The sequence below is a fragment of the Lethenteron reissneri genome, chromosome 52 (genome assembly GCF_015708825.2).
Source record: "Lethenteron reissneri isolate LAM-NWPU_2019-01 chromosome 52, ASM1570882v1, whole genome shotgun sequence".
Taxonomy (NCBI): Eukaryota; Metazoa; Chordata; class Hyperoartia; order Petromyzontiformes; family Petromyzontidae; genus Lethenteron; species Lethenteron reissneri.
The window spans coordinates 6821638-6892788 of NC_083830.1; the positions used below are offsets into that span (position 1 = coordinate 6821638).

The 71151-nt window shown below is 51.0% G+C and overlaps 4 protein-coding genes across 7 annotated transcripts in view; 3 read left to right on the forward strand and 1 right to left on the reverse strand.

The window, feature by feature from the left end:
- Positions 1-4661: 4661 nt before the first annotated feature.
- On the reverse strand, positions 4662-20594 carry LOC133355794 (uncharacterized protein C18orf63-like). Of its 3 annotated transcripts, none has more exons than XM_061573153.1 (15): positions 20499-20594; positions 18077-18266; positions 16708-16786; positions 16101-16157; positions 14691-14802; positions 13123-13164; positions 12223-12299; positions 10617-10726; positions 10043-10139; positions 9234-9319; positions 8159-8342; positions 6803-7528; positions 5823-6155; positions 5172-5261; positions 4662-4954 (listed from the first exon to the last, which is right to left on the reverse strand). In XM_061573153.1, exons 2-15 carry the CDS (start codon positions 18217-18219, stop codon positions 4769-4771), a joined length of 2322 nt encoding a protein of 773 aa, XP_061429137.1. In that variant the 5' UTR covers positions 18220-18266; positions 20499-20594; the 3' UTR covers positions 4662-4768. The 3 variants fall into 3 exon arrangements, 2 of the variants coding, with proteins under 2 accessions (XP_061429137.1, XP_061429139.1); XM_061573155.1 differs by lacking the exon at positions 20499-20594 and adding an exon at positions 19972-20445; XR_009756793.1 differs by having other exon boundaries at positions 4806-4954; positions 6880-7528.
- A 3876-nt stretch (positions 20595-24470) lies between these two features.
- On the forward strand, positions 24471-39909 carry LOC133355822 (gamma-soluble NSF attachment protein-like). Its single transcript, XM_061573218.1, has 12 exons — positions 24471-24642; positions 27113-27180; positions 28717-28801; positions 29469-29486; positions 31703-31733; positions 32112-32221; positions 32881-32947; positions 33218-33288; positions 34113-34191; positions 35163-35242; positions 35498-35627; positions 36758-39909. The coding sequence occupies exons 1-12, from the start codon at positions 24587-24589 to the stop codon at positions 36920-36922; spliced, it is 960 nt and encodes a 319-aa protein (XP_061429202.1). The 5' UTR covers positions 24471-24586; the 3' UTR covers positions 36923-39909.
- A 2774-nt stretch (positions 39910-42683) lies between these two features.
- Positions 42684-62123, forward strand: LOC133355825 (syntaxin-16-like). Of its 2 annotated transcripts, XM_061573222.1 has the most exons (9): positions 42684-43620; positions 49517-49528; positions 50826-50933; positions 51694-51834; positions 53051-53213; positions 54136-54227; positions 54942-55085; positions 55662-55742; positions 59906-62123. In XM_061573222.1, the coding sequence occupies exons 1-9, from the start codon at positions 43540-43542 to the stop codon at positions 60008-60010; spliced, it is 927 nt and encodes a 308-aa protein (XP_061429206.1). In that variant the 5' UTR covers positions 42684-43539; the 3' UTR covers positions 60011-62123. The 2 variants fall into 2 exon arrangements, with proteins under 2 accessions (XP_061429206.1, XP_061429207.1); XM_061573223.1 differs by lacking the exon at positions 49517-49528 and having other exon boundaries at positions 42685-43620.
- A 2719-nt stretch (positions 62124-64842) lies between these two features.
- The window catches only part of LOC133355875 (protein spire homolog 1-like), a 45684-nt gene continuing 39375 nt past the window's right edge, over positions 64843-71151 (forward strand). Inside the window, 3 exon segments of the mRNA XM_061573288.1 lie at positions 64843-64868; positions 69725-69895; positions 69897-70228. Coding sequence (XP_061429272.1) covers positions 64843-64868; positions 69725-69895; positions 69897-70228 — 529 coding nt within the window.

Sequence of the window (71151 nt, forward strand, 5' to 3'; positions counted from 1 at the left end):
CAAGGGGTGGGGGCGGATCGGTTCAGATGTCACTCGCCACTCACGTGGCCATAGCTGCAGCGCGCTAACCACTGTGCCACCGCTCGATTTACTAACCGATTATACACTGGTCAACAAATTCTGGCCTGGACTTTTGCGGCTGTTTTAGACTAATTTCAGGGTGCTGATTCCAAATCTGATCTCAGATTTGCTCTATCACATCTCATTTTTATGCTATCGGCATACCATATTTTCATTGATTTTACCCGAAATTAACTCTGTCACTTATTATTGCAAGTTGTTGCGAGTCAGTGACTGCTTTAGTGTTAAAATATGGTGCTGTATTTTTAGGATAGTGTGTTTATAATATCACTTTATGTAGATATCCACATTTATTTAATATTTTTCTTCTGCAGTTTTTATTGAAAATGCAATATTTGATATCTCAAAAACCTGATGTGATAGACGAAAACTGATGCCAGATTTGGAATCAGCACCCCAAAATTACATTAAACCCGTTGGAATACCTTATGCCAGAAAAAAATAAACCTGTAAAAACTAAGTTTTTTTTTTTTCACTATAAATCCTTTATATGCGTGGCGGCTAGAGTCCTCTCGTCCTCTGGCTTGAGATAGCTGCCACCTATGGGTCAGATGATTGTCTGCCACCATTAAGCAATTGGTAATTAAATATCAAATTCTTTTTTCCTAAAAAGTGTAAAATTTTGGAAAAAAAATTTGGAAAAAATTTTTACACGAAAATTAATTGTCACGCACAACGAGTCTGTGTGGAAAATGTCAGCTCGATTGGATCACGGGAAGTGGGTTAAAAAACGACCGAAAGATTTGCACGGTTGTAAGCGCGCAAGCAAGCAAGTGAACTTAATATAAAGGATTTAAAAAGTGTGTTGACCAGTGTTATTTAACATTACTCCCAAATCCCAATTCATCACGAGCCACGAAGACACAGATCCCCCCTTATAGCCTGTAACAGACTTTTGGGGCAAGTTCCGTGAGCGTGCACGTGTTTAAAGGCCGGCACTGTGGCACACGAGGGGGTGGGTGGTCAGCACCACGCCCGGCCGCCTTTGTCTCCCCAGTGGCGATTTTTACACACCGCGCCATGTACTCATTTGAGGCTTACCTGGTATTTTTTTGTTTATATTCTTAGGTTTTTTCGGTAAAATCACGTAGGTAAAAAAATTAAATTAATAAAAAGTAAAATACTTTTTAAAATTAATACAAAAGTAAAATACTTTTTTATTAATTTTTATTTTTTACCTACGTGACTTTACCGGAAAAAAACTAAGAATATGAATCCTTGCAGTCACGAAAGCTTCAAATCTAGAATTTTTTAGTTTAGTTTAATAACTAGCGACAAACACAACGGACCCGTTGCGAAACCCTCTTTTGTGTGGAGAGTCCCGAAGAAAAATTGCCGCCTTACCCCCCCCCACACCCATCCACTGTTGGTGACCCTGGTGTCCACGTGGTTATTTTTGTTGCACAACACTTCACCACCTTGCTCAGTGGTGCGGCTGCGGTGAAGTTGGCGGGAAATGCCCAGGACCGCAATTCTCTACGTCAGGGCGTGGCAGGGAATTGAACTTGGGTCCAAGGGTGCAGTGCGCTAAGCAACCCCAGCGAACGGCTTTCCAAATGTTCTCCACCCTCTTCTTATTTCTTTCGGTAAAGTCACGTAGAAGGGAAGTAATACAATAATAAAACATAATAAAATCATTCTCACGACGTTTCGGCCACAACGCAAGCAGCTGTCTTCAGGTGAAAACCATGTCTGTCGAGGCGACAGCGTCTGAATGAAACAGCACCATGCTTGGAGCATATATTTAAGCTGGGTAGGAAGGGGGGCAAAGGGCGCCTTGACAAAAGAATTTGCATATCAAGAGGACTCGATTAGCTGAGCCTTATCACGGAGCTTGTTGAAGGATCTCAAAGTTATGTGGAATCCCTCCCCGTAGAGGCGGTTAAATTTCGATTTAAAGCTTTCGTGACTGCAGGGATTCATCTTCTTGGTTCTTTCGGTAAGATCAAGTAGAAGGGAAGTAATAAAATAATAAAAATAAAACATAGAATAATTCTCACGACGTTTCGGCCACAACGCAAGCAGCCATCTGTCGGGGAGACAGCTGTCTCCCCGACAGACCTGGTCTTCACCTGAGGACGGCTGCTTGCGTTGTGGCCGAAACGTCGTGAGAATTATATTATGTTTTATTTTTATTATTTTATTATTTCCATTCTACGTGACTTTACCGAAAGAACCAAGAAGAAGAATCCCTGCAGTCACGAAAGCTTTAAATCGAAAATTCTCCACCCTGCTCGTTTCTCTGTCAGTTTTGATCCCGATCAGCCTTCTTCAATACTTTGTGAAGGTTTTCATAGTCTTGCTGAGAGTTTGATTTTTATCCACTCGCCGTTTCATTCGGCCGAGTCCACACCGTAGAGACCAGTTGCGCAACTCGGTTGCACGCGTCCGAAATGTGGGCGTCTCTGCAACCAGTTGCACAACCTGCCACTTAAAGAAAATGCCAGATTGGAGATTGAAGCGATTTTTTTTGTCACGTATTTGATTCATCACGATATCGATCGCTACAATCCTGAATACGGCTGTTGAATATCCTGCAGTCGTCAAAGAGGCAGTTACATTTCTAAGACATGTGAGTTGCAAAAACAGAACTGGGGAGAGGAGGCCATCAGGCGATTGGCAGAGTTATTGCAAGAGGAGGACAAGATATTTTTTGGGAAATTTATTGACGAATCACACACGCTTAGCAGAACAATTACAGGTGAGACAACTATAACGTGGGACGCGTGTGCAGGATTGGGGGGGGGGGCTGAGAGCCGATTGCCAAGACGCCGGCATTGGGAGCGGTGACTACGAGTCTGGTGCCTACAGGGAAGAGGAAACCTCAGAGTGGACACTGGGAGACTGCCAGGGCAGATCTGTGGGTTTCTGTGCGAGTCTGTGGGTGTCTGTGTGAGCCTGCGAGTCTCTGTGCGAGTCTGTGGGTCTCTGTGTGAGTCTGTGGGTTTCTGTGCGAGTATGTGGGTCTATGTGTGAGTCTGTGGGTTTCTGTGGGAATCTGTGAATCTATGTGTGAGTCTGTGGGTTTCTGTGCGAGTCTGTGGGTCTCTGTGTGAGACTGTGGGTTTCTGTGCGAGTCTGTGGGTCTATGTGTGAGTCTGTGGGTTTATGTGCGAGTCTGTGGGTCTCTGTGTGAGTCTGTGGGTTTCTGTGGGAGTCTGTGGGTCTATGTGTGAGTCTGTGGGTTTCTGTGGGAGTCTATGGGTCTCTGTGTGAGTCTGTGGGGTTCTGTGCGAGTCTGTGGGTCTCTGTGTGAGTCTGTGGGTTTCTGTGCGAGTCTGTAGGCCTCTGTGAGTCTGTGGATTTCTGTGGGAGTCTGTAGGTCTCTGTGTGAGTCTGTGGGGTTCTGTGCGAGTCTGTAGGTCTGTGTGAGTCTGTGGATTTCTGTGCGAGTCTGTGGGTCTATGTGTGAGTCTGTGGATCTCTGTATGAGTGTATATAACAGCAGATGTTGGTTAGACTGTTATGTCAGAGCTATGGGTCTCTGTGCGAGTCTGTGGGGCTTTGTGAGTGTACTTAAGAGCAGATGGTGGACGAGTATCAGGGCTGATCTTGGAGGTCGCTGCGTGTCTCTAATGCGCAGCAGCTGCAGGATCTAGCGGAGGGTAGATACCATTGGCGATGAGGTGCGGTGGTGGATTCAGCAGTTTTGGCCATGATGACATCTTGATAATGATTAACAGTATCGTGGCCAAGTGGTTATTCACGTTGAAAATAAGTGACAGCACCAAAAGAGTCGATCACCTGCGCACACTTCCAACGGCAAAAAAACCTGCTGTAATCACGGGTGGGAGGTTCAAACCCAAATTTGAGCTCGAGATCTCTCAGGCTGTGCCAGGTGAGCGTCTCTGACCACCGAGTCTCCGCGCCACCACCCTACCACCTCAGGTCTCAAGCAACAAACTTTCCGAACGCAATGCTCCATAGCAATCAACACCCGAGCAGAACTCTGGTGTATTGAAACGTCAACCTGAAGGCACCTGTGTAGGCAGAGTCAACTATCTCAAATGTAACTGAACAGCCATTGAACTCCATGGGTGGTACACGCATGCACAAACAAGGAGGGAGTGTAAGGTGAGCAACTCGGTCAGGTTTCGGAACATAACGTGGCAAGATAAGGGACCGTTTCAGACATCGCTCACGGCTGATGTTAACCTCGGGAGAAATCCAAACCCAGGTTGAGTCACTACGCCGCCACACGTCGTGCATACGAATCGTAGCTCATCCGTCCTTACGCTCACAAGACACCGCAACGTATCCACAGCGTAAAGATGAGTTTTGCTCAACTGACCAACATTGACACACTGAATTTGAAGCTTTCGTGACTGCAAGGATTCATATTCTTAGGTTTTTTCGGTAAAGTCACGTAGGTAAAAAATTTAAAATAATAAAAGTAAAATAAAATAAAAATCACGACGTTTCGGAGGCAACACAAGCCTCCGTCTTCAGGTGGAACCGTCACAGCACGATTGCCGATACGGCACGATTGCCGATACAGCAATCGTGCTGTGACGGTTCCACCTGAAGACGGAGGCTTGTGTTGCCTCCGAAACGTCGTGATTTTTATTTTATTTTACTTTTATTATTTTTAATTTAAATTTTTTACCTACGTGACTTTACCGAAAAAACCTAAGAACATTGACACACTGGTCGCTCCCTCAAGCTAGACCTAAGCGTGGCAGGTTGTTCACATCTCGGGAAAGAACTTGCTGATGCTGTTGCTGTCATTGCTGCCCTTGTTGCTCTTGCCCTTGCCGCTGTTGATGGATGCAACCACCTTCCTGATGAGCTCCTCCTTCCTGTCGGCCGAGCGAGCGGCAACCCCACGGCCCTTGAGCCATGAGAGCAGCGTCACGGCGTTCACCTTGCTCAGCTACGGGCGGGTGGGGGGAGAGAGACGGGTGATGACGGCGGTGATGGCGGCGGCGGCGGTGGCGGTCACAGCATTGTTGGCAGTGGTGATGGCGGTAGCGGTGTTGACAATGACCGTGGTGATAGTGGTAAGGATGATGACCGAGTGAGTGTGCGAGCGAGTGACCTAGTGAGTGTCTGAGGGAGTGACCGAGTGCATGAGTGAGTGATCACCATACCTGGTCACTACTTGCCATCTCCTCCACGTTGACTTGTTGTACAGTCGGCTTGGGGCGAGATTTCTTAGGCTTGGCTTCTGTATCTTGCACCTGGCTCGCAAACACGCAGACCCCGCACAGATAATTGCGCTCGCTCACTCGGTGTGGTGTATCGCCGCATCAACGTTAGCCTCCTTGGAGGCCGACACTTCAGCTAAGTGGAAACTATAACATCCAAAACGGTTCTTTTGGAACTTTTTTTTGCCAGTATCTAGATTATGGTAGAAAAAATAACAGGCAAGTGTAGGTGTCTATTTGGTGTCTGTATGTATGTTGGACTTCTTTAGCAATGTACGTAGCCAACCGTGCTAATGGGAGGTGCTGGAGAAGGACAACAAACTGAACACTAAAATCAATTCTCTAGAAATGAGTTTGAACATCTGCCGAAAAGGGTAAAGTCTATTTTTTATTTTTTTGCTCCTTTGGGAATTGTCGAGAAATTAGTTCAAACGCTTTTGGTCAAAGTATAGCGTGAACGCTGTATGTGGCGGCACACAACCTGCGATCCGCAGCTTTTTCAGGCTGGGGTTGGTGGACCACGTCGTGTTCGCCGACAACTAAAACCGGCGGAACACAGCGGTCGGCAACACATGCGACTAACACCCCGCTCACTTGCGCCAGCGCTTTCCTCTTCACCGCGGCGGTAGAGCAGTCGGCCGGTGCGACTTTGGGCTTTGTAAGTGTTGAGAGTTTGGGGGGGAGCCCACGACCAGATGCCCCTCCGACAGGGAGCAACCCCAGCCTCTGCCAGGCGGCGGGGCCGACTGCGTCGCGAGTTGGGACGGTCTCGTCGGGAGAGACGGTCGTGGTGGCGGTGAAGGAGGGCGGCAGAGGGCGACTCGCGGGGATTGGTTTCGTCGTCATCACAGCGTTGGCTGGGGAAGTCGCCCCCCCCTGTTGCCTCGTTGGTTTGTCTGGCATGGTCGGGACGGTCCTGTTCACGGGCTGTACCAACACAAGAGTGGGGGCGGGGTGGGGCATGTGACAGCGTTCGGTGTCATAGGCGGTGGGTGGTTACATGCAACAGGGCTTAGCTCCTGCCTCAAACATTTATAATAAAATAATTGTAATTAGTCCCTTTATATCAATCCACATCTGTGTGAGGGTATCTATCATAGCGTGTCGGGCATAGGGGTTGTTTGTTAGCGTATGGGCGGGTGTCATAGGCGGTGGGTGGTTACATGCAACAGGGCTTAGCTCCTGCCTCAAACATATTTATAATAAAATAATTGTAATCACAGTCCATTTATATCAATCCACATCTGTGTGAGGGTCTCTATCATAGCGTGTCGGGCATAGGGGTTGTTAGGCCGTACTTCACCATGCGGGTTAGTGCAGGTCGGTAAAGTGGGGGAAGAACCAAGCCTGTGTGGAGACGTCACTCGCCACTGATTTTATCTGCGGCCCAGAATCAAACTCGGGAAAAAAACGGATTGATAGCGCAACGCGTCAACCAACTACTCCACTACCAATCCCAGAGTCTGCCGTAGACTACCGCAGTTGGTGAACCCGCTCCCTTGCGTGCTGCGCCAGTCTGCCACGAACTTCTGACAGCGCTAGCCGTGCGCTTCCTCCTTCACCAGCTTCCTCACCTGCTTTTTGACTTTCAAGAACGTGGGGACAAACAATTTTGGTTTTTCCACTCGTCCGCTACTTTCTCCACCCTCACCGCCTCCATCGCCACCGCCACAACCGGCACCACCGCCACCACTTCCACCGTCCTTCCCAGACAACACGTGCTGCATGAAGTTCATCCTCTTTGGTGGCTCCGCCCTGCCCGCAGGACGCTGGCTCGTCTTGAAGCCGCCCTTGAAGATCGGTAGGAATGCGTCGCCCGCATTCGCGCCGAACACTGGCAGTCCGAGCAGCGTGCGCGGTTTGTCCAACAGACTTGGCGGCTGCGTGGCGCTCATAATGGCCGACCCTGAGCCCGGCTGCCACATCCTCGGCTTGCCTAACTGCCCCTGAGAAGATGATGCCACCCACCCATTTTGTGGCTTGGGCCTCTGCTGCAATGGTGACGACGATGATGATGTTGATGATGATGTTAAAGATGATGATGATGTTCTTGTAAGCTTAGCAGCAACATCATCGGATTGCGGCTTTTGCTGTGCTGTGGTTATGCTACGGTTCTGCTGCGAGTGAGGGGATGTGGAAACTGGAGAGCTGATATTTGCAAACATTTTGGCAAACTCGCAGAGATTTAGGTTTAACGGGATGGACGACTGCTGCAATTGGGAAGAGAAGAAGCGGGGAGTACTGTTGTAGGAAGGAGGAGGATTACTTGACAGATTCACCGGCTGAGAGCTGTGAGTCTCCTGTAAAGAATAAACAAAAACAACCTCACACACACAGAACGGGTCAAGACGTGAGTAGATGACAAGGTGACGTCCAAATCATCGCAGGGTGCCCATGAACCCTAACGCCTGGCACTGTATAGGCCTGAACCACACTTAGATACCAAGTGCGGCCAGCGTATTTGGGTTTGTGGCATGACTCGACAAATAGCAAGTACCGGATTATCCCAGGAGCAAAAGTAGCTACATATGCTACGAGCCCCGCACTCTCAAGGGCCCCGCGTTAAATGCTTTCAAGCTATAAATTCCGGTTCAGTGATTCTGAACTTGCTCTATTACTATAGTACTATGCTGCCTTCAATTTTTATGAATGACCGGGTGTTTAAGGTTCGCGATTTGTCGTATTATCTGCCTGTATAGAAAATAAAAAAATGCAATTACTTTACTATGCAAGACAATAAATTGTGTTTTAATATTTGTGTTTTTTTTTTACTTAGGGCCTCTTTATAACATATGCTACAGGCCCCGCACTAGCTTAATCCGGCACTGCAAATAGCCTGTGGAAATTTGCCGGTACCTCGAGGGGCGTTCCCTGAGCTGGCTCAGTTAGGACGTGCCAGCGGGAGGAAACTAAGGGAGTCTGTTTCTCACCCGCAGCCGCACGGAGGAGAGCTCGGGCGTGCAGTAAAGGGGCGAGGAGGTCAGGCGCATGGGGAAGCCACACATCGCCGGCAGGCGGTTGTGCAGGTCGCCCAGGAAGGTGTTCAGCACGCCGCCGTGATCGCCGCGGCCCACAAACTGCACCGCATCACTGCGCAGGGACCACAGCGGGTAGCTGTGCGGGAGAGAGGAGGGAAGAGGAGCACGGCACCTGGGTCTGTTCCGTGATCTCCTGCCAGAAGGCCCTAACGACACTTGACGTGGGGTCAGATTGCACGCCAGCATGGCACAGGTGCCGCGGTGACGTCGCCGCCTTAGTGGTGAACGGCGGTTGTTGTTGTTGGTGTTGTTGTTGTTGGTGATCACGGCATGGCCCAGCGGTAGCGTGTTCGCCCTTCGTTGCAGAGGTTCGTGGTTCAAATAGGGAAGATCGCCCTGGTAAATACTGCGGGTGTATTCATGATAACTTCTACACGCCATCTGCTTCACTGTGGACGTTAAAGATCCTGTGGTCTCATTCGAAAGGAGTATGACAATGGGTGATGGCGTCACGGTACAAATTTGTCCATTTTAAAAAGTTATCTGCAAATTATTCAATTGGGATTACACATAGCAATCACCGCTGCCCCCACCCCCCCACCCCTACTGGCAGACATTATGCCGCACAGGGACAGCTGCCACTGGGGGTGTTCTTGGAATGTTTGAGGTGAGATATCATGTAAGGAGCTTTGAGTTGCAGTGCTATTTAAGCGCCATAAAAATGCAAAGCTTACTATGATTATTATGATCATCTTCATGAATTTCGTCGTCACCATCTAATCTCGCGTCATTGCATTTCATTCTTCTCGAACCACTCATATCCACCGATGTTAGCCATGGCCCGGGAATCCATCTCACATCGTTGAGTTCACAGTGCAGCACGTGAACCACTGCACGCCAGCTCCTTTTCAAACAACCATAACAAGTAAAGGTGTAGCCCTGCCATTGCTTGCTCACGCCGCTGCTACCATACGAGCCTCCGTGGGAGGGAGCTCAAAAAGTTTTGGAATCGTATTTTTCGTCTTACCTGAAGAGCCGTTCTCCAAGGAGTTTGAAGTTGATGTGGCAATAAATGGTCCGGTCCTGCTCTTCTTGCGGCAGGCGGTAGCCGTGCTATTCCAGTAAAACACAGGTGTGACACACACACGCACACACCAGGTGTGACACACAAAGACAAAGAACCCCCGTATAGCCTTAACAGACTGTTAGGCCAAGTGCTGTTAGCGAGTGGCACCTATGAAGGCTAGCACGGCGCACGAGGGAATGAGTGGCCAGCACCACGCTTAGCCATCTTTGTTTTCTCAGTGGCGATATTTACACACCACACCAGGTACTCGTTTAAAGTAGATCGACCTAGGGGAGGCCCAGGACCGATTCAGATAATCGTCACTGATGGTGGCTGTGAGCGGGAATCGAACTCGGGTCGCCGGGTTTGTAACGCAGCGCGCTAACCGTTGCACGACTGCTCCCCTTAGGCGAGACACAGAGACTCACCTCCCAGCTCACCAACAACTAGAACCCAAAATACTTTCAAAGAACCAAAACATTTTCAAGGAGGTGTTTTTGATCAGTGTTTCTTTCATGTGACAATAGAGTGCCAGGCAAAGGAGGGAAACACGGATGATAGGGCGGCCACCACATCACTAATTTCGTTGAGAAAACACTGCCAAAGACTCTCACTTGATACAGTAAATTTAGCTGTGACGGCCCCACCTGATGACGGAGACTTGTGTTGGCTTCTAAACGTCGTGATTTAAGATTTTATTTACATTAATATTTTTTTTTACCTACGTGACTTTACCGAAAAAACCTAAGAGTATACTGCCAAAGAAGTACCATATTTTTCCAGTGCTTGCGCAGGTCATTGTAGGATTGTAGAGAACTCTTGGGCAGGAGTGCGTGAGTGACTGACACAATCTCGCCTTTCTTCATGCTGAAAGGAGGCACAAACACAAAAGTTGTTTTTTTAAAAATCACCCCAAAACGTATTTCAATCATGCCATCGGCGTCATGTCACAAGACGAAAAATCCCTTTATAAAATATCACTCACCATTGATGCGGGTCATGGCCAGGAATCAAACTCAGGTTGCTAGGTCCTAGGTTGCTAGTGCAATGTGTTAACCACAGCTCCACCCACATTTATGAACACACTTTAATTAACCAGGCGTCTTTTTTCATATGGCATGTGGTAGAGATAAGCAAGTGATTTTTTTATACGGTTACAAATGTTACAAATTTTCTGTCTAGCTGCTTTAGTCATTCAACAGTGTTGGTTGTCAGTTGATGAATTGCTTTGGTGCCACCGTTCAATAGCCAGAGACTTATAAGTTCCTATTCATCCAGCCATACCCAAGAGGACATCAAATGACGATGATAATGGTGATGACTGGATCCCCAACGCATACACACCTTGGCAGAACATAGCACCAGCGGCTGAAGATAGAGGCAGGAGATATGGTTGCAAAGTCTGATGCCAGGAACCTCTGAATGACCGCAGTGGAGATGTCAAAATCCTCTAGCTTGCAGAGGTGAGAAAGCAAGAAATGTACCATCATCATCGTCTTCAGCTTCATCATCAAAGTAAAACCTAGGTTTCCGTTGCCAATATAATGATGCATATTGTTGTTGGGTTTGGTCACGTGGTAATTTAATGCCAAAATCCTAGTCATTTACCCTCCACCACCACACACGCTTGTCATATTCACAGACTTATTTTATGTGCCAATCGTTATTGATAGAATTCTGATCAATATATTTGCTCACCGGTGGCTTAGTACTTTTCGTGACTGATTTAAACATCAACATATGATTACGTTTCGCTCAAAGCACTTTCAGCTTTTTCAGGTAGTGAGCTCGGAAATCTAGTGGAAGGCGTACTGTGTGTTCACCAATAATCAGGTTCGTGAAGCATGTATCTTCTTAACCTTTGTTTGAATGGTGTAAACACCAATAAAATGTGGTACACTATATGTTTGATTTTCTCAGTTAAATTGGATAGTAATGTCCAAAGAGACTGAATAAAACTTGCTTTCAAATTGCCGCCTGTAAATTCCTCTATCCTGCATGCAAGACAGGAAATTTAAACATTTAATAGTCCCTATGATCAGAACATTTCTCCAGAGACTCTGAAATGTTATTGAAATATTAATTGGGCCCAGAAATGCATTATTAAGTGGATTATGTAAAAAATAATCTGGTGACTGTGTTGGCACAATTAGCTCAACGTATTCATCAATAACACTGCCTTACAAAGCAAACTAAGATTTCTATAATATGCAACATTTTGGGCAACGACCCTTTTTCACCGCACATAGGGAGGTCAGAGGGGTAGAGTGTATTATGGTTTTATTGAGCTCAATTCAATATAGTTACCCATAATAAAATGTGGCAGCAACATTTTGAAATGTAACTTTTAATAGACGTTAGTTTATTTCGCAATATATTTTTGACCGTTGAAGGGTTTGTCTGTTACTCCAGAGCTACTGTTCGTGTAACTGTTCATACGCCAATTTAAAAACTGTTCATCGGGAAACATTTTCAACATTTATTTATCATGCAGTCTCCAACTCTTATATTCACTCTGTTTATACGGGCTCTCTGTGTCCTATGAAGAAGAGCCATTTCACAATTCTACACCTATTACATTTTTTTTACTATTTTTATTTTAGCAGGTAATGTCCACTGAGCTATGTATCTCTTTTTCAGAAGCAACCTGGCCACAAGTGATAGCCTAATGAAGTGGCTTATCATGTGGAAATGAATAGCAGCCACATACTCTCAAAGCATGTTTCTAAATGCAGGGGGGCAAAAACCGAAAAACCCAGGAAAAAATGCACACGACCATGGGGAGAACATGCAAACTCCTAATATACAGGCATCAGGGTCGGGATCGAGCCCACGACCTCCTGTATACAAGGCAAGGTAGTAGACGAATGTGCTGTTTTGTTTTGGGTGGGGGGAATATTGGTAAACATGGAAAAGTGGACCGTGGTGGGTTATTGCAAGGACTGGTTACCGCGGGAGGAGGAAGCCGGACTGTGAATACGTCAATGGCGATGCACACCTGTTTGTCAGTCACATTCACCTGCAGACCTGGCCAAGACAATCGGATATTACCAGGACAACAATGCTTTGCGATTGTGTTGTGTATGTTTTTATACGGTTTTGCGTAAAACTAGGAACCCATTCCTTACTGTAACAGTCCTTGCCTGGCTCTGTTTATTCAACAATGAATGTCAAAACTCGTCTCCAGAGTTTGCTTGTGATGAAACAATTTGCTGATGAGCATAAGATTTCCTGCGGCTCCATGGGTTGTTTAAAAAACACTTTTGGTATGTGAAGAGACTAATATGGGGAGAATGCATTTTTTTATAGGTATACCGTACCATGTATTGGGTTTCGAGTTCGGGCTTAATTTCTCACAGAGTTAAATTTCGATGTCTCTCCGACAGACCTGTTCTTCACCTGAGGACGGCTGCTTGCGTTGTGGCCGAAACGTCGTGAGAATTGTATTTTATAATGTTTTATTTTCAAGAAGATTCTCACAGGGTGTTTTCTGGGTCGCTGATAGACTCGAGTGGATGGCACGAGGCGAGTAGCCACAGCCATAACAAGAGGTGTACTGGATGTGGTGTGTCCAGATTAAATTAAGCCTTGGGTTGATATGTGAATTTAAAATTCAAAGGGGTTTCCCACTTAGAGGTGGCCGAATGGCTCAGACACTAAGCTGGCAAACACTGAGATCCTGGGTCTGAATCTGGATTTCAGCCACCTATGAATAAACAGGGTTCTCAAGTGTAGCTCGTTGCTTGTGTCAGCTTCGACATGATTGACTGCACACAAAAGAAACCCCTATCAAATAAAGTGTACTTCATGAATCGCTCATATTTATGAACCCAGTTTCTCTCCGACTTACCCACAGCGTTTTGTTTGCACGTCTTCATCATGAAGTCCCTCCCTGTTGTGGCACAATTACCGACACACGTGGAGATTAATACTCTTTACAAAAACTACGTGAAGACAATGTTATGGGTTTGACACGCAGGCTCAAAAGTTTGGAAATGCTGAGGTACTAGTCCTAGTCTGGGACCCGTAACTAAGCCCCCCACCCATTGTACTTTTATGATCACCATCACCACCACCATCATTCATTCACCACAATCAGCACCATCCCCATCTTGTCATTATATTAATCATTATCATTCAGTCACCGTAATCAGTATCACGACTACTGCCACGATCACCACCATCATTATCATCAATTCTCGATATCACCCTGGACTTTATATTTTCACTCGACAACCGAAACCTCAACGCATTGAAGACATGCAACCACCATATCAGGGCCTAATGGCACATCCACTCAATGTTGACCACGGACACAGCAAACACTCTGGCTTGTAGCATCGTCAGCATTCGCCTTGATTATTGCATCACCATTCTTACCTCAACGTCAACGCCACCTTACCTCACTTCTTCAGCGGCTTCAAAATGTCTTCAGGCGTTGTCCTGGGCATTAGGCGCGGCCATATGGATTTTCTAAAAATGTTGCACCAGCTCCAACCTTTCTCAATCCACTGGCCTCAGAAAACCCCTTCGTGCTACGGAGCACGTCCAACTATCTCATCATCATACCCAGAACCAAGAGCGTATAGGTATCCCTCGACTTACGAACGTTCGGTTTACGAAATTTCCGTGTAAACAAAATTGAACACGGCACCCGACATGAGGTCAAACAAGAAGCAACCGGGAGGCTGTGTCATCCATCCAAGACAGCGTCACAGTTTCCCTGCAGTGCAACAGTAACGCCTCCACATCACCTACGTACAAATCTTTTGGTGAGTTCCCTGAAAAGATTATTTTTTTTTCAATTAATTATTATTCAATCGTTTTCATATTTGTTCTTTATTATTTTTGAATTTTGAAACGTGATATTGGTGTATATTCTTAGGTTATGGAATGACTGTCCGAAACACATCCCTAATTGTCTGCGATACATTAAATTTCCGTGTCAACAAAATTGAACACGGCACCCGACATGAGGTCAAACAAGAAGCACCCGGAGGGCTGCGTCATCCATCCACGACAGCGTCACAGTTTCCCTGCAGTGCAACAGTAACGCCTCCACATCACCTTACCAGTCATTCCTACCTGCAAATCTTTTGGTGAGTTCCCTGAAAAGATTAATTATTTTTCTTTTCAATTAATTATTATTCAATCGTTTTCATATTTATGTTCTTTATTATTTTTGAATTGTGAAACGTGATATTGGTGCATATTCTTAGGTTATGGAATGACTGTCCGAAACACATCCCTAATTGTCTGCGTTACATTAATGGTAAAAACCATTTGGTTTTTACGACATTTCGTTTTACGCGCTTTTTTTGCTAAGAACGCATCCCTTTTGTAAATCGAGGGACACCCGTACTGGCTGATTGGCGTTTGACCATCTTCACCACTACCAGCACCGTCGTCGCGTCTGACCTTGTACAAGGACGTCTCCGACTTTGTTCCACCCTGGCGCTAGTCTAGCGATGAGCGTGTAGGTGAGACACATCTGCACCTCGGCCGGCATAGCTCTTTGAACATCCTGTACCTGCATCACACAATAAATACATGTGTAGTGACATCGCAGGATGTCACTGTACAGTGCCAGCCCTAGAGAGGCACGGTGTGCGATGTAGCGACATCGCGGATACCGCTATGGTGTGGGTTTTGTACCGGCCCTAGAAGGGCTCGGTCAGCGCTCATTGATAGCGCTGGATGCCATCACGCTTGGCGTGCAGTGACAGCCCTACAGGATTGGGTGTGGGAGTGCCGGCCGTAGGGGTTACTAAAGGCTCTGGTTGACACGAGAGGACACGTGACCGGTTAAGTCTACAAAGGGGCCCCAAGTGAGGGCTAGGGGTGGTCACGTGGTCTGGGTCCAGATCTGTCTCAAGGATTCTGTAAGGTGGTCGTGGCCAAGGGCAGAGCCAGCCGCGCCGCAGAGAATATAAACCGGGTCCCCAGGTGGGACCGGGGTTGTTGTTGTTCATCCTGAAGAAGCCTTTGTCTACGTCATCGTTCTACGAGTCTCCAACACGTGGACCTGGACCCGAGCTGTGGTCCGGTCCGTAGTAGCTAGCTACATTGTAATTAGTGTAGTTAGCCTGGTGGTCATCACCATTGGTTGTTATTCTGTTAAGGGGCAGTTATCCCGTGTGTTGGTGTTAAATAAATGTGTTGCCTCCAAGAGTACGTCTGCAGCTCAGTTGAACCTACTCGACATATCTATGTTAGGGATCGGTTTCAGACCTAAATATGTATGGTTTTCAGATGTTTAAGCACAATTTCGTATGTTGTTTGGCATTTTTGCATCAGTAAAATGTAAACATTTAGCCTGGTCTTCGTGCTAACAATAGTTATGTCACCCGATTTTACGTGACACCACTTCTGGCGGGAAACATGTTGAAGTGACAGGTGATGTCATTTTCTGTGACATACTTTCGTATTAATCCAAAACATAAGTTTTGTTGAATTATCCTCAAGTTTGTAACCTCGGCCCGATTTGTGGGATATTTTTTCTCTCGGAATACTGTATTCTTAAAATGAATGTCACATTCCTTATACTTACACACAGAAAAAAAATGCAAATATCCCTAAAAGCCTAAAGCAAACTGTTGGCGCAAGTGTGATGAGTGAGCACCTATGAAGGCCGGAAGAGCACACAAGGAGTTGGTGTGGCACGCACCATGCCGAGTCACACTGCACCAGGTACTCATCTAAGCCCGAGTCGACGTAACCAATGATTTTAGCCGTGGCCAGGAATAGAATTCAGCTCGCCGGATTCATAGTGCAGTGCGCTAACTGCTACACCACCGCTACCCACACATACACCAGAATATATCTCACCTTCGCCTTGACGCGTTGCACGAATCCCTGGATTTTTCCAGACTTTAGGAAACTTATCTGACGGGAAAAAAACAATCAACAATCATTTTAAAAAATCAAACACCCAATGCTGTTCTGCACTGCCCTCTGCTGCTCACAATGCATTCCCCACATTAAAATTCTATATAAAACTAAACTTTTTATTTTACCAGGTAAGGTCCACTGAGCTTTTTAGCTCTTTTTCATAAGCGACATGACCACAATTGATAGCCTAATGAAGTGGCTTATCACGTGAAAATGTATGTCGGCCAAATACTCTAAATGCACGTTGATTCTAAATGTGGAGGGAAACAGCAGAGGAGCCAGAGAAAAATCCACGCGACCACATGCAAACTCCATATATACAGGCATCAGGGTCGGGATCGAACCCACGGCTTCCGGTATACCAGGCGAAGTAGTTAACATCTCGCTACCACGGCGCCCTAAAATATGGTTATAAAGTTTTTAGAATTACTGGGTCCGAAAGTCATGCACTGGTAATCACTTAATGTGGAAACAACAGCCCGAATATAAAATCAGACTGTACGGTTGTACGTTGCTGTGTGCTGTGAGGATGTTGTCCACTTACGGATGTAACGATGATGATATTTTTTGTTGTGTTAAGCAGCGGGGCTGAAAGTACCTCTGGGTTGAGAAACAGCAGCTCCCTAAGCAACACAAGACAAACCGGGTCTCGCTTGCAAGAACAGACATGGTTTCCAATGAGTTCTCAGTAAGTTCCGATATCTTATTCTTGGTTCTTTCGGTAAAGTCACGTAGAAGGGAAATAATAAAATAATAAAAATAAAACATAATAAAATAATTCTCACGACGTTTCGGCCACAACGCAAGCAGCCGTCCTCAGGTGAAGAACAGGTCTGTCGGAAAGACAGCGTCTGACGCTATTATTTTATTATGTTTAATTTTTATTATTTTATTATTTCCCTTCTACGTGACTTTACCGAAAGAACCAAGAAGATGAATCCCTGCAGTCACGAAAGCTTTAAATCGAAATTTAAGTTCCGATATGTGAATGATTAATTAATTAATCAATACATTTGGTATATGCGCCATTCTTATAGCACAAATGCTATCATGAAGGCGCTAAGGCTGTGCTTTGTTGGCTTTACGGTACATTTTCGCCTTGAGACGGCTACAGAGCTGGTTGACAGTTAACAACAAATCATGCATGATCACCAACAATGTGATGAATTAGATGGAGATTGGAACTCCAGACACCGCTTGTAAAAGGTAATTATCGAACGCCCCAAGTGATTTTCTGCTCAAACAAACATTGAGGTGGCAGTCATCTCCTGTTTACAATCCTGAGCCGGTGAAGAAAATTCCACATTCATGAGACAAATACATTCACTTCTTTTCACTTCCCAAAAACCCATTACTAATTTTATCTACCCCGGGAGGAATGATAGGCTATCAACTTCTTGGTTCTTTCAGTAAAGTCACGTAGAAGGGAAATAATAAAATAAAATAAAAATAATAAAATAATTCTCACGACGTTTCGGCCACAATGCAAGCAGCCGTCCTCAGGTGAAGAACAGGTCTGTCGGAAAGACAGCGTCTGATTGACGCTGTCTCATTCAGACGCTGTCTCATTCAGACGCTGTCTCATTCAGACGCTGTCTCATTCAGATGCTGTCTCATTCAGACGCTGTCTTTCCGACAGACCTGTTCTTCACCTGAGGACGGCTGCTTGCGTTGTGGCCGAAACGTCGTGAGAATTATTTTATTGTTTTATTTTTATTATTTTATTATTTCCCTTCTATCTGACTTTACCGAAAGAACCAAGAAGATGAATTCCTGCAGTCACGAAAGCTTTAAATAGGCTATCAAGTTATTCAACTTGCAACCTTCCAATTGTGAGCCACTTGCTCTACTGCCGAGCCATCGGGCTAGATAAATGTAAATTCTTGTCCTCTGTGGAGTCCGAGGTCACGGACCGGCATCGGAGGATCTGCTGTGCCCGATTGTCGTCATGAGGACCCGGGTGAGACGGCAGGTCCAGCGTCAGTATGGTCCTGACCAAGCGGTCAAACTCGGGGAGGCTCAGGAAGAAGAGCGACGACGCCCTGGTGCCCTGCATGACCTCCGAGATGCCCCGCTGCCCTTGCTTACACACGGCTGGCTCGTCTGCAATATATAAAAATAAAACAAATCACGAGAGTAAATATTTCAGGTTATGTAATTTTGTTACCGCCTCCCAATACATTAGATGGAAGTGGCCAAAGATCCTGATGACAGGACCCATTCCATAAATTGTTTGCACACATCCCTAATGCAGCACTGGTGGAGGAGTGGGTTGGTGGTTATCATACATTTGAAGCTTTCGTGACTGCAAGGATTCATATTCTTAGGTTTTTTCGGTAAAGTCACGTGGGTAAAAAAATAAAATTAATAAAAGTAAAATAAAATAAAAATCACGACGTTTCGGAGGCAACACAAGCTTCCGTCTTCAGGTGGAACCGTCACAGCACGATAGCTGTATCAAGTGAGAGAAATTCCAAGAAACAGTATTTGTATATATACTGGTTGAGGGTGGGAGGAGCCAAGGTAGGCCCTGAATATTATTTTTGTGAGGTTCGGTGCGGCTGAAGCACGCTGTTAGGAATAAGCCTTTGTTGTGTAAACTAGGTGCGGATGATGTAAAGGTGCGTTTATTTTTATTTTACTTTTATTAATTTTAATGTTTTACTTATGTGACTTTACCAAAAAAAACTAAGAATATGGTTATCATACATTCGTGAAGCTCCCTCGCTATTAATCGATGTCGATGTCCCATCACCTTGCTTGCCAGCCTGATAGCAGTACAGAAAGTGGATTTATGAGGGCATTTGTGTTTGTGCTGTTCGCCTATTGGCGTTCTCTGGTCTAACACTGTTTGAGACTAGGCTCTAAAGAAAGCTGTCTCTGGTGCGGACCAATCAGTTTCAAAGACAATGCCATATATTACCAGAGCATGTTTTTGTTTGCATGTTTACCACAAGTATGTGTGGTTAATGCTGACAGGATTCCTTGCAATAGGTTTATGTTTGGTGTTTTAACATCTTAACACAACTGTTTTATTGCCAGAAAGGGTAAAAAAACAATTCTTCTAACTCATTGATGGAAATGGACATCTGTGAAAAAGAGCTTCATAGCTCATCGGATTCCTCCAGTCGCAATAAATATTTTGATTCTGAATTGGCCAAACATCCCAAAAAAAAAGGACCAGAGGTTGGGGAATTGTTGGCGGTGGTTTTGCCTGCCTTACTACCACTTGTCTGCGATTTTCTGCACCTCAGAATCATTTTCTCTCTCTGAAAGCGAAAGAAAACAGTGCACAGCTACAAATTCTGCATTATTTGGTTATAAAAATCAGCCTTAATTTAGCACATGGATGAGAACACAAATCAGAGACATCATAGTGTGCAAATAATTGTGGAGGGGATGCACGGTTTGTCATAATTTTACAATTAACACAAGGATGTATATTTCTATGGAAGGAGGATATGTGGTGGTTAGCTTAGGGCAGTGCAACAAAATCCATTGTTGTGCGACCCCCAATTAGCTAACCCAAAACATTTTTTTTATCCTTTGCATATTTGTTTTAAATAAACCTTACTTTTAAAAATTACGTTTAGAAAATTAAATAGGGGTCACAAGACATCTGGACCACCCTGTAATTAATTATCGGCACTCAACAAACTCGCATTGACCAACGTGGTGAAGTATGGTCATGCCCCCCCGTACGTACAGCAGTGGATTTGTAAAATGAGCAGTGCTGGATAGGCACAAACGCATACGGGAATATAAATACTCTTAGGTTTTTTCGGTAAATTTAGCTGACGTTTCCCACCTGATGACGGAGACTTGTGTTGCCTCCGAAACGTCGTGATTTTTTATTTTATTTCTATTATTATTTATATTATTTGATTTTTTTTATTTTTACCTACGTGACTTTACCGAAAAAACCTAAGAGTATGAATCCTTGCAGTCACGAAAGCTTCAAATCTAGAAGGGAATGGAAATGTCAAGTCGGTGGTGGAAATTCCACATTCCTATGACATTATTCACAGAGGTACTATCCAGTCGTATTAATTTTTTATATATATCCACGATGGATAATGGGCTGAGTCGGTTTGGAATACAGTTATTATTTATACAGGTACTATTGTATGATGTTCATATTAAATGTAATGACCACACATTTTACACGTCAAAGTTGTACAAAAGTTACATTTAGCGTTCATTAAAATAAAGTTAATTCAAGTTTTTTAAACATTGAAAGATGTTACTCGTAATATTGTTTATATTTTGCAAACTGATAGATGAATCATGCGAGTAACGTTGTAATTCTCTGTTTAAGTTTTAATCACAGTTTACCTCACGATTATAAACGGTAACCCGCAACGGCACCGTACGCATCGATTAAACGATTCTTGTGTCGAACAATGTATCGATTCTTATCGCAGCTTATAATGCATTAATCGAAAACGAGGATTCGTTATTAGCCGATTAAGATGAATCGATTCCCTAGGAAAGGCGCGGGATCACCCCCCCCCCCACGGGGGCTCGGGTCACGTGACACTTTACAATGAGGAGCGGTGGCGCAGTGATTAGCGCACCGCGCTCTCACCAACACGGCCACCCAAATGAGATTCACGGCCAAGGGGCCGTCCATAAATGACGTCACGCGATTATGGACGATTTTTGACCCCCCCCCTTCGTCATGGCGTCACAAAAAGTCAGACCCCCCTCACATATGACGTCACAAAGCTCTGCCCCCCCCCCCCAAAATAAAACATGCTTCAAATCGATGTAAACTATTGTCATTGTAGTGCGTATTTAATGTGGCACTGCCACATTAAGGAGAAAACATTTTTGTTCAAATTTTCTTGCTGTGGATTTCACACCTGATGATGATTGCTTGTGTTGCAGACGAAGCGTCGTGAGAATTTTTATTGTTTTATATTTTTATTATTTTAACAGGACCCTGCAGGGTGGGCTGGTAGGAACGAATAACCAAAGAATATAAATATAATGTATTATTACACTTGTATAGCCAGGAAAGCCCCACTGAGTCTAAAGGATTTTGTAGGATCCTGCCAAGTGTTTGCAGTAGGGGGCGATGTTGCTACACCTAATCGGACGATACGAAGGGAGAGTTTGAGGCCTACTTCTAGGCTTTAGGCCTAGCTGTAGGCTTTAGGCCGCTGTGAGTTAATTTGTAATTTAAATGTTTTAATTATTAATGTAAAAGCTTTAAATTTAAATGTTTCTATTTAAAAACATCAGGGAATGTAACATTGTTAAACATTAACTCCCTTTCACACATGCGGGTGTACGATACGAAGGGAGAGTTTGAGGCCTAGTTCTAGGCTTTAGGCCTAGCTGTAGGCTTTAGGCCGCTGCGAGTGAATTTTTTATTTAAATGTTTTAATTAAAACCTATCTCAGGGAATAATAAGGGAATGTTACACTTGTTTAGCCAGGAAAGCCTCACTGAGTCTAAAGGCTTTTGTAGGGTCCTGCCAAGTGTTTGCAGTAGGGGGCGATGTTGCTACACGTAATCGGACATCGGACGGACGGACGATATAATCTATAGTAGGCTGGTTCACTTCGTTCCTACCAGTACAGTGATACCTCGGTTCACGAACGCTTCTGTTCACGAACAACTCGGTTCACGAACAGAAAAGTTCATAAAAATATGCTCCGGTTCACGAACTCCGCTTCGGTTCACGAACAGGAGCCACGGCCATTTTAATGCTATTTCCAGGCTGTCACATGGTCGTGACTTCCTGTAGGAAGATCGTGGAGAGAAGAAGAGACACAGAAAGAAGTACTGTGAGTACTGTGAAGACACTTTCAGTGACTTTTTGCTTTTTGGTGTGCTTTTTAGCACATACAGTACTGTACTGTACTACTGTACTGTACAATACTGTACTTACTGTATTGTACAGTTCACCCGTTTGAGTGCTTACTGAAGTCATCTCAAGCAAGGTTAGTGTTCTCTCTTTATACATTACTATACTGTACAGTACTAATGTGTATTGTAATTTGTTTCATATTTTTGTGCTTCAAAAACCAAAAAAAAGGTCAGAACGGATTAACCGTATTTACATTGAACCCTATGGGAAAATGTGCCTCGGTTCACGACCAATTCGGTTCGCGACCAGAGTCAGTTCACGAATTAAGTTCGTGAACCGAGGTATCACTGTATTATTTCCCTTCTACGTGACTTTACCGAAAGAACCAATAATATGAGAAAACATTTATTAAAAGTCGATTTAATTAAGTAGAACGTGTTGTCTATATGTATTTAAAGTTGCGCATTTTTATGTGACGTCACATTTCTCAAACCCCCCCCCCCCCCTTGTCACACATCGTCACAAATGTCTGACCCCCACCCCCCTAGGTGCGTGACGTCATTTATGGACGGCCCCTAACGTATCACCTGTCATACTGCACCAACTTATCCAATCGATTACGCTTACTCATCGGATGACCACGCAACGCAGCAAAACCAATCCAATCCGTCACATTTAATGAACTGACCGCAGCTGGAGCAGTCGGTTATTATGTTATGGTCCATTTAGGTGTTAAGTCGATTTATCTTCCACAGCTTGATTACACGTGACCGCGTTGCTGGGTAGTGATACAGTCATTTTGCTGTGACGGTTCCACCTGAAGACGGAAGCTTGTGTTGCCTCCGAAACGTCGTGATTTAATTTATTGAATTTTTTACCTACGTGACTTTACCGAAAAAAACATAGTGTTATTGTCTAATTGCTTATGCCTCAAAAGTAAAAAAAAAAAGCTATTATTCCCTACAAACTTTGCTTTTGTGATCAGGACACACACGCAAAGTTAGTAATCCACTGCATTCATAACACTGTGTAACAAATATATTTATTTCTTTTTCCTGGGTAGTGTTATTTTCTAATTGCTTTTGCCTCAAACGTGTAGAAAATTTCTATTATTCCCCACAAACTTTTCTTTTTTGACCAGGACAGTGACATTTTAAAATGTACCTATATTCAAAGAGAAAACGTGAGCATTTGTGTCATTGCTTCACAAAGTCCTGGTCACAAAAGCAAAGTTTGTGGGGAATAATAGCCATTTTCTACACTTTTGAGGCATAAGCAATTAGAAAACAACACTTACTACCCAGGAACAAAAATTGTGTTACATCGTGAATTATCCACCTCCACGTGCGTTTAACATTAAACTCAACACGCTCATCAATAACACTCCGTGTGTGGTCTTAAAAGGAGAAAAAATATATAGAATAGGCGACGTTTCGGGCAATGGCCCTTCATCGCAGATAAATAGGCCAGATGGAGTGGATGATGGTAAGCGTTGGAGGCTGCACTTTGTTAACATCACGGGGTCCTAATGAGAATGGCATTGATAATTGGTTTTTTACCCTTCTATCTGGCAACAAAACTTACACCTTTTTACACATGTTTGCATAGACCGCAATACCTGCAGTCATAATACAAACAAAAGACATAACTCTGATAATGTATGCACTGTCCTTGAAGTTGATTAGTCCACACCCGAGACAGCTTTCCTTAGAGCCTAGTCTCACATGGGTTGGACCAGATGACGCCAAAACGGTGTCAGTTTTGTTGCCAGATAGAAGGGTAAAAAACCAATTATCATATTTTTACTGGCAAATGAGGTCCCCATGGTGAGAATGACATTGTCAAACTGTTTCCCGACAAACAGTTTGTTAAATATCCACATATTTACATAATTATTAGTAGCTATTGAGTAAGGCGAACCTGTTACTAAGTAAACACATTTTTGTATTGGTAAATTACTATACTACGAGAGAAACTCACTAAAACTGTCTCATCATATATGTGCTACGAGGAAGGGCCATTGTCCGAAACGTCGCCTGTCCAGTGTTGCCCTTTAAATGCCGATGCACGTGATTGATTCAGTATAATCACGTGACATAGAGTCACGTGGAGGGTGGCGGTTGCAAATAAAGCCATCTTACCACGGGACCGCGGCAACGTCACAGCGATCCGCTTCCGCCATCTTACCACGGGGGGGGGGGGGGGGGGACCGCGGCAACGTTACAGCGATTCACTTCCGCCATCTTACTACGGGAAATGCCCTGACGTCTTCAGGAGTTTCTCCCCCCCGCCGCCTTAAACGGCTGGCGGCCATATTGGGTGAGGTTGGGGGGGGGGACCCGGCGTCCAATCCCGCGCGCTCTCGCCCAACGTCAACAGCCCCGGATCGAAGAGCACGTGACGTGAGGGGGGGGGGTGTGTCTCGACCAATCGCGTGCCGCCGCAGTGTGGAAGGGGATTGAGAAGTCGCCCCCCCCCCCGCCCCCCCCATCACGGAGTCGACCGCCGCCCCCCGCAAACCGCCCGGGTCCTGCCGGGGGTCTCCCCTCGTCCACCCCTCGTCCACCACCTTGTCCACCACCACCGCCGCTTCTGTCTCTAGGCCATGGCGGACCGCAAGATCAACGAGGCGCTGGAGCATCTGGCGAGCGCGGAGAAGTGGTGCGGAGGGAGGGAGGGTGACTGAGTCACCCGCGTGTGACTGGCGGTGACTGATCCTGTGGAGCCGATAGTGACTGAGCCTGACTGTCGGTGTCTGTCCGTGTGTGACTGTCAGTGACTGTCGGTGTGTGACTGTCAGTGACGCTGTCTGTGTGACTGACAGTGGCTGATCTTGTGGAAGCGATAGTGACTGAGCCTGGGTGACTGTCAGTATCTGTCGGTGTGTGACTGTCATTGACGCGGTCTGTGTGACTGACAGTGGCTGATCTTGTGGAAGCGATAGTGACTGATCCTGGGTGACTGTCAGTGTCTGTCGGTGTCTGTCGGTGTGTGACTGTCATTGACGCTTCCTGTGTGACTGATGCTGACTGATCCTGTGGAACCCATAGTGACTGATTCTGACTGTCAGTGACTGATTCCGTGGAGCCGATAGTGACTGAGCCTGACTGTCGGTGTCTGTCGGTGTGTGACTGTCAGTGGTTGATCCCGTGGAGCCGATAGTGACTGATCTGACTGTCAGTGACTGTCCGTGTGTGACTGTCAGTGACGCTGTCTGTGTGACTGACAGTGGCTGATCCCGTGGAGCCGATAGTGACTGAGCCTGACTGTCAGTGACTGTCCGTGTGTGACTGTCAGTGACGCTGTCTGTGTGACTGACAGTGGCTGATCCCGTGGAGCCGATAGTGACTGAGCCTGACTGTCGGTGTCTGTCGGTGTGTGACTGTCAGTGACGCTGTCTGTGTGACTGACAGTGGTTGATCTTGTAGAAGCGATAGTGACTGATGTAACTGTCAGTGACTCTCCGTGTTATTGATCCCGTGGAGCCGATAGTGACTGAGCCTGTCTGTCAGTGATGCTTCCTGCGTGACTGACACTGACTGATCTTGTGGAAGCGATAGTGACTGATCCTGGGTGACTGTCAGTGACTGTCAGTGTCTGTCGGTGTGTGACTGTCATTGACGCTTCCTGTGTGACTGATGCTGACTGATCCTGTGGAACCCATAGTGACTGATTCTGACTGTCAGTGACTGATCCCGTGGAGCCGATAGTGACTGAGCCTGACTGTCAGTGACTCTCCGTGTGTGACTGTCATTGACGCAGTCTGTGTGACTGACAGTGGCTGATCTTGTGGAAGCGATAGTGACTAATCCTGGATGACTGTCGGTATCTGTCGGTGTGTGACTGTCAGTGACGCTGTCTGTGTGACTGACAGTGGCTGATCTTGTGGAAGCGATAGTGACTGATCCTGGATGACTGTCGGTGATGCTTCCCGCGTGATTGATGCTGTGGAGCCGATAGTGACTGAGCCTGGGTGACTGTCAGTGACTGTCAGTGTCTGTCGGTGTGTGACTGTCATTGACGCGGTCTGTGTGACTGACAGTGGTTGATCTTGTGGAAGCGATAGTGACTGATCCTGGGTGATTGTCAGTGTCTGTCGGTGTGTGACTGTCGGTGTGCGACTGTCGGTGTGTGACTGACAGTGGTTGATCTTGTGGAAGCGATAGTGACTGATCGGACTGTCAGTGACTGATCCTAGGTGACTGTCAGTGACGCTGTATATGTGACTGTCAGTGACTGACCCCGCGTAACCAATAGTCACTCTGCCTGTATGACTGAGTGATTGCCCTTTGTAACTGATAGTGATTGTTGCTGTGTGACTGACATTCCCTATGTGACTCAATGACTGTGTGACTGATAGTGACTGATCTTGTGTAACAGCAACTGACCCTATGTGACTGACCCTATGTGACTGACCCTATATGACTGACCCTGTGTGACTAACCCTATATGACTGACCCTATGTGACTGACCCTATATGACTGACCCTATGTGACTGCCTGTAACTGACCCTGTGTGAGTGACAGTGGCTGATAGTGAGTTCCCCCGTGTGACTGATTGTGTCTGTCACAGTCACGTAACGGCGACTGTCCCCGTGCGGGAGAGTATTTCCATACCCGGCACACCACATCCAGTATGACATTTCGCTATGGCTGTGGCAACCGGTCACTTGCCACCTACAGGAATATGTTCAGTGAGAAAACACATTCCTGCGGAGGGAGCTGGTAGGAACGTTGGGTTGCTCGGTCAATAGCCAGGGTCAACGGCGGCGTGGTGTATTCCGCAAATATGCCCGACTGTGAGGGCGGGCACAAGCCGGTGTGAGTAGGTTAAACGTTGAGTTTTATAAGGGCACCACGGGGTGACCAGCCCCTCCCACCCAGCCCCACCCTCCCCACTCAGCCCCTCCCCACCCTCCCCTCTCCAACCAGCCCCACCCCTCCCATTTTTGGATGCACGACGGACGGACACAATAATCCCCTGTGGGCTGGTGTAACCAGGAGGTTCCTACCAGTATTACTCCCTTCTGGCTTGACCTACGTGATTGCCCTTGGCCGGCCATGACATGATGTCCATAGTTGACCTGTGACCCCCTGTAACCCCATGACCCCCCCTACCCCTTGTTCCTTAGTCTCAAGACTGGATTCCTCAAGTGGAAGCCGGACTACGACGGAGCCGCTTCAGAGTTCAGCAAAGCAGGTGGTAACCTGACCCCTATATCCGACCTCAACTCGTGACCTACGGTGGCGAGATGTTAGCTACCTTACCTGATCATACAAGGGGGTCGTGGTTCGATCCTGACCCCAACGACCTACTGTATGTTTACAATTTGCATGTTTATCTCCCCGTGGTCGCATGGATTTTCTCTGGGTCCCTCCAGTTTTCCCCCTACACATGTAGAATCAACGTGGCGTTCAGAGTATTTGGCTGCTATAAATGTCCACGTGATAAGCCACTTCGTTGAGTTATCATTTGTGGCCAGGTCGCTGCTGAAAAAGAGTTGTACAGCTCAGTGCGCCTTACCTGGCAAAACCAAAATATAGTTTTTTACACTATGAGACCTCCTTTACCAGTGGCAAAATATAGTAGTAGTGCACTGTTTTTGAGTTGTATGCCTTTTGGCGTCATCTGGTCCAACACTATGTGAGACTAGGCTCTAAGGAAAGCTGTCTCGGGTGTGGACCAATCAACTTCAAGGACAGTGCATATCATTACCATTATCAGAGTTGTTTATTTTTGTTTGCATTTTGACTGCTTGTGTTGCGGTTATTGCAAACATGATGCCTTGTATAAAGGTGTCAGTTTTGTACCAGTTTAAAGGGTAAAAACCTACTACAAAATATAGTTGTTTTTTTACCCATATTTCTGACCTCGACCCCTGCCTGACGCAAACCTCTGACCTCTACGCCTGATCCAAACCCTTGACGCAGACACCTACATTGACTGCTGACATCAACCACTGCCAAGGGTTGTTAACTGATAATCTGCATAGCTGTAATCGATTATTTTCACAATCGATTGCCGATTCCAAAAGTCAGATTTCCATAATTGGAGATTGATTTTTAGGAGGAAGAGGCACACGCGATATGGCCGCACATTGACTTAACTGTTGTGTACCCATTCATACCACTGGGTGAACAGGCGGTGGGGTGGGTGGATTTAAGAAACTTGCACCATTGTTTCTACTGGACATGTGTGAAAACTACTGGACATCTGTGAAAAAAGAGCGTCATAGCTCATGTAATTTCTCCAGTATAAATTTTCAGCTTTTCTAATTCTGCTTCAACTTTCACTTCCTCGTGCGCCGTACCGGCTTTCATAGGTGCTCGCCAACAGCAGTTCCCCCCCCTCCCCATACAGCCTCTATAGACTACATGGGGATCTGTCTGTGTGTGTACACGTGTGTTCTATTACTCGTGGGGAGCGGTAGTGCAGCGGTTAGCGCGCTGCGCTACGAAATCGGCAACCCGGGATCAATTCCCGCTCTCGGGAAATACCAGTGACGATTATCTAAACTGGTCCTGGGCCTCCCCTAGGTCTACTCAGCCTCAAATGAGTACCTGGTGCGGTGTGTGAACATCGCCACTGGGGAGACGAAGGCGGTCGGGCGTGGTGCTGACCACCCACCCCCTCATGTACCTTTCAACAGTCTGTTACAGACTCTACGGGAGATCGTTGTCTTTGTCCTCCGAGTGTGTAATTGTGTTTGTGTTCTTGTGTGTGTGTGTGTCTCAGCGGTGGCGTTTAAGAACGCCAAGCAGTACGATCAGGCCAAGGAGGCCTACCTCAAGGAGGCGCAGTCCCACAAATTCAACCAAGCGTATCCTGCTCGGCCCGGTGGCCACAACCCTCGCTCGCGCTGATGGGAGTGGTAACCCACCCCTCCACCCCCTCCCCCCGCCCTCGCTCACCAATAACCCTTCTCCACTGGTCTTGTGGTTGTTGTTGTTTGACTTGCATCCCACTGGGATATTTGCACAGGGTTGGTGTACGGTGATTTTTTCTGCAATATTTTGCTGTCTTTTCTTGGATTTTCTGTTTGCACATATTCACTTTAATATGTTTTCTTGTTCATGTTTTGTTTTTTGTTTGTTGCGGTTGCACCCGATTCAAGAGCCGAATGGCTCACAGGGCTATACCTAATAAATGAACTTTGAACTTTGAATCTGCGCCATGTCAGCACGCAGTTGGCACGGCATGGGTGACTTTTCACCGCTGGCCGTTTGCAGAGCCGAGCCAGAACCGAGCCGTGCTACGCTGGCCTCACAAGGCATCTTGTGACGTACAATGTAAACAGAGCGTCGACACGTCAACTTCACGTGTCTTCCAGTCACGTGTGACGTTGATGGCACAGCGAGGCTTCGTGCAGTGGAAAAAAGCCACTCGTCCCTCCTGACCCGTGCCAGCTTAATACATTTATATCAAATGATATTGTTCGTTAAGTGCATTCCTATACGTGAACCTTCATCCTTAACCTCACCTCTCAGGCTCTTCCACTCGGCAAAGTAAGTATCCACTTCGGACGCTCAACATGCTGCCTGCTACTCACGCTGCGGTCAAAGCTCTCATCACCTGATATGTGGCAGAACCCGAGTTCAAGTACGGGGTCGCAGGTGGACTCGGACAATCACGAGCAGCCCCCGCAGTCATATAAAAATTAACCCGTAAAAACGTTTTTCACTATAAATCCTTTATATGCGTGGCATCGGTTTTATTTTATTATTCATTTCTGTTTTTCTTGAGTAAGAGTTTCATTTTTATCACATTGGTATTCTAAATTAAATATGAAAACTTTTTTTCCTAAAAAGTGGAAAATTTTGGAAAAAAAATTTTCAAGAAAATAAATTGTCACGCACAACGAGTCTGTGTGCAAAATGTCAGCTCGATTGGATCACGGGAAGTGGGTTAAAAAACGACCGAAAGATTTGCACGGTTGTAAGCGCGCAAGCAAGCAAGCAAGTGAACTTAATATAAAGAATTTAAAAAGCTCAACCTTTCGACCAATGCACCTACAGCAAATTAACATGCCAATTTGTAACATTGCCTCAAACTTACTGGAATGATACGGTCAGAGTTTAAACCACCGGTCCAGAGTTTGCTTGTCTTGAAACAATGCGCCTAAAACTATGCTTTGCCAAAAAGGCCGTCGTGTAAGATTGGGTCGTGTAAGAAATTAATTTTTTGATGCGGATAGACGGATTTGTGAAGGATGCATTGTTGTTATATTCCCGACAACGACAGGAACGATGATTTGTATAACAATCCGGCCGGGTGGCCCAGTGGTGGAGTGAGTGGCTCGCAGTCGGAATGTCGCGAGTTCAAACCCTGTTTGGGTGTGGGGTTGGCTCAATCCATCATAGAATGTGTGGGTGTGTGCCGGGGGGTGGGGTCAGAAAAAACATGGAATAGAGGAGAGAGAGCAATGCTGTGGGACAGCCCTGAGCCAGCACCAACCACAACAGCAACAGCAACAACGACAAGACCCAGGGGCAGCCTGGACAGCACAAACACAGGGGCAGCTGGGACAGCAGCAACAACAACAAGACCTAGGGTAGCCAGCGCAGCACCAACAATATCAACGAGACATTGGGGCAGACAGGGCAGCAACAGCCCAGCACCAACAACAGCAGACCCCAGGGGCAGCCCAGGTTAGCACCAGGGCATTTTTAGGAGGCCGATGACTAAACGAGTTACCAGGGTTTAAAGCTTTCGTGACTGCAGGGATTCATCTTCTTGGTTCTTTCGGTCAAGTCACGTAGAAGGGAAATAATCCGACAGACCTGTTCTTCACCTGAGGACGGCTGCTTGCGTTGTGGCCGAAACGTCGCGAGAATGATTTTATTATGTTTTATTTTTATTACTTTATTATTTCCCTTCTACGTGACTTTACCGAAAGAACCAAGAAGATGAGTTACTAGGGCTCGTGATGCACGCGCGGAGTCGATGTTTACGTCGATGGAAATTGAAGTTCACATCAAACGCCTGTAGTACGCCTCTCGCACATGTGGGTATGGAGCATCTGAGCCATAAACTCAAGGGCAAGGTGGAGGAATATGAGGACAGATTGCACTCCCCCCCCCTTCATACCACACCTGAAATTAGCTAGCTGGATGGAGGAGCGGGAGACGGGGACCGACGACAAGGCGTATAGCCCCTTGCCACCAGACAGGAGACGGGCTCGGAGGGGTGGAAGGGAAGTACGGACGCTCATTAGCCGCCTTTTATGTTTATTTTATTTGAGGGTCATTTGGTTATACCCCCCTTCATTTCCTTGTCACCCGTCCCTTAAATACCTACCTCACCCCCACCGCGGCGCCCCAGCTTGTTCGGGGCAGCGGCTCCGCTCCCCCTCCTCCTACCCCCCCCTCCCTCCCCACTCTCTTTAACCGGGTTAACTCGCGCCATCGTGATCGAACGCGCGACGCGCTGCAACGGGTAACGTGTAATTGCCCCAAAAGGAACAGTTTTGTTTTTCTAAATCGCACCAAAAAAAAAACCCCGCCAGCGTCGCATTCTAAGCTCTCGCGGCGACCCCACCACGGCCACACCAGCCGAGACGGGAAATAATCGCGCGGCGAACGACACGAGGCGAGGAAATGGCTCTTCACGCGGGATCGCGGCGCCGAATCGCAAATGTTTATCTGGTCGGCGGCGTGTAGTTGTTAATGGCTGCGGTGAACACCGACGCCTGTTGATTGTGTGCTTGTGCGTCTCGTCGCAGGGCGTACGAACAGGCGGGGATGATGCTGAAGGTAACGACGCCCGTGTGTGTGCGTGAGTGCTTGCGTGGGAGAGCGGTGGCGCAATGGTTGGCGCACTGCGCTACGAACCCGCTGAGCCGAGATTGCCGCTCGCGGCCGACATCGGTGGTGAACACCCGAACCGGTGCTGAGCCTTCCTTAGATCGACTCAGCCTTAAATGAGTAGCTGATGCAATGTGTACAACATCAGCATTGGGGAGACAAAGGCGGTCGGGCGTCGTGCTGACCACCCACCCCCTTCGTGTGCCGCGTTTGTGCCGGCCGTCATAGCTGCCACTCGCCAACAGTGCTTGCCCCAACAGTCTGTTGAAGGGGGATGTTTGTCTTTAGTATTGCGCGTGTGCACATGCGCGTGCGTGCGCGTGGCAGGAGATGCAGCGTCTGCCCGAGGCCGTGGACCTGATTGAGCGTGCGAGCACCATGTACCTGGAGAACGGCACGCCGGACACTGCCGCCATCGCGCTGGAGCGCGCCGGCAAGTACGGCTTGCAGGCTGCACGCACACACGCACGCAGCCGAGACGCACACACACACGTGCACACACGTGCACACACACGTGCACACGCAGCCGAAACACACACACACGTGCACGCGCACACACACATGCACACATAGCCAGGATACACGCACACAGCCGAGACACGCACACACACACGTGCACGCACACACACACATGCACACATAGCCAGGATGCACGCACACAGCCGAGACATGCACGCACACAGCCGAGACACGCACACACACGTGCACACACACGTGCACACATAGCCAGGATACAAACACACGTGCACACACACGTGCACACACATGTGCACACATAGCCAGGATATACACACACACAGCCGGCATACAGCCAGGGTATTCTCACACACAGCCAGTATACAGCTGGGCATACTCACACAGTCACATGCAGCCGGCATACAACCGGTTCTACAGCCAGGAAACACACACACGGCCAGGATACAGCCACACAGCTGAGATACACACACACAGGTGGGACATACTCGCGCACAGCCGGGCTACGGCTGGGTTACGCCACACACATCTGGGTGGTTACTCATAGCACACGGCTGGGCTTCACTCACGCGCACACACACTGGACGGCCGGGATACACTACACGTGACCTCTGACCCCCAGGCTGGTGGAGACTGTGAATCTGGACAAGGCCATCGAGCTGTTCCGGGCTGCAGGGGCGGTGTACGAGGTGAGGGGTGAGGGGTCAAGAGATGGGGTGAGGGGTGAAGTGATGGGGTGAGGAGAGGAATGAATGGTGAGGGGTGTCGAGAGAGGGGGGGGGGGATGTGGGGTGCGGTAGAGTGGGTGAAGTGTCTGTGTTAGACCGGGGATGTGCCAGTTGGAGGTCGTGACCCCGCGTGACCCCCCCCCCCCACGTGACCCCCCCCCGCACGTGACCCCCCCCCCCCCCCCCGCGTGCCCCCCCCCCCCCCCCCCCCGCGTGTCCATCTCTTGTCAGAATGAGGAGAGGATGCGCCAAGCTGCAGAAATGTTGGACCGGATCTCGCGGCTCCTGGTGCGAGGAGGGAGGTACACGTGAACACAAAGACAAAGAGATCCCCCCCCCACATAGCCTTTAGCAGACTGTTGGGGCAAGGGCTTTTTGCGAGTGCCGATTAACGCCTGCACGACACATGAAGGGGTGGGTAGCCAGCTCCCCATCCGACGCGCAGACATACAAAGACAAAGATCCCCAATGCTGCTGTTTACACAGCACACCAGGTAATTATTTGAGGCCGAGTCGACCTAGGAGAGGCCCAGGACCGGTTCAGATATTCGTCACCGATGTTGGCCTGTGAAGCAGGAATCGAACTCGGTTTGCTGCACACACACACACACGTACACACGTATACACAAGAACAACACCAGCCGCCATTCGCCACTAATCACCACGGCGCCTGTACCAGGCTAGGTGTACTTTAAGGCTATCACCCGAAGTTTAAAAGGTTCGCTGGTGGCAGGAGGTCTTGGGGACAGACCCCCAGGTGCCATGGGTTGATTGAGATGACTGGTTGATGTACCACCTGTGCCCCCAACGCGTACAACCACCCCTGCAAACACGCATATACACGTGTACACATGTCCACACATACGTTCAAACATGTACACAGACATGCGCACGTACGCACATGCCCACGAGCGTGCAATGTACACATCCGTTGCATATGTCTGAACCTGTGCAACCCTATGCCTCCGTGTCTCTGCGCCCCCATGTCTTTATTTCACTATGGTCCTGTTTCACCGTACAACCGTTGTCCTATAACTATGTGTTCCCATGTCCCCCTGTGTGTGTCCTGTGTCCGCTGTATCCCCACGTCCCCTTGCGTCCGTGCTCCCCGCGTCTCCTTGTCCAGGCTGGACGAGGCGGTTGTGTCTCTGCAAAAGGAGAAGCTCATGTGTCGCGACCTTGAGAATTACGCCACCTGCAACAAGGTGGCTGTCTCCCTCCCTCCCTCCATTCCACCCCCACTCATTTCACACCTTTTCCCCCCACCCCAGAGTTCGCAATCGGGTTCCCGATACCCGTACCCTACCCGATACCCGGCTACCCGTACCCGGCTGGGTACGGGTACCCGTTTGCGACCCTGGTGCGGCCGGGTACGGGTACGGGTAGGCCGTGAGTCACTGGTGAGTAACCGTTTGTCACTCATTTCCCAACGTCTTGTCTCTTTTCACAATTCAAGTTCCTAGAATCAACCCACCCGCGCCTGCAACATGGCTTCATCCCAGAGGTCGCAATCAGGTACCCGATACCCGTACCCTACCCGATACCCGGCCGGTTACGGGTAGCCGGGTATCGGGTAGGGTACGGGTACCCGTTTGCGACCGTGGTGTGGCCGGGTACGGGTAAGGAATCAAAACCCGTTTGTGACCTCTGCCCCACCCTCCCTCCCTCCCTCGAGTCTCGAGATGATTTTCAACGGGGTCTTGCTGCGTTGGGATATTTGGCCGTGTATTGAATTCTATTCGTGAGAGTTTATCTTTGTGTGGGAGGAAACCGGAGAACCGGGAGAAAGCTCACCGTGCCTTGTGGTGATGTTGCGGTGACGGTGATGTTGTGGTGATGCTATGGAGATGCTGCGGTGATGTTGCGGCGGTGCTTTAGCGATCCTGCGTTGATGTTGATGTTGTGGTGATGCTATGGAGATGCTGCGGTGATGTTGCCGTGGTGCTTTGGCGATCCTGCGTTGATGCTGCAGTGATGCGACAGCGATGATGCGGTGATGCTGATGTTGTGGTGATGCTATGGAGATGCGGCGGTGATGTTGCGGTGGTGCTTTGGTGATCCAGCGGTGATGTTGATGTTGTGGCGATGCTACGGAGATGCTGCGGTGATGGTGATGTTGTGGTGATGCTGCGGCGACGTTGTGGTGATGTTGCGATGCGTGGCTGTGCCGTCACAGAAAACCATCTCCCAGGTGCTGGTTCACCTGCACCGCAACGACTACGTCGCGGCGGAGAAGTGCGTGCGGGAGAGCTACAGGTGAGCAGATGAAATACAGACGGCACCGTGTAGACGGAACACCGTGTAGATGGAACACCGTGCAGACGGAACACCGTACAAGCCGCACCATACAGACCGCACCCTACAGATCGCATCCTACAGACCGCATCCTACAGACCGCACTTCACAAAGGGCACCCTACAGAGGGTCGGGCGTGGTGCTGGCCACCCACCCCCTCGTGTGCCGCGTCGGCCTTCGTAGGTGCTATTCGCGACCTTTGTCTTTGTGGCGCAGCATCCCGGGCTTCACGGCGAGCGAGGACTGTGCGGCGCTGGAGCAGCTGCTGGAGGCGTTCGACCAGCAGGACCCCGACGCCGTCTTCGCCGTGTGTAGCTCCCCGCTCTTCAAGTACATGGACAACGACGTGCGTCACGCACACGCAGCGCACACAGTGCACACGGCAGCACACATGCAGCACATTCGCAGTACGCGCGTCAAAGACGCACACACAGCAACGTACACAGCGCACACACACACGCGCACACGCAGCGCACGCAGCGCACACGCAGCGCATGCAGCGCACACACGCACACGCAGCACACACAACGCACGCAGCGCACACACGCAGCACACGCAGCGCACGCAGCGCGCACACGCAGCGCACACGCGCACGCAGCACGCACACGGCAGCACACATGCAGCACATTCGCAGTACGCGCGTCAAAGACACACGCACAGCAACGTACACAGCGCACACACGCGCACGGCAGCACACGCGCACACACGCACGCACACGCGCACGGCAGCACACATGCAGCACATTCGCAGTACGCGCGTACTAGACGCACGGCACGTGGGGCACATACGCAGCACATTCTTCACTCACAGTACACGCGCAAGCACACACACGGACACGCAGTACACACGCACGGCACGCGGGACACACGCACACACAGGGTTCACACGCACAGCACTTGCACGCCGGTGGTGGTGCAAGTAATGATGATGGTGCTAATGCTGGCTGTAGTGAGGGTGTGGTTGATGGGGGGAGGGTGATGGTGGTCGTGGTGGTGGCAGGAGTGTTGATGGTGGTTTGGTGGTGGTAATGACGATGGTGCTGTTAGTTGTTGTAAGTCCGGTGATGGCGATAGCGGTGGTGGTGACGGGCTTGGCGATGACAACGATGTTGATGGTAGCGTTGATTGTGGTGGTGGTGGTAGTGGCGATGGCAACGATGCTGATGGTAGCAATGATGGTGGTGGTGGTGGTGGCGATGGCAACGATGCTGATGGTAGCGATGATGGTGGTGGTGGCGATGGCAACGATGTTGATGGTAGCGATGATGGTGGTGACGGGCGTGGCGATGGCAACGATGTTGATGGTAGCGATGGTGGTGGTAGTGGCGATGGCAACGATGCTGATGGTAGCGATGATGGTGGTGGTGGCGATGATGGTGGTGGTGGCGATAATGGTGGTGGTGGCAATGATGATGGTGGTGGTGGCGATGATGGTGGTGGCGATGGGTGTTTGACGTTGGGTGACGTGTGCACACAGTACACCAAGCTGGCGCGGAGTCTGCAAGTGGTGGGGGTGCCGTCCAAGAGGAAAGTGGAGTCTCCACTGGCCGGGTCCGGGGGGGGCGATGGGCCCCAGGCGGGGGCCACCTCCCCCGGCGGGGGGGGCGAGGAGGACGATGAGTATGCGGGGGGGCTCTGCTGAACGTACACGCATGAACACGCACGCACGCACAAACACACGGACATATACGCGCACACACACACGCACGCGCGCAAACTTACATCCGTACACACGTGCAAGATCATCCCCCTGTTTAGCGTTGAACAGATTGTTGGTGCTGTTACAATGCACAGTGGGGTGGGGCGGCTAAGATCAACGCCCGGTCACCTTTGTCTCCCCCCAGTGCTGATGTTTTACACACCGCACCAGGTACTCTAGCAAGGCCGAGTCGACCTAGGGGAGGCCCAGGACCGGTTGAGATATTCGCTGTCACTGTTAAGGGCCGTGAGCGGGAACCGAACTCAGGTCGCCGAGTTCGCAGCCCAGTGTGCTAACCGCTGCGCCACCGCTCCCATCGTCACTAATTGCACATACACACACGCACACAGAAAGACTAAATGCTGTTCGCGAGCATCGATGAAGGTCCTATACAGCGCTATAGACACACACACATATACACACACACGCACATATGTATACAAAGTACATATGAACACAAAAACAAAGAAAAAGATCCCCTGTATAGCCTTTAACAGACTGTTGGAGCAAGTGCTGTTAGCGAGTAGCACCTATGAAGGCCGACACGGCACACGAGGCACACAGACAAATAAACAACCACATGGACTACATTTCAACACTCATTCGCTGCTCGTTTTTATTTTATTTTGGGGGGGAGGGGGCAGGGTGGGGAGGAAATGTGAGGTGACGTGCTATTGCACCCACCATATCACGCCTGGCCCACGTGGGTTCCTCTTTATGACTGTGTTGCGATTAACTAAAATAATAATAAGAAGAAGTAGAATATTTATCATCCTTATTGCTGGTATAGAAAACCCCTGTGTCGTGGTGCCACCGTGCCAAGTGGTTTTTGTTCCGTGGACCCTCTGATGGCAAGGCCGAACCTTCGCCTGCCAGCCTGCTTAGCGGTGACGTCACAAGGGGGGGCCCCTAATTTCCGGTCCATGCGGCGGCGGCGGCGTCATCGATGATTCACAAATCGGTGCGTCGAGTGGGGGGTCGCCGGGGTTTTATTGGGGGGGGGGGGGGGCCCCCCGCGATTTTTCTCGTTCGATACGATTCCGCGCCGATTCCGTGCCGATCCCATCGTCCGCTTGGCCGCATTGTCGTCGTGTCGTTGTGGTTGTTCTCTCGTTTACTTTCGTAATTGTTTCACTTGCTGATCAAAAAAAAAAAGCACGATTGAAATTGCAAACGCGAAAAATCGTTTGTTATTTTTCGGATTCGTTTTATTTTCTTTCAGGCGGGAAGCCACGCAGCGACCTGTCCGTATTTGCGTCTTGCTAACGTGTGTTTGTTACGGTATGTTGAACTTCCTTCGCGCCGTACGTAGCCAACCGTGCAAATCGGAGGTGCGGGGAAGGGCCGACAAGTTAAACACACACACACAAAAAACGTCACAACGTTTCGTCGTTACGACGTTTCGACGGTGTCTGCACCGCGTGGGTGGTCATGGTGGTGCGACGCGCAACACCAAGGGCAACACCAATCCAGGAGAGGCACGTGGCAAGGGTGTAAGGATACTTCAATGTAAACCCAACAGCTTCCTTACGTAAATGGGAAAACCCACCGCCAGTGTCGCCCGTTTAATGTGCGCACACGCAGACACAGATTCCCATTTAACAGCCTTCAAGTGCTGTTAGCGAACACCTATAAAGGTCGGCACGGCGCACGAGGGGGTGGGTGGCCAGCACCACACCCCCCACTACTGATGATTTACACACAGCACCAGGTACTCATTTGAAGCCCAGTCGACTGAGGGGAGGCCCAGGAGCGGCTTAAATATTCGCCACCGTTATTTCTCGTGAGCTGGTATCGAACTCGGGTCCGCTGGGTTCCGAGCGCAGCGTACTAACTGCTGCACCACCCCTCTGCGAGGTCGAATGTCCCTAAGCTCTATTCCTAGCCCTATTCCCAAATTATCATGGTTTCAGCTCACGGTGTACGTGGGAGAACGATTCTCTCACAATAAAATATTTGGCACGTCCGACGCTCGTACGCGTGACAATTGAATTTGACAATATAATCTGTGTCGGGTGGTGGAGGATCTTGCGACACAAATTTGAGCAGGTCATTACGTAACCCCGAAAATAAATTACGAATTGCGATGTTGGCTACGAAATCGTACGTTGTGAACGATGATTGAAGGTCCAAATAAACAGCTGTTATTTAAATTCAAGTCAAAAGTAATTTCCTGGCTCAAATGCGCATGCATTGATGTGGCTTTAATTCTGTTTACAGCCCTGAGCTAGAGATCGAAATTCCACGTCCTTATGGTGGGAGGCGAATCTGTCCATAGGACAACTTCATTTTATCAACCCCAGACAGCTGATGATTCAGCTGTGTCGGGTGGAGGAGGGGTGTACGACACAACATTGGCATTGTACAGAGGGATCGCAATACGATGCAATGGTTTACATTTAAGCTTCCTCTTCTCCTATAATGCGGTGGTTACGTTCCTGAAGAACACCGCGCTGTGGAAAAAAGCGTTATAAATAATATATTATGTCGGGTAAAGCACAGACGTGAGATGCATACGCAGGCTGAACAATGACAGCCCTCGTGGGTAGCATCTAGAAGCATCCAGCAGCATCCCACCTTGTGTGATGCTACGCTGAAGGCAGCCGTACTACCGCTTATACACGCGTGACGTAGATCTGTTCACTAAATTTGCGTTATAAAAAGATGCATTCCCCAATACAATTGTCGCGTTATATCCAAATCGCATTATCAAAACACGCGTTGTAGGAGAACAGACCGTACCGCCATGGGAGATTGCTGCTATCATCGTCATCATTGTGGGACTCAATATCGTATCGTATTGTGAAGAATCCTTATCGCGGCGACCCCAGTTGTAAGTGAAGCAGACATTTGTTGTTAATGTGATTTCCCCCCCCCCCCCCCGAATGTGTTCACGCGTTCTACCCTGACGGAATAAACATCGACCCGCTGCTTGTGTCATCATCAATCGTCGTCAGCCACGGTCAGTCCACTGCTGGACGGAGGCCTCCCCAAGTCCGCCTCTCGCGATTCTGCAGTGTAGCAATCCGCCCAGGAACTTTCCTGCACCTACGAGCTGATTTTAGTTATCGCTCCATCTCCCCGGTGGGCGTGCTTTCTCCGGGACACGTTCCATTGCTTGTCTGCTGCTCAGTTTGTTGTCCTTGCCCCGCACCTGCGATCGGCACGGTTGGCTACGTACGGTGCGAAAGAAGTTCAAGATACAGGGACTCCTCTACTTACAAACGAGTTCGGTTCCCAGAGGCCTGTTCGTAAGTCCAACTATACTCCCGTCGATTCGAAACATTGTACGGCATGTGCACTAAACACGGGGAATGGTTTTATAAGTTAAATTTCGATTTAAAGCTTTCGTGACTGCAGGGATTCATCTTCTTGGTTCTTTCGGTAAAGTCACGTAGAATGGAAATAATAAAATAATAAAAATAAAACATCATAAAATAATTCTCACGACGTTTCGGCCACAACGCAAGCAGCCGTCCTCAGGTGGAGAGCAGGTCTGTCGGAAAGACAGCGTCTGTCAGACCTGTTCTTCACCTGAAGACGGCTGCTTGCGTTGTGGCCGAAACGTCATGATAATTTTTTTTTATGTTTTATTTTTATTATTTCCCTTCTACGTGACTTTACCGAAAGTACCAAGAAGATGAATCCCTGCAGTCACGAAAGCTTTAAATCGAAACATTAGCATGATGTTAATGTGAGAAATTAGCATGTAAAAGTAAGCTAGGAGAGCGGCCTCCTCGACGAGGGCACGGAAGTGGCTATGTTTTCCATAATTGAGTTTTTTTTTAATCCTTTATATTAAGTTCGCTTGCTTGCTTAGGACCGTGCAAATCTTTCGGTCGTTTTTTAACCCACTTCCCGTGATCCAATCGAGCTGACATTTTGCGCACAGACTCGTTGTGCGTGACAATGCATTTTAGTGAAAAAAAAATTCCAAAATTTTACACTGTTTAGGGGAAATTTTTTAAATATTTAATTACCAATTGTTTAATGCTGCCAGACAATCATCTGACCCATAGGTGGCAGCCATCTCAAGCCAGAGGACGAGAGGACTCTAGCCGCCCCGATGCCACGCATATAAAGGATTTATAGTGAAAAACAGTTTTTACAGGTTATTTTTTTTTTGGGTTAGATCGCGTAAATGTAAATGTGTTGTTAAACCCGCCACCAGCCGACACGGCCAATTAGTAGGGTTTGAGTCACGTAAACAGAACGTGGCCCAGGCGTTACTCATGTAATGATTACTTGACACACTTCTCTTGAGATGGCACTTTACTGTAGACACGTTCACACACCCCCCACTGCAACAGCCCCGAGTCTCCCGCGCATCTCCCTTTTATACCGACCGAGGCCACGCCCCCCTTCTCGATCATTCTCGCTATGACAATAGTTTAAAGCGATTTGAAGCATGTTTTTGGGGGGGCAGAGCTTTGTGACGTCATATTTGAGGGGGGGTCTGACTTTGTGACGCCGTGTGACGATGGGGGGGGGGGTCAAAAATCGTCCAAAATCGCGTGACGTCATTTATGGACGGCCCCTTAAACTGACAGATGCTTTTGTTTTCATTAACTCGACGACCAAAGACGGAGGCTGTTTGGTGGTCCCACACCGACCAATCGATTCAAACAAAAATCCATCGCGTGATTACGCAACCGCACCGCGGTGACGTCACGAAGCCATCGCGTGCGCGGTGACGTCGACCGAGACAAGAAAACGTTGCACGGGTGCTGTGACGTCACCGAGACAACGTTTTACGGGCGCGATGACGTCACCGAGACAAAAAACGTTCCAAACACGGTAGCGATGACGTCATCAAGACAACGTTTCACACAGACGGTCGCGATGACGTAAGCGAGACAAAAACGTTCCACACAGTCGCGTGACGTCACCGAGACAAAAAAGTTACACACGGGCGCGATGACGTCACCGTGTTAATAAACGTTCCACACACACACAGTCGCGTTGACGTCACCGAGACAAAAACGTTCCACACACACACACACAGTTGCGTGACGTCACCGAGACAAAAAAGTTACACACGGACGCGATGACGTCACCGAGTCAATAAACGTTCCACACACACACACGGTCGCGTGACGTCACGAGATATCGCCCTTCCCAGATTTCCCAGCGCGGATAGGCGACTAGAGCGCCACCCGATGCCTCGCTGCGATTGGTCCGCAGCCGCGCACGTGACCTTCATGGGGGTGGCGGGGGGTGGCGGGGGGTGGCGGGGGTGGCGGGGGTGGCGGGGGTGGCGCTTCCCACGCCGACCGCGGCGCCTGTGCGGGCTACGAAATGTAACGCGCGCGGGACATCCCCCACCCCGCCTACCCCCAAGAACCGGGTTAGCTGACGGGAGAGAGACCGGAACGGGGTCCCCCCTCACAGGATCGGGGGTACAAGCGGCCAGGATCGGGGGTACAAGCGGCCAGGATCGGGGGTACAAGCGGCCAGGATCGGGGGTACAAGCGGCCAGGATCGGGGGTACAAGCGGCCAGGATCGGGGGTACAAGCGGCCAGGATCGGGGGTACAAGCGGCTAAGATCGGGGGTACAAGCGGCCAGGATCGGGGGTACAAGGGGCTAGGATCGGGGGTACAAGGTGCCAGGATCGGGGGTACAAGCGGCCAGGATCGGGGGTACAAGGGGCTAGGATCAGGGGTACAAGGGGCGAGGATCGGGGGTACAATTGGCCAGGATCGGGGGTACAAGGGGCTAGGATCGGGGGTACAAGGGGCCAGGATCGGCAGACGGGGGGGGGGGATCAGGACCGGGACCCCCAGGACCCCCAAGATCGCAGGGTGATCAGGAATCTCTCGGAAAGAATCGATCTTGCTCCCGGAACACGCAGGGGACGATACCTCACCACGCTGGTCAGTGCGGGGTGGACCCCCCCTCCTCCTCCTACCCCCCCAGTCAATCGGACCCCTTCGACCCCAGGATTAGGAATTACCAAGACCCCCCAGGATCCCATAGGCCCCCCAGAATCAGGCCCCCGTCCCCCACGACAGGGATTCTAGGAGCAGGTTGACGACCTTAGAACGCTCAGACCCCCAGGGCCGGGATTCTATGACCTATAACCCCATTGATTAGGAGGACCCTTGGTCCAGGTCAAGGGTCAAGGACCCCCCCCCCCAGGATTCTCGTTATCCTAAAGTCTCCAGGAGTAGGACCCCAAGACCGGGGTTCTAAGACCCCCCAGACGCAAAGGGGACCAGGCTGCTAGGGCTGTTCCCAGGTCCCCTAGGGCTCCCGATGACCCGGGTTCAGCACCAGGACCCAGTTTCTAGTCTCTAAAGTCCTGGGCCGAGCTGACAGTCCTCGACCAGGGAGATATTGAGCGCGAATTCGCAGTCCACGGCTCATTGGGTTCGAGATCTCGGTTACTGGTCCCCACTCCCAGGTTACCCCCCCCCCCCCCCCCCACCAAGTCCCATAGTCGTTAATCTCAGTCCTTAGCTGGTCCCAGTCTCTCTCCGTCCTCGAGTTCCCAGTCCTCCTCGCCACCCCGCGAAGTTGTCTTCTCCCTCCCTTTGATTCCCGAACCCCGCGCTCGCCATGGCGACCCGGAGTCTAACCGAGGCTTTCGTGCTGATGCGGAATAACGCGATGCACACGAGACACGTGCTGGCCGAGCAAGTGAGTAGCACCACCACCAACACCTCCACCACCTCCACCACCTCCTTCTCATCCCCGGCCGCGGCGCGACGCCGCGCCTCGGTGAGTCGCCCCGTCCCGCCAGTTGCAGACTCACGAACTACTACCCCCCCTCCCCCCCCACTGGGGGACTTGACACTCCCTCAGTGGGGGATGGGGGGGACTCACCCCCCCCCCAGTGTGGGACCCCCTCCCCCCATTGTGAGACCCCCCCCCCTCAGTTGACTCACTCCCCCAGTGTGGGACTCACACCCCCCAGTTGACTCACTCCCCCATTGTGGGACCCCCCCCCCCCCTCAGTTGACTCACTCCCCCAGTGTGGGACCACCCCCCCTCTCAGTGGACTCCCCCATTGTGGAACCCCCCCCCCTCAGTTGACTCACTCCCCCATTGTGGGACCCCCCCCCCTCAGTTGACTCACTCCCCCCATTGTGGCACCTCCCCCCCCCCAAGTTGTGGACTCACTCTCCCTCAGTGTGGGACCATTCCCCCGCCCACACCCCCAGTTGCGGACTCGCCATCCCCCGGTTGTGGGATCACTCCCCCACTGGTGGACTCATTGCCCTAGTGGGGGACTCTTTGCCCCACTGGTGGACTCATTGCCCCACTGGTGGACTCATTGCCCCACTGGTGGACTCACACCTCCAGTGGTGGACTGACTCCCCTAGTGGTGGACTCATTGCCCCAGTGGGGGACGACTCTCGCGAACCACGGCGGCGTGGAGGAGACTCGAGTCGGCTTCTCTCGAGCGGTGTCGGGGTTTTGTTTGTCGTTGTGGTATCGCTCTTATCTGCCTCGAGTAAAACTCGACACATTCGTCACAGTTAAAACCGTGTGTGTGTTTCCGTGGCCTTGAAAACGAAATAATATACAGGGACTCCTCTACTTACGAGCGTTCGACTTACGAACTTTCAGAGATAGGAACAAACCTGTCTGTATGTCCAGTTGTCTGTTCGGACCGAGTGTTTTTTTAAGAGAGTTGAGAGGAAACACGAGCGCCAAAGGGAATTACCATCTACGTCTGCGGAACATGAAGAACCAGTGGCATCTACATCTGCAGAACATGAAGAACCCGTGGCATCTACATCTGCAGAACATGAAGAACCCGTGGCATCTACATCTGCAGAACGTGAAGAACTAGTGGCATCTACATCTGCAGAACATGAAGAACCCGTGACATCTACGTCTGCGGAACATGAAGAACCAGTGGCATCTACATCTGCAGAACATGAAGAACCCGTGGCATCTACGTCTGGGGAACATGAAGAACCAGTGGCATCTACATCTGCAGAACATGAAGAACCAGTGGCATCTACGTCTGCGGAACATGAAGAACCAGTGGCATCTACATCTGCAGAACATGAAGAACCCGTGGCATCTACGTCTGGGGAACATGAAGAACCAGTGGCATCTACATCTGCAGAACATGAAGAACCCGTGGCATCTACGTCTGCGGAACATGAAGAACCAGTGGCATCTACATCTGCAGAACATGAAGAACCCGTGGCATCTACGTCTGGGGAACATGAAGAACCAGTGGCATCTACATCTGCAGAACATGAAGAACCAGTGGCATCTACATCTGCAGAACATGAAGAACCCGTGGCATCTACGTCTGCGGAACATGAAGAACCAGTGGCATCTACATCTGCAGAACATGAAGAACCCGTGGCATCTACGTCTGGGGAACATGAAGAACCAGTGGCATCTACATCTACAGAACGTGAACAACCAGTGGCATCTACATCTGCAGAACATGAAGAACCCGTGGCATCTACGTCTGCGGAACATGAAGAACCAGTGGCATCTACATCTGCAGAACATGAAGAACCAGTGCAATCTACATCTGGGGAACGTGAAGAACCAGTGACATCTACATCTGCAGAATGTGAAGAACCTGTGACATCTACATTTTCAGAACATGAAGAACTAGTGGCATCTACATCTGCAGAATATAAAGAACTCGTGGCATCTATGTCTGGGGAACGTGAAGAACAAGTGGCATCTACATCTGTAGAATATGAAGAACCCGTGACATCTCAATCTGCAGAACATGAAGAACCCGTGACATCTACATCTGTAGAAAATGAAGAACTAGTGGCATCTAAATCTGCAGAATATGAAGAACCCGTGACATCTACATTTGCAGAACATGAAGAACTAGTGGCATCTACATCTGCAGAACATGAAGAACCAGTGGCATCTTCGTCTGGGGAAGGTGAAAAACCAGTGGCATCTACATCGGCAGAACATGAAGAACCAGTGGCATCTACGTGTAATGAGCGACTTCCGCGACACGTCGTGTCGAGGGTACTCTCTTCTTTATTCACATTCGGGCACACCACAGGCCAACCTTATCCTCTTCCTTCTCCGAGTACACACGTAGATATTAGTATCCCTACAGACTACGCGTGGTCGATCCCACAGCGTGGTTCTGTCTGCCCACTCCCGGCCTCGCCGCTGGTTGACGGCGTGCCGGCGAGGGTGGTGGGACTTCGCAGGAGATCTGCCACGTGGCCGAACGACGGAGAGAGATGACGGCGAGCAGCAAAGCAAGTGCGGACACAAGGCTCCCCACGTCGACCACGAGTCCTCCTCCGCTTATATTGCCGCAGGCGCGGCTAGGCTCCGCCTCCGGCCACGCCCTCTCGTGGAACCTTCTAGCCGGTTCCCGGAGTATCTCGGGATTGGATGTTTATAGTGGTGCCTGTACCCGTGCTCCCCTTTTCCAACCAGTAGATGACACCATGTCATTACATACGTTTGCGGAATGTGAAGAACCAGTTGCATCTACATCTACAGGAGATCATACAAACTTTCAAAGCCATTACCCCGTGCTTAGTGTACACGCCGCAACAACACGTTTGGAATCGACAAGAGTAAAGTTGGACTTATGACCAAATCGCCAGTTCGTAAGTAGAGGAGTCCCCTGTACAATTTGTGGCGTTTCGAGCAGCGGTTCTTCTTCACGGCGTGTAGACCTAGAAAGGTGAGAGTATCGCCAAGTGCAACTGGTTCCCCGGTTTACGATGCCGTCAATGAACAATCCGCCTCCCGTAGGGTCCCCATTGTCTCTTTTAACGAGACATTTTCGATTAACGATGTGTATGTTTACAAAATCACGCGGCCGCCAATTTCGGCCAATCGGAGCGCTCCTAAGTGGACTCGGCAGACCTCGGCCAATCAGCGACGCCCTTTTATGAGCGTCTTGACAGCAACTGGCTGCTGAGCTTTTCAATGTTTGATGGTGCGTTGCTTATGGAAATAGCTCTCTTGAATACAGTGGGTTTTTTTTTACTTAAGTTAATATTTAAATAAAAATGGCCTCTAAAATTCATGTGAATAAAATACAAGAAAGTGAGGAAAACAATTCGTTTTTAGAGTGAAAATGTCAATTCCGATCGTCTTGGAACAAATGAAGCCTTTAGCATGTAATTCCTATATTCTACTCACGATAATTTCAACAAACGATGGTTTTCGTGGGACCAGTTAATATCGTTAACCGAGGGAACCGCTGTAATTGTCTCGTTTTAAGCTCGTCTTGCGTCTCTGATTCGATCTGACCCTGATGGACCTGCTGCCCCGCGCCGCTTTGCCTCGGCTCTGTCCGTCGGTTGACGGTATTCGGACCTCCTCGTCAAAATTGATGCAGCTCGTTTTTTTATATTGGACACGCTGACGAACCAAACCAACTCGAAGCAGCAGTGCGTGGTGAAAGCTCGAAGCCGCGTCCGGATTCCCAAGCGGGGGACGGCTGTTGCACAAAAACCTGCGTGTCAAAAAAAACTCAACTCCTTTTCCCATCTCATACCCGACTCGCGAAATCTCTCGATTCGAATCTCGTCGGGGTTTTTTTTTTCTTCGGCCTCGTTTCATATTCCTTCTAATCCGGACTCTCATTCATCCGGCACCTTGATTTGGTTTGACTCGACTCGATTTGATTCGGCAGTGGCCGGCTTATCTCGTCTCAACCTCCGGCATTATTTTATCCCGAGCCTTGGTTGGTCGGCTCTCATTTCCGACCGCTTTGAGATCTCAGAATTTTCTTACCTTGTCTTTATATTTATAGAGCGCCTGTGATCCAGGTGTTTTAATTCGACTCGGCGACATCAACAAATGACTCGGGTCCCGAAATCTGCTCGGCTCTCGATTCGACCTTTCATCACCTTTGTTGTGTGGATTCAAAACTCGAGCCAATCGAATCCCGATTCCGATTCTTTGAGTTGGCTCGACTCGACCCGACCGATTTGGCTTTGACGGGAGTCGGCGGTGGAGGGGAGGATGCCCTCGACCACGATGTTGTCGGGGCCTGAGTTGGAGTCCCCGACCCTGGGGGCAAAAGCCAAGGTGGAAGCCGCCTCGAGTCTCGGCCCGTGATATGTGCGGTGTGCATGTTCCCTTACAGCCACGTTGTCACTTACAACCACGTGTTCACTTACAGCCACGTGGTCACTTACAACCACGTGTTCACTTACAGCCACGTGTTCACTTACAGCCACGTGGTCACTTACAACCACGTGGTCACTCACAGCCACGTTGTCACAACCACGTGGGCACTTACAGCCACGTGTGCACTTACAGCCACGTGTTCACTTACAGCCACGTGTTCACTTACAGCCACGTGGGCACTTACAACCACGTGTGCACTTACAGCCACGTGTTCACTTACAGCCACGTGTTCACTTACAACCACGTGGTCACTTACAGCCACGTGTTCACTTACAGCCACGTGTTCACTCACAACCACGTGGTCACTCACTGCCACGTGGTCACTTACAACCACGTGTGCACTTACAACCACGTGTTCACTCGCAACCACGTGGTCACTTACAGCCACGTGTTCACTCACAGCCACGTGTGCACTTACAACCACGTGTTCACTCGCAACCACGTGGTCACTCGCAACCACGTGGTCACTCGCAACCACGTGTTCACTTGCAACCACGTGTTCACTTACAACCACGCGTACATACACTCACTCGTGCACGCACACACTCGTGCACGCGCGCACGTACACTTTGACGGCACCGCTGTGCGTCCGTAGTGAGGGCACCCTTGCACGAGTCACCCAGCTCTCCCTTGCACGAGTGGCCCAGCTCTCCCTTGCATGAGTGGGGTGGACGTCGGTGAGCTCAGTGCCCCTGCTTGGAGCTTTCTGCGTGTGGATTTTCTGTGTTCTCCTCCCCCCTCCTGTTCTGCAGTGCGATCAGAATACGCTTGTCGTGAGCGTATCCATGCATCGTGATGCCCCTGCCCCCCTCCCCTAATCCACTGCGTAAACAACAACAACAACAATTGCCACTGAGTGGCGGTGACGTCGCCACGCCGCTCGTACCTGGCTTGGTGCACTGCAAGGGAGACCTTGGTTTCTGTCCATCCCACTGATCAACCCCCACACTGGTTAACTCCCATACTGGTTAACTGCTGGACTGGTTAACCACCAGACTGGTTAACCACCAAACTGGTTAAATGCTGGTAACCACTGCATGGCTTACAAAATGAGGCATCGCGTGGGGAGTTGGACAATGTTGATGCATGCGAGTGTGTACAACAACCCCCCCACCCCCCCTCTGATCTGTGTCTCTGTGTCACTGTCTGATCCATCTCTGTGTCTGCGTCTGATCTGTGTGTCACTCTGAGCTGCGTCGTGTCTTGGTATATTGATCTCTTGAGTGGTAATTGCTGACTGGCCTTTCTTGTGCCTCACTGCCTGTCTCTGTGCGATGTCTCTGTGTCTCCCTGATGTGTCTCTTCCCTGTCTCTGTCTCTCTGAGCCGCGTTTGTGTTTCCCCATGCCGTGTGCTGGCGGCCGTAACCGTGGTTACCGTGCTCCGCTGCCTCTCCTGCCTCCCGGGGCCCCGGCAACCGTACCACTCAGGAGCTGGACGAGGTAGAACCCCTGGTCCCTTCCTCGTAATGACGACACCACTCGTTCCGTCTCCGTGACAACGTCAAGCGTCTCCGTGACAGCACCCGTTTCCATGACAATGCCGCCCAACCTGTGCCCATGGCAATGCCACCAATCTAAATGACGCCACCCATCTCCATGACGACAACAACATCCATCTTCATGACAATATCACCCGTCTCCATGACAGCACATTGCCATGGCGACACCCATTCCGATAATGGTGCCATCCGCGCCGTTTTTGTGACGACACCTCTCGCATCCATGTGACGACCTCCCCCGTGGGTCCATGTAGCTCACCTCTCGCACTCGGCTCGTCCCTCACCCCTCACCCCGAACTCACCCCTCCTTTACTCACCGTACCCCTAACTTGCTCACCCCTCCCTTAATCACCGTACTCCTAACTCGCTCACCTCTCGCACCTCACCCACAACTCACCTTCCCCGATCTTGACGCGGGGCTGTCTGATTTTGAGTGTCTCAAACTTGTCACGGGACGTTAATTCATCTTCTAATTACTGCGATTTTGTTCACTCAGGAAAGCCTCACCGAGTCTCAGGACTGTTTTTGTTTTCAGGAGGGTCCTGCCGAGTTTTCGTATTAGCCTGGCGATGTTGCTGCTGCTGCTGCAACAGCTATGTGTGTGTAATCCCACTTGAGTCATTTGTGGTGTCAGTTTATAAAAAAATGTTAATCATGACGGCGGTGGCACACGATGGCCCGCTCTTGCGAACGGCGTCACGGGATCTTTCATGTCCGCTGTGAGTGAAGCTGAAGGCTCGTACTATTTTATGGTGAACACTGTACATGCCGCAGTGTTGATTAACCAGGGCAGCCTGCCGGATTAAAAATGTGAACATCAACAGCTCATGCGGAACGCGCTGCTCCTGTGAATGTGAGTGTGTGTACGTGGGGAGCGGTGGTGTAGTGGTTAGCGCTACGCTGCGCTGCGAACCCGGCCACCCATGTGCGATTCCCGCTCACAGCCAACACCACCAGTGACGATTATCTGAACCGGTCCTGGGCTTCCCCTTGGTCGACTCGGCCTCAATTGAGTACCTGGTGCGGTGCATAGTAAACATCGCCACTGGGGAGACAAAGGCGGCCGGGCGTGGTGCTGGCCACCCACCTCCTCGTGTGACACGTTTGTGCGCGCGTGTTCGCGTGTACGTGTGTGCTTGCATACGAATGCGCGTGCATGTGTACGCGCGTCTACCCGTCTATCCGTGTATGTGTACCTGTGTATGTGCGTGCGTGTTTGTGCGTGCGTGCGTGTGTAGATGGCGGATGACCGCATGGCACTCGTGTCTGGTCTCAGCATGGACCCCGAGGCAGCCATTGCCGTCACAAAGACACTCCCGCCGGACTGGGTGGACAGCGTGGATGAGGTGACACAAAGACAAAGGCTCCCCGTGTAGCCTGTAACAGACTGGTGGGGCAAGTGCTGTTAGCGAGCAGCTATGAAGGCCGGCACGGCACACGAGGGGGTGGGTGGACAGCACCACGCCCGGCCGCCTTTGTCTCCCCTAGTGGCGATGTTTACACACCGCACCAGGAACTCATTTGAGGCTGAGTCGACCTAGGGGAGGCCCAGGAGCGGTTGAGATAATCATTCCTGGTGTTAGTGGCCGTGAGCTGTAATCGAATTTGGGCGGCCGGGCCTCCTAGTGCAGCGCCTAACCGCTGTGCCACCACTCCCCCCCCCACGGCATGGAAAAAAAGACAAAGATTCTCCGTATAGCCTTAACAGACTGTTGGGGCAAGTGCTTTTAGCGAATGCCTATGAAGGCCGGCACGGCACACGAGGGGGTTGGTGGCCAGCACCACGCCCGGCCGCCTTTGTCTCCCCAGTGGCGAAGTTTACTACACACCGCACCAGGGACTCATTTGAGTCGACCTAAGGGAGGCCCACGATAGGTTCAGATAATCGTCACCGGCGTTGGCCACGAGCCGGAATCGAACTCGGTTTGCCGGGTTCGTAGTGCAGCGTAGCGCCAACCGCTACACTACCGCTCCCCATACCGCGGCACGACAAAGACACGCGCACACGCTCGGCATTGACCACGTCCTCTTCCCGCACGGGCGATGGCGATACCCCCCGGGGACGGCGGTTAACCAGTCGGCCGGCCGTGCCGATGGTCCCGGCAGATCCAGTACGAGGTGGCGCGGATCAAGCAGAAGATGAAGGAGCTGGCGGTGCTGCACGACAAGCACCTGAACCGGCCCACGCTGGACGACACGAGCGAGGAGGAGCACGCCATCGAGATCACCACGCAGGAGACCACGCAGGTGGGGCAGTACAGCAAGCGGGTTCTCCCTCTCTCCGCCTGGGTTCCCCCCAACCACCCCCCACTTCTCCCGCCTCCTCCCCAACTCACAGTGGCTAAGAGATGTTATCTCTCTCGCCTAGAATGCTGGAGGCCGTGGGTTCGAGCCCGACCCTGACGCCTGCTGTGTATTTGGAGTTTGCGTGTCTCGCTGTGTCTCTCTCTGTCTCTCTCTCCCCGTGGTGAGATGTTAACTACCTCGCCCGGTATACAGGAGATCGTGGGTTTGATCCAGACCCTGACGCCTGCTGTATATTTGGAGTTTGCGTATGTCTTTCTCCCCGTGGTGAGATGTTAACTACCTCGCCCGGTATACAGGAGATCGTGCGTTTGATCCCGACCCTGACGCCTGCTGTATATTTGGAGTTTGCGTGTCTTTTTTTGCACCGTACGTAAACCAACCGTGTTAATCGGAGTTGTAGGGAAGGACAACAAACTAAACACAACAAGCATTTCTAAAAAAACGAGTCTTCCATCTCGATTATTTAAAAGTGCATGGCTCTAGTGGTTTCCTAAAATCGGACGGAAGAGCATTCCAGACGGCCACAGAAGCGCGGGCCTTATAAGTAAACAATATTCAGCATAACATACTCTTTGGTTCTTTCGGTAAAGTCACGTAGGTATAAAATAAAATAAATCACGACGTTTCGATCGCAACACAAGCGGTCGTCTTCAGGCGGAAAACATCTAATCCAGCAGTGGAGCTGCTGTATAACAGGCAACGTTTCGGGCCATGGCCCTCTTTCAGAGCACGTAAATGATTCTAGATTTGAAGCTTTCGTGACTGCAAGGATTCATATTCTTAGGTTTTTTTCGATAAAGTCACGTAGGTAAAAAATGAAAATAAAAATTCATAAAAGTAAAATAAAAATAAATAAAAATCACGACGTTTCGGAGGCAACACAAGCTTCCGTCTTCAGGTGGAACCGTCACAGCACTTGATACACACAATAGCTGTATCACTTGATACACACGATAGCTGTATCGCTTGATACAGCTATCGTGCTGTGACGGTTCCACCTGAAGACGGAAGCTTGTGTTGCCTCCGAAACGTCGTGATTTTTATTTTACTTTTATTAATTTTAATTTTTTACCTGCGTGACTTTACCGAAAAAACCTAAGAGCACGTAAACGATTCCCGTTGGCACGGGACCCGACTGCCGCGTGCCGCACGCCAGATGTTCCACAGGTGCCAGCGCTCCGTCCAGGCGCTGCAGAACCGGGCGCGCGGGCGCGGCGAACAGGAGCGCCGCATCCTCGCCAACGTGGTGAGCTCGCTGGCGCAGGGACTCCAGGAGCTGTCCACCGCGTTTCGCCACACGCAGTCTGGATACCTGCGCCGTGAGTAGTGCCGCCCCCACGCCAGGGCCCACCGCATCACGCTCCCTCCCGGTGTGTGCGGGACGCTTGCCACGCGTTTTTTTTTTTGCCGGTTACCGGGTTTCCCCGAGGTGGTTTTGAGTCGACACCGCCCCTGGCCCCGGTGAGAGAATGCAAGAGGCCAGGATGAGTATCGTTTGAGTGGGTGGATGGTCGAGTGAGATGGTGAGTGAGTGAGTGGGTGAGCGGGCGGGCGATGTTTACACACCGTCACTCGGTATAAATTTATGCTGAGTCGACTTAGGGGAGCCCCAGGACCGGTTCAGGTAATCGTCACCGGTGTTGGCCACTCGCACGCACTCCAGGTCACAACAACACTGGCCCACTCACTCACCTATCCAACTACTCACTCGCACACCAAGTTATCCACACTTTAACATACCACATTGCAGGTCACAACAACATACACTCACCCACCCACCCACTCACTCACCCACCCACCCACCCACTCACTCACCCACCCACTCCCCCACCCACTCACCCACCCACTCACTCCCCCACCCACTCCCCCACTCACTCACTCACTCACCCACCCACCCACTCCCCCACCCACCCACCCACCCACTTCCCCACTCACCCACCCACTCCCCCACCCACCCACCCACTCACTCACTCACTCACCCACCCACTCCCCCACCCACTCACTCACCCACTCATTCACCCACTCACCCACCCACTCACTCACCCACTCACCCACTCACACTGCAGAACAGAGGGGAGAACACACGCACGCAGAAAGGCGCCCCTGCTCGGGGCTCGAACCCAGCCCCCCCCCCCTCCTTGCCACAAGACGCGAGCGTCGCCACTGCCTTGGCACGGCTTTGACCCCTGACCCTGACCGCGACCTTGACCCCCGACCCTGACCGTGACCTTGACCCCGCAGGAATGAAGAACCGTGAGGAGCGCTCGCAGGTCCTCTTCAGCACGGGGGGACCGCTCATGGAGGAGACGGAACCCGACGACCTCTACGACCGCGTGAGTGCGGCACCCGCCGACCCGTGCGGTGCTCAGTCTGTGCGGTGGTGGACATGCGGGGTGCCCGCGGTGGGTAGGGGGGGGGAGTGGTGGGGGGGGTAAGAGTCGTTCTGCATGGTGGTCGTTGCGGTGCGGTTGTGTGCGGCTCTGGCCGTTGCTGAGAGCGGCAGTTGTCGTGTTGCTGTGGTGTGGTCGCGATGGTGCGTTGTGCGTGTGTGCGGTTGTGCGATTTCAATGGTTATACTGGTAGGAACCTCCTGGTTACACCAGCCCACAGGGGATTATTGTGTCTGTCCGTCATGCAGGGAGGGGCTGGGTGGGGAGGGTGGGAAGGGGCTGGGTGGGGAGGGGAGGGGCTGTGTGGGGAGGGTGGGGAGGGGCTTGGTGGGGAGGGTGGGGGTGGGAGGGGTGGGGCTGGGTAGGGAGGGGCTGGTCACCCCGTGGTGCCCTTGTAAAACTCAACGTTTAACCTACTCACGCTGGCTTGTGCCCGCCCTCACAGTCCGCCATATTTGCGGAATACACCACGCCGCCGTTGACCCTGGCCATTGACCAAGCAACCCAACGTTCCTACCAGCTCCCTCCGCAGGAATGTGTCGTGCGGCTGCAGTGGTTGCCGTGCGGCCGCGGTGGTTGTTGTGTGGTTGTTGTTGTTGTTGTGCGATCGTGGTTTGTCGCCGTCGTTGTCCGGTTGTCGTCGTGGTGCGATTTCAGTGGTTCACTGAGGAGCAGCTGCAGCTGGTGGAGGGCAACACGGAGATGGTGGAGGAGCGAGAGCGCGAGATCCGTCAGATTGCGCAGTCCATCTCCGAGCTCAACGAGATCTTCCGCGACCTCGCACACATGGTGGTGGAGCAGGTGACTCGCATTGTCAACATCATCGCGCCGTCGATGTCTTCGTTACCACCGTCATGACCACTGAGCGGCACTCGCACCACAGGTGTCGACATCGCGACGGCAGTGGTCGTTGTCATTATCGCCACCAATCTTTGCCGTCGTCATCTTCAACATCCTCTTCATCGTCGTCGTTATTGTCATCATTGCCGTTCTCGTAATCATCGTTATCATTGTCATCCTCGTCGTCGTCGTCATCATCATCGTTGTTATCACCATGATCATTATCATCATCGATCTGTGCTCATCATCGTCCTCATTGGCGTTATCGTCGTCCTCATCGTCCTTATCATTATCGCCGTTATCGTCATCTTCGTCATCATCGTCAACATCATCATCGTCAACAACATCATCGTCCTCATCGGGACGAGGAGGTGGACGAGGAGGTGGACGAGGAGGTGGACGAGGAGGTGGACGAGGAGGTGGACGAGGAGGTGGACGAGGAGGTGGACGAGGAGGTGGACGAGGAGGTGGACGAGGAGGTGGACGAGGAGGTGAACGAGGAGTGACTCGTGGCCGGCGTTGTCCGTTCTCCCCCAGGGCACGGTGCTCGACCGCATCGACTACAACGTGGAGCAGTCGTGCGTCAAGACGGAGGAGGGGCTCAAGCAGCTGCAGAAGGTGACCCCGACACACGACCTGGTTCCTGACCCTGACTCTAACCCTGAGACTAACCCTGACCCTGACCTGATAATTGACCCTGACTCTAACCTTGAGACTAACCCTGACCCTGACCTGATAACTGACCCTGACTCTAACCCTGATACTATCTCTAACCCCCGACCCTGACCTGATCCTGGTTCCAGAGGTCTGTTGGCAAGTCGATTTGTTTCGCAAGTTCAACTTGACTCCTGTCGACTCCAAACGCGTTGTACGGCACGTACACTAAACACGGGCCTTTAAACGTCGTATAATCTCCTGTAAATGTAGATGCCGCTGGTTCTTCACGTTCTGCAGATGTAGATGCCACCACCACCGCCATCTATTGCGTGGCGGTTGAACTTGCGCCTCTCGGTCCGAACAGGCAACTGGACATACGGACAGGTTTGTGTGTATCTCTGAAAGTTCCTGAGTCGAACGATCGTAAGTAGAGAAGTCCCTGTACCTTCTGAAAGATGCCTTCCATTCATTGTAGACGCACAGTAGGGGGCAGCACTTTCCCACTCGTCCTACCGCAGAGGATCCACGTCAATGCGAGTCGTTGACTATCTGACGGCTGGAATGTTTCCACATTAAGTGCAGAAGCAGATTAGTACTTATCGTGGGGACCTTTCCCGCTCGCAACGACAGAAAACTCGTCCACATGTCCGTGCGTCTGTGCGTCTGATAATCCTTGCGTCTGTTGCATCAGTGTGCCTGTGCGTTCCGTGTGTGTCTATGTGTCCGTGTATCAGTGTGTCTGTGCATATGCATCTGTTTATCTTTGTGTCTGTTGGGTCCGTGTGCCTGTGCATCTGTGCGTGTCGATGTGTGTCCGTGTTGTCTGTAGCGGTTAGTGCGCTGCGCTACGAACCTGGCAACCCGAGTTCGATTCCCGCTCACGGCCAACACCGGGGCGACGATTAGCTGAATCGGTCATGGCCCTCCCCTAGGTCGACTCAGCCTTAAACGAGTACCTGGTGCGGTGTGTGAACATCGCCACTGGGGAGACAAAGGTGCTGGCCACCCACCCCCTCGTGTGCCGTGCCGCCCTTCATAGGTGCAACTCGCTAACAGCACTTGCCCCCACGGTCTGTTAAGGCTATACGGGGGATCTTTGCATTCGTCTTTGCGTGTCTGTGCGTCCGCGTGTCTGTGCGTCCGCGTGTCTGTGCGTCCGCGTGTCTGTGCGTCCGCGTGTCTGACACTCGGTACGTGGCATCAGCTGACAGCCGTGAGACAGGGCGACCGCAGTGTCGTGGGCGAATTGAGAGGTTGTGGAAGGCGGGGGGCCGGTGGGCGGGGGGGGGGAGCGGTGGGACGGAGGGGCGCAGATACAGGTGTTACAGGTGTTACAGGTGTGCCAGGTGTCCCAGGTGTGTCAGGTGTGCGACACTCACGGCAATAGGGGAAGGGCAGTGGTGGTGGTGGGGGGGGGTGGCTGGGGGAGGAGGGGGGGGGCAGCACCTGGCGGATTTAAATGGCGCCGCGGCAACTCGCGACCTCCGCCCTATGCGTGTGACGAGTTCGACACCGCCCCTGACCCCCTCCCTCTGCCCGTGCGAGGGGAGGTGGGGGGGTGGGCGTTGAGTGACATCTGGACAGCGACCCCCTCCCTACCCCCCCCACCTCTGCAGTTTTGTATTCATGTGGCAGGGTGACGGCAAAGGCAGGGGTCTGGCAAAGGGGTCCTCGCATAGAGTTCTGACAGCAGGGGCGTGACACCTTAGAGCAGGGGTTGCATGGGGTGGCAGGGAAGTGGTGCAGTGGTAACTCTGGAGCCTCACAGCTGTAGTGTGAGTGTGTGTGAGTAAGTGTGGAGTTTGTGCGTTCTCCCCCTGTTCTGTAGTGTTGAGTGTGTGTGAGTAGGTGTGGAGTTTGTGTGTTCTCCTCCTGTTCTGTAGTGTTGAGTTTGTGTGAGTAAGTGTGGAGTTTGTGTGAGTAAGTGTGGAGTTTGTGTTCTCCCCTTGTTCTGCAGTGTGAGTGTGTGGGTGGGTGTGTGAGTGTGTGGGTGGGTGTGTGAGTGTGTGAGTGTGTGAGTGAGTGAGTGTGTGAGTGTCTGAGTGAGTGTGAGTGAGTGTGTGTGTGAGTGAAGAGGAGTTGGAGACGCTGCTGCTGAGACTGGAGCGTGCCACTAAGAGGTGGGTGGGGCCTTACCATCAGCAGTTGTAGAGAGAGTGGAGAGTTTCCCATACCTGGGCAGTATGCTTATGACCGGCTCCAGTTTATCAGCAGAGGTCTCACTCCGAATCAGTCGAGCGGCAATATCTTTTCATCGGTTGCGTAACGCTGTGAGGAAGCTACCTGGTCTGTTGCTCGGCACGAAGCTTCAGGTCTTCTCGGCCACGGTTATTCCCTCCCTTCTCTACGCTTGCGAAACATGGATCCCCCTAGTGGAGCATCTTTGCCGGCTGGAAACATTTAGGCTGCCCTGCCTACGATCCATCCTGGGTTTAACCAGGCTGGATTGTGTGAGGAGCTCACAAATCCTTGAAAGATCTGGGCAAAGTCCCATCGGTGAGCTCCTCCGGCAGGCAAGGCTGCGTTGGCTGGGTCATGTAGCCCGCATGCCCAGCCACCGCATGCCTAAACAGCTTTTGTTCGGCCGGATCGAGGGGGCTAAACGGGCGCGGCACGGGCTAGAGAAGAGATGGAGTGATGTGGTAAGAGGACGTGGAGCTGAGTGGACTTGCCGATGACTGGTACCAGCGGTGTCAAGATCGGCCTCAGTGGAGGAGGCTCGTGAAGGACGCTACTGGGCAGTTGGAGGCAGTCGCCCTCCAGCAACAACGGAGGGCGGAGGAGCGACGCTCACAACAACGAGCGGCGTACCGGGTGGCTTAAGCGCAGCAAGTTGGTACAGTAGGGGGCACAGGTGGTGCATCAGCCAGTCATCTCAGTCATCTCGGTCAGTCGACCCGTGGCACCTGCTGGGTCTGCCCCGTAACCTCCTGCCAGCGGGCGTTCGACACTTCACGTGGCCTCAAGGTGCACTTGGCCTGGCACAAGCGTCGTGGTGACGTCACTTAGTGGCGAATGGCGGTTGTTGTTGTTGTTGTTGTGTGTGTGTGTGAGTGAGTGTGTGTGTGAGTGAGTAAGTGTGTGTGAGTGTGTGTGAGTGAGTGTGTGAGTGAGTGTATGTAAATCTTGTATATTCTCCCCCATATTCTGCATGGGTTTCTTTCGGGTTCTCCGGCCTCCCATCGCGAAACACACACACACACAGACGTAACACAGTGCAACCGGTATCAACCAAAACATCCCAATCGCTGACATTTCCCTGAAAATTACTACCACAGCAAAACCCTGGCAGGGCCCATCCTGAAAAAAATAATCTTGAGACTCGGAGAGGCTTTCTTGGGTAAACAAGCATAAAAAAATAACTTAAAAAAATATTCCACTTGTTTACCCAGAGGAGCCTCAAGACTCGCTTGTCCTGGGTCTCCCCTAGGTCGACTCAACCTTAAATGAGCATCATCAGCACAAGCCTGGTGTTTGCCACACCACACCCGCCCTCCCTTCGTGCACCGTGCCGGCCTTAATAGGTGCTCGCTAACAGCACTTGCCTCACCAACCTGAAAAGCCTTTACGGGTGGCCTTTGTCTTTGTGTGTATGTACATTACGCAAATTTGCCTGTTGACGCCTATGCGTTTTAAGACACGATTTTGAAAACTGTGCGTTTACATGTGCATTGGGGGGGAGGGAGCAGTGGCACAGTGGATAGTGCACTGCGCTCTGCACCCGGCAATCCTTGAGTTCCATGTTCCACTCACGACCGACATCGGTGGCGAATATGCGCACCGGTGCGCGCGTGTGCGTCACGTGCCTGTGTGTGCGTCGCGTGTGTGTGTGCGTCACGTGCCTGTGTGTGTGCGTGTGTGCGTGTGTGTGCGTCACGTGCCTGTGTGTGTGTGCGTGTGTGTGCTTCACGTGCCTGTGTGTGTGCGTGTGTGTGCATCACGTGGCTGTGTGTGTGTGCGCGCGTGTGTGTGCATCACGTGCCTGTGTGTGTGCGTGTGTGTGCATCACGTGCCTGTGTGTGTGCGTGTGTGCGTGTGTGTGCGTCACGTGCCTGTGTGTGTGTGCGTGTGTGTGCTTCACGTGCCTGTGTGTGTGCGTGTATGTGCGTCGCGTGCGTTTGCAGGCCGAGACGTACCAAAAGAAGAACCGGAAGATGCTCGCGATCCTCCTCCTCTTCGTGATCCTCGTCATCATGATCCTCGTCCTGGTGGGGACCAAGGGGAGATAACGGGGCGGGCCGGCGCCCCCCGGGGCCACCGCGCCCCCCCCCCCCCCCCCCCCGTGCACCAACGTGACGACGCGTGCTGAGCATCGCTCTATTTATTGGATGTAAATTTCCCGTCGGCGCTTGCCTCCCAATACCCCGTCCCCTCGCGCCCCCCCCCCACCGACCCCGCCCCCTCCCTCCCCCCCCGCCCCCCCACCAACCCCACCTCCTCCCTCCGCACCCCCGGCCCACGACAGGCGCCAGAAATCGCCGAACTTCCGAACGACCGAAGCACCGCCGGGTTCATAATGGCCGGCCGGTGGAGGGGATGGGGGGGGAGAGGAAGCCTTGCAACCTTGTGCGGCGTTTGGACATGTCGGGGGTACGAGGAGGGAGTGAGGAGGGGAGATGGGTAAAGATTTGCGGGGGGGAGGAGGCGGAGGGGGGTGGGGGCCGTGTCTGACCATGGTGCCGGTAGCTTGCGGGTCGTCTGATGCCTCGTTTCCCTGACCCAACGAGGGGGGTGGTGGTGGTGGTGGACACTGGGTTTTGGTCAACCCAGGATTGGCCCCGTTCCGGCCCAGATATGGCACCAGGGCCCAGGGTCAGAGTTCGCAGACTCCTGCTCCATGCGGTCCCGTCCCTGTCCTCCCTTTACGCTTCTCAGCAAAGGGGGTTGGGGTCTGGAATACATCTTTAGGTTAACGTATTCATCTACGTGGAGATCTGTTCCGTGAATCGATTGTTCCGTGTCCGAGCGAGAAGTTTGGCGGCAATGGGTACCCCAAGTCTGACCTTTCTCGAAGCGATATTCAGCCTTGAGGGGCAATGGAATTCTTATACCGTTTTTTTTTTTTCCACTGGCACATCCAAGCCGAGCCAGCACGCTGCCCTCGCGGTACAAGTTGTTTTTTCCACTCGATATTCACCGAGCCAAGCCGGAACCAAACTTTGATTCGCTGGCATTGCACGGCACGGCGCGGCTTTCTGTAGTGGAGAAAGCAACCCGGCCCGACTTCCTGAGCCGCACAGGGCCAACTCGGCACGGCTCTGTTGCGCCGGTGGGGAAAAAAAGTGGGTGGTTGACGGTATCGCCAGTGCGGTCACGGGGTCTGGTGGTGGGACCGAGGCAGGAGGTATAGAGGGGCAGCTGGGTTCTGTTCCGAATTGGGTGCGAAGGTTTTAACCAAATACACGGGCAACCAAGAGATGCATGTGGTGGTGCTTGTTGTGTCTAGGGGAAGAGGGGCTATTTTTGTGAATATATGGGGGAAGTTAAAGATGTACAAGAGATGTGTAATTATCCTTTGGCTCGGAGGGGGAGGGGGAAGTACGGCATCTTGTTGTTTTGCTTTGTTTTAATTGTGACTTTAACGTGAACAAATAATTCATGAAGTTGACATTCCACTGGGTGGGTCGTGGGGTCACACGGTGACACGGTACGGCCACGCCCCCCCAATGCGAGTCATCCACACAGCGAGGGTCGCCCTCGTCCCCCGTGGGTTGCTGGCTCGCTCACTCGCCCACGTGTGGACGGGGCGACTCGTCGTGGCGAGCGACCCACGCGGAGACTCGAGCAACTCGCATTGAGGTCGCTTGGGGCTTCCAGCGAGTTGCTCGCTCGCACGAAGACCGGAAGGGCGACTCGCAGCTAATCGCCTGCCCCCCCTTGCCCTTTGCGAGTCGCTCACCTTCCACACCAGTCGCTCCGTCTGCGCGCGACTCGCTCGGCCCTCGCTAGAGTGGCTCTGTCACTCGATCAATGGCTCGCGCATCAAGCGAGTCGTCCGCTCGTTAATCTCTCGTCGAGTCGCTCGATCTCAACCGCCGCTCGCCCGCTCGCTTGCTCGATCGCGTCCACCCACCCAGTCCCCGCGGCGTCCGATCTCCCCGCTGCGGCGTCGGGATCGAGACGTGGGCGGGTCACATGACTGCCAGGGCCGCGGCGGTGGAATATGCCGTGCGATGAATGTCTTGTCGTTGTCGGCGCTGCCTGTAAATCCTCATCGTGTTGCGTAACCCGCGTGTCCGTAGCGTGGAGGGCCGCAAATCATTTGTCTAATTTATCCGCCCCCTGTAACGGGCTGCCACGTGAGCCGCTTGCGGTTTAATAAACGGGCACGCTCCGTCGCGACTCCGCTGTCTCGCTCCCGCTCTCTCTCGCGGCGTGTCCGTCCACCCGCCAGTCCGTCCTGGTTTGGTTGGCTTGCACGTGTCATGGTCCATCAAGTTATCGATGGCTGAAGTAATTTACTACTAAAGTAATGCATTACTAAAGTAATGAATTCTACAGATTATCGGTGCCATTGCTCGACTTAAAAACACCGGCAATATTTTCAATTTTAAGCTTTGCGTGAACTGCAGGGATTCATCTTCTTGGTTCTTTCGGTAAAGTCACGTAGAAGGGAAATAATAAAAATAAAACATCATAAAATACAATTCTCTCGACGTTTCGGCGACAACACAAGCAGCCGTCAGGTTAAGACAGCTGTCTTTCAGAGCTGTCTTTCAGACAGCTCTGTCTTCACCTGAGGACGGCTGCTTGCGTTGTGGCCGAAACGTCGTGAGAATTTTATTTTATTATGATTTATTTTTATTATTTTATTAGTTCCCTTCTACGTGACTTTACCGAAAGAACCAAGAAGACCAGCAATCTTGTACCCATGGCTACACCACGGAAAAGGACGTTCGAGTCAAGGGTGTAGCAACGCATGGGTGAAGAGAGAGAGGAACGGGAAGAGAGGGGAGGAAGAATGGGAAATGAGAGGAAGAGGATGGCAGAGGAAGGGATGAACGGGAGCTTCCACGTTGCTGCTGCACGGAGGAGGAGCGGCGTCTGTTTTCGCAGTGGGTGGTGATGGGGGAGAGGGGCGGGGGTTCAGAGTGGGGGTGGCCACACAAGCCACGTGAGTTACAGGAGGCTTGAGCTGATGTAGAAAGGTGAATATTGGCAAAACGGGATGCCCATAGACTAACATGGAGAAAACGGAATTCCCATAGACTAACATGGAGAAAACGGAATGCCCATAGACTAACATGGAGAAAACGGACTGCCCATAGACTAACATGGAGAAAACAGAATGCCCATAGACTAACATTGAGAAAACGGAATTCCCATAGACTAACATGGAGAAAACGGAATGCCCATATACTAACATGGAGAAAACGGAATTCCCATAGACTAACATGGAGAAAACGGAATGCCCATAGACTAACATGGAGAAAACGGAATGCCCATAGACTAACATGGAGAAAACGGAATGCCCATAGACTAACATGGAGAAAACGGACTGCCCATAGACTAACATGGAGAAAACGGAATGCCCATAGACTAACATTGAGAAAACGGAATTCCCATAGACTAACATGGAGAAAACGGAATTCCCATAGACTAACATGGAGAAAACGGAATGCCCATAGACTAACATGGAGAAAACGGAATGCCCATAGACTAACATGGAGAAAACGGAATGCCCATAGACTAACATGGAGAAAACGGACTGCCCATAGACTAACATGGAGAAAACGGAATGCCCATAGACTAACATTGAGAAAACGGAATTCCCATAGACTAACATTGAGAAAACGGAATGCCCATAGACTAACATGGAGAAAACGGAATGCACATAGACTAACATGGAGAAAACGGAATGCCCATAGACTAACATGGAGAAAACGGAATTCCCATAGACTAACATGGAGAAAACGGAATGCCCATAGACTAACATGGAGAAAACGGAATTCCCATAGACTAACATGGAGAAAACGGAATGCCCATAGACTAACATTGAGAAAACGGAATGCCCATAGACTAACATGGAGAAAACGGAATGCCCATAGACTAACATGGAGAAAACGGACTGACCATAGACTAACATGGAGAAAACGGAATGCCCATAGACTAACATTGAGAAAACGGAATTCCCATAGACTAACTTTGAGAAAACGGAATGCCCATAGACTAACATGGAGAAAACGGAATGCCCATAGACTAACATGGAGAAAACGGACTGCCCATAGACTAACATGGAGAAAACGGAATGCCCATAGACTAACATTGAGAAAACGGAATTCCCATAGACTAACATTGAGAAAACGGAATGCCCATAGACTAACATGGAGAAAACGGAATGCACATAGACTAACATGGAGAAAACGGAATGCCCATAGACTAACATGGAGAAAACGGACTGCCCATAGACTAACATTGAGAAAACGGACTGCCCATAGACTAACATTGAGAAAACGGAATGCCCATAGACTAACATTGAGAAAACGGACTGCCCATAGACTAACATTGAGAAAACGGAATGCCCATAGACTAACATTGAGAAAACGGAATGCCCATAGACTAACATTGAGAAAACGGAATGCCCATAGACTAACATGGAGAAAACGGAACTTCATGTTTCAGGAGGTGAGATGTTCACTCTCTCGCCTGGCATGCAGGAGGTCGTGGGTTCGATCCCGACCCTGACGCCTGCTGTGTATTTGGAGTTGGCGTCTCTCTCTCCGTGGCGAGATGTTAACTCCCTCGCCTGGTATACAGGAGGTCGTGGGTTCGATCCAGACTCTGACGCCTACTGTGCATTCGGAGTTTGCGTGTCTCTCTCCCCGTGGTCGCGTGGATTTTTCTTCCGATCTCCCGGTTTACCCCCCTCCACGTTGGGAATCGAATCAACATCGCGCGTTTCAGAGGATTTGACTGCCGTGCATTTTCACACGACGGCAAAGCCGCCACTTCGTTGGGGCTGTCGTTTGTGCGTGGTGCCTGGTGGCTTCTGAAAATGAATAAGTAATATTTTTAAAAAACTTTTAAAAAACACGCTTTCATCAAATGTACCGTACTAGCAATGGAAGAATTCCACGACTCCAGGAAGTGACCCCGAAGCTTGCCATAACATTATGGACCGTGGCCAATTACAGCCAACGTGAGTTGAGCGTGGACAATTAGACCCAAGCCGAAACATAACATATAAAAAATAATGTTTCAATATGCAGTATATTTATTTTTCATGATAGAATATAGTGTTGTCATCAGTATATGACATAAGTATACCAAGTTTGCATTCGATACCACATTGGGAAGTGGGTTAAAATTTAGTTACAAGATTTGAGGATACAACAACAACAGACAGAGTGAGTTAAATAAAAGCGTGTAAGACAATTAAACCCAAGCCGAAACATAACATGTAAAAAATAATGTTGAAAAATATTTTTTTCTATGATAACATATAGTGTTGTCACCCGTATGACATAAGTATACAAAATTTGCAGTCGATACCACATTGGGAAGTGGGTTAAAATTGAGTTACACGATTTGATACAACAACAGACAGAGTGAGTTAAATAAAAGCGTGTAGAAAGAGTGGAATAATAAAAAATAAAAAGCCACATACAGATTCAGTGGGCCTTGCCTGGTAAAAACTAAAAGTTTTACTTTTGACCAGGTGAGAACTCCCGAGAGAGAACGGGTCTCATTTGTCACGGCTCTCATTTGCAAAGAGTGGGGTCAACCGATCATGTGAAGCGATGTGTAGGGGATATGCATCATCGGTGCAAAAACAACGAGAAAATGTGGCACAAACACGACCCGGTGTGAATTAGTGGACTCCCCCTACCCCCCTCTGTAGCGTGCAGAGTCGGCTGGGGCAGATTATAGTTTAGACTTGATCACAGCACAATTAGACAATTATGTTACGGGAACGCCAAACATCAATAGGTTGCCTCTTGTACAGCGCCTGGGGCGTTAACAGACGATTTGCTGATGCTGCCGATGCTGCGTTGGCAGTGGTGCACAATTAACAAAGCAATCCGCACTTTTATAATAGGTACGTTTCGGGCAATTGCCCTTTGTGAACGCGCTATATTAAAAAAAGGTGCATTGCCTGAAACGTCGACACGTCCTGTGAAGGCTAGTTTTTTAGTGTTCTTAGCAAAGGGCGGGGTAATTTTCGATTTAAAGCTTTCGTGACTGCAGGGATTCATCTTCTTGGTTCTTTCGGTAAAGTCACGTAGAAGGGAAATAATAAAATAATAAAAATAAAACATAAAAGAATTCTCACGACGTTTCGGCCACAACGAAAGCAGCCGTCTGCTTGCGTTGTGGCCGAAACGTCGTGAGAATTATTTTATAAAGTTTTATTTTTATTATTTTATTATTTCCCTTCTACGTGACTTTACCGAAAAAACCTAAGAATATGAATCCTTGCAGTCACGAAAGCTTCAAATCTAGAATTTACCGATAAAACCAAGAATAAAAAGGGCGGGGTTTGTGGGTGAGTGGGGGGCGGGGCTTGCTAACAAGGGGCGGGGCTTGTGGGCAAGGGTGCGTGTTTAGGGGCGGGGCTTGTGGGTGAGTGGGGGGCGTGATTGTGGGTAAGTGGGCGTGGCTATGCGGGCTAGGGGGCGGGGCTTGTTGGTGAGTGGGGGCGTGATTGTGGGTAAGTGGGCGTGGCTATGCGGGTGAGTGGGCGGAGCTTGCGGGTATAAGGGCGTGGTCTGAGGGTCAGGGGGGTGGGGCATGTGTCTGAGGTGGAATTTTGGAGTGAAGATGGGCGGGGCTTGATATAGCGAGGTGGCGGTTGGTGGGCGGGGCTTGAGTGATAGGCGTGGCTTGGAGATAAGAGGCGGGGCTTGCGGGGTGATGGGCGGGGCTTGGAGATAAGAGGCGGGGCTTGTGGGTGAGGGGCGTGGTTTGGAGATAAGAGGCGGGGCTTGGAGATAAGAGGCGGGGCTTGGAGATAAGAGGCGGGGCTTGCGGGCGAGGGGCGTGGCTTGGAGATAAGAGGCGGGGCTTGCGGGTGAGGGGCGTGGCTTGGAGATAAGAGGCGGGGCTTGGAGATAAGAGGCGGGGCTTGGAGATAAGAGGCGGGGCTTGGAGATAAGAGGGCGTGGCTCGCAGGTGTTGCATTATTAACGCATGCGTGCGTTCGCTCACTCAAACACATCCACGCGCATTCACGGCCGTGCACGACACTCATTTATTTATACATTGGTAAGACTTTCGCGTACGGACGACACGGCGTGGCGAGACCTGTATCCATCCAGCAGTGGATTTAATCGGCAGAGCACAGTAAGTTAAACATTTCACGGGTCGCAAGCGTTAACATTTATTAAGCGTGGCGGGGTATGGTGACGTTCATACAACATTTACACACCGACACTGTACGTGTTTCATCCAGCAGTGGATGGTAACGCAAGGTTATGACTTCGGCACTGTACTCACAATTCAATACTGGCACGTACACGCGCATTTACACGCTAATCGCGCGCATTTATACTCGCACTTACACACAATCACACGCGTTACAGACATATTTACTAATATTTAAGCACAATCGCACACACCCACGCTTACACATAAACAACAAGACAAAGATCCCCCGTGTAGCCTTAACAGACTGTAGGGGCAAGTGCTGTTAGCGAGAACCACGCCCGGCCGCCTTTGTCTCCCCAGTGGCGATGTTCACACGCCGAAACCGGGTACTCATTTGAGGCCGAGTCGATCTAGGGGAGGCCCAGAACCGATTTGGTTACAGGTTTGGAGCGCAGCGCGCTAACCACTACGTTGCCGCTCCCCCCCCCCCGACACACATTAAACACATTCACAACACAACAAAGACACATTAACATGCACATCAATAATACACACGCTTACACATACAGTACATACTTTACATACAAATGTATCGACCTTAGACTGTTGTGAGGCGAGCCGTTAGCGAGCACATTTACACACCGACACATACAATCACACACACAAAGACAAAGGTCCCCCGTGTAGCCTGAACAGACTGTCGGGGCAAGTGCTGTTAGCGAGCACCGATGAAGGCTGGCAACACCACGCCCGGCCGCCTTTGTCTCCCCAGTGGCGATGTTTACACACCGCACTAGGTACAAATTCGAGGCTGAGTCGACCTAGGGGAGGCACAGCAACCACTACCGCTCCCCACACACACACAGACTTGTACACACATTGACACACGCATTTACAGACACATTGGCACACACACATTGACACACACATGTAATCGTATACATTAACACACATGTTATTACACATGTAATTACGCACATTGACACACATTGACACATACACATGTAATCACACACATTGACACACGCATTGACACGCACACACTGACACACACAATGACACACACAATGACACACACATGTACTCACACACAATAACACACATTGATACACACTGACACCCAATAACACACACACATTGACACACGTACTCACACACAATGACACACACATGTACTCACACACACATTGACACACACACTGATACACACTGACACACACATTAACACACAAACAATAACACACACATTGACACATACACGCACTCACACACACAATGACACACACTGACAACACAATGACACACACACATGTACTCACGCACAATAACACACACAATAACACACACATTGATACACACACACACATTGATACACACACATGTACTCACACACACATGTACTCACACACACAATGACACACACTGACACACAATAACACACACGTACTCACACACACAATGACACACACTGACACACAATAACACACACACACAATGACACACACTGACACACAATAACACACACGTACTCACACACACAATGACACACACACAATAACACAAATTGACACACACACAATAACACACACACTGACACACAATAACATACACACTGACACACTGACACACACACATGTACTCACATACACATTGACACACACATGTACTCACACACACAATGACACACACTGATACACACTGACACACACACAATAACACACACATTGACACACACATTGACACACACACATGTACTCACACACACTGATACACACTGACACAAAGATAAAGACAAAGATCCCCCGTATAGCCTGAACAGACTGTAGGGGCAAGTGCTGTTAGCGAGCACCTATGAAGGCCGGAACGGTACACGAGGGGGTGGGTGGCCAGCACCACGCCCGACCGCCTTTGTCTCCCTAGTGGCGATGTTTACACACCGCACCAGGTACTCATTTAAGGCTGAGTCGACCTAGGGGAGGCCCAGGACCGGTTCAGATAATCGTCACTGGTGTTAGCCGTGAGCGGGAATCGAACCCGGGTCGCCAGGTTCATAGCGCAGCGCGCTAACCGCTACACTATCGCTCCCCACTCACACTGACACACACACAATAACACACACACATTGACACACGTACTCACACACACAATGAGACACACGTACTCACACACACATTGAAACACACTGATACACACTGACACCCAATAACACACACACATTGACACACGTACTCACACACAATGACACACACATGTACTCACACACACATTGACACACACACACATGTACTCACACACACAATGGCACACACTGATACACACTGACACACAATAACACACACAATAACACACATTGACACACACACATGTACTCACACACATTGACACTCACACACACAATAACACACACACATTGACACGTACTCACACACACAATGACACACACATGTACTCACACACACATTCACTCACACATGTACTCACACACACAATAACACACACACATTGACACACACACACATTGACACACGTACTCACACACACACAACCCCCCCCTCACCCCCACCGCGGCTGTCAGCTGACGCTCGCGTCACGTGGTGGCTCGGCTCACCACCCCCTCTCCCCTCTCTCTGTGGAAGCGCAACGGGGTCCGTGCGAGGGGGGTACCCGCCAGACCCCGCAGGGAAGACAACAGCGGCCGGGACACGGACCCCAGAGACGCCGACGGGGTCGTGGGGGGCATGTGAGCCGTGGGACTCCGATCGGGGGTCCAATCTCCGCAGCCCTCGCCACCCTCCGAGGATGTCGGCGGGCCGCGGCTGCAGCGGAGCCGGCGAGGGATGTCGTGGGAGGAGGAGGGGGTCCCTACGGCCAAGGGGACTCAGCCGAGGGGGGCCCCTTACCGCTCGAGGCCGTGCTCCGAGCCTACGAGCAGCCCATCAACGAGGAGCAGGCGTGGGCCGTGTGCTTCCAAGCCTGCCGGGTCCTGGCCGCGACCCCCTCTGGCGGCGGCGAGGGGGCCCGCGACCCCGGCGGCGGCGGTGGCGAGGGGAGCTCGGCTCGACCCCGTCTGCACCTCGCGGGGCCCCACGGGGTGCTGCTGCACAGGGACGGTGCCGTGCAGTGCGTGCTGCAGCCTCGAGGTGTGTGGGGGGGGGGCCTTGCCCCCACCCTTGCCCCCACCCCCCATCCCTTGCCCTCACCCCCCATCCCTTGCCCCCCCCCATCCCTTGCCCCCACCCCCCCATCCCTTTCCCCCCCCACCCCTTGCCCCCCCCTTGCCCCCCCACCCCTTGCCTCCCCCGACCCCTTGCCCCCCCACCCCTTGCCTCCCCCCACCCCTTGCCCCCCCCTTGCCCCCCACCCCTTGCCCCCCCCCTTGCCCCCCCACCCCTTGCCTCCCCGACCCCTTGCCCCCCCACCCCTTGCCTCCCCCCACCCCTTGCCCCCCCTTGCCCCCCCACCCCCTTGCCTCCCCCGACCCCTTGCCCCCCCACCCCTTGCCTCCCCCCACCCCTTGCCCCCCCCTTGCCCCCCCACCCCTTGCCTCCCCCGACCCCTTGCCCCCCCACCCCTTGCCTCCCCCCACCCCTTGCCCCCCACCTTGCCCCCCCACCCCTTGCCCCCCCCCTTGCCCCCCCACCCCTTGCCTCCCCCGACCCCTTGCCCCCCCCACCCCTTGCCTCCCCCCACCCCTTGCCCCCCCCTTGCCCCCCCACCCCTTGCCTCCCCCCACCCCTTGCCCCCCCCTTGCCCCCCCACCCCTTGCCTCCCCCGACCCCTTGCCCCCCACCCCTTGCCCCCCCCCTTGCCCCCCCCACCCCTTGCCTCCCCCCACCCCTTGCCTCCCCCCACCCCCTTGCCCCCCCCCCCTTGCCCCCCCCACCCCTTGCCTCCCCCCACCCCTTGCCTCCCCCCACCCCTTGCCTCCCCCCACCCCCTTGCCCCCCCACCCCTTGCCCCCCCCCCCTTGCCCCCCCCCCTTTGCCCCCCCACCCCTTGCCCCCCCCACCCCTTGGCCCGCCCCACCACTTGCCTTCTCCCCCATTGCCCCCTTCTTGCCCCC

Coding starts and splice junctions, on each gene's coding strand:
- LOC133355825 (XM_061573222.1), top strand. CDS start 43,540: ATGGCGACCCGGAGTCTAACCGAGGCTTTCGTGCTGATGCGGAATAAC. Junction 50,934..51,693: donor GGGTGGACAGCGTGGATGAG/GTGACACAAAGA, acceptor TGGTCCCGGCAG/ATCCAGTACGAGGTGGCGCG. Junction 51,835..53,050: donor CCACGCAGGAGACCACGCAG/GTGGGGCAGTAC, acceptor GCCGCACGCCAG/ATGTTCCACAGGTGCCAGCG.
- LOC133355794 (XM_061573153.1), bottom strand. CDS start 18,219: ATGCAGGGCACCAGGGCGTCGTCGCTCTTCTTCCTGAGCCTCCCCGAG. Junction 13,165..14,690: donor CGGAGACGTCCTTGTACAAG/GTCAGACGCGAC, acceptor GTGCCACAACAG/GGAGGGACTTCATGATGAAG. Junction 7,529..8,158: donor TCTCCTCCGTGCGGCTGCGG/GTGAGAAACAGA, acceptor TATTCTTTACAG/GAGACTCACAGCTCTCAGCC.
- LOC133355822 (XM_061573218.1), top strand. CDS start 24,587: ATGGCGGACCGCAAGATCAACGAGGCGCTGGAGCATCTGGCGAGCGCG. Junction 27,181..28,716: donor TTCAGAGTTCAGCAAAGCAG/GTGGTAACCTGA, acceptor TGTGTGTCTCAG/CGGTGGCGTTTAAGAACGCC. Junction 35,628..36,757: donor TCAAGTACATGGACAACGAC/GTGCGTCACGCA, acceptor GTGTGCACACAG/TACACCAAGCTGGCGCGGAG.